Raw genomic sequence first — 72089 nt, 5'->3', positions numbered from 1 at the left:
CCTCTGTAAGTGCCAGCCAAACTCCCTGGAGTAGGAGTGCATAACAGAAGGACTCACAATGTCTTGAAGCACCTGTATTGGGACTCCCAGCACCCAGATGCAGCTGTAATCCTGTTTTGTTGCCTAAAGACTGCTTCATGTTGGATCAACCAACCTTGATACACTTTGAGTCACCACAGGACTCAAATATTTTGTCATCCTTCACAAACTTTTAGTGTCTTACTGCATCTTGAGCCGTCCAGATGCTGGTTTTACCAATTGAAGCAGTCTTACTCATCCTCACCCAACTGAGGGATCAACATTGTTTGAGTAACTAACTCGAGCATGCATTGGACTCCTCTAAAACACCATCTCAAACACTGATATGAACCAGTAGAGCCACCATTTTACCACCGACTCAACTGAAGCCCCAAACCATTGGAAGCCATGTCTTCGCATATCAAACACTGAGATATCCCATTGGGAGCCTGCACCTTTGAACCGACTCAACGCAACTGCCAGTGGGATGACCACAAATCGAATGTCTTGCCAAGGGTTCGACCACAGCTAAAGGACCTTAAAGCCCTGCTCTACATTGTCGAGCACAAAAGACAAGAGTAAGGGTAGTTCAATTAATGGGATCATAGTGACTTTTAACCTCCCTTTTCTATCTTGTTCTTCAAAGACATATTCTTCAAGAGTGGCTTTGTTTTCAATCCATTCCCAAACACCCCTGCTCATCTACTCAGAGTGCGCTTTCACAGAAGTCTGCATTCTCTGTGTCTTATTCACAAGTGTAGGTTCTTGCAGTGTTTTCTAGTTTGTTTGCATTTCATTATTTGATTAAAGCCTATATTTGTATGATCACCCCATTGGGCATTCTTTTACTTTGAAACCATTGTACTTAAGTTGTTTGGGTAGCTACTGTTAATAGCCCACAGTTCTCCTGAAGATATAGCCTGCTCGTAGCCTGTTCTACCAAAGAGAAAAATGAGGTTTACCTTTTAGACTGTGCCTGTTTCGAGTGCATGATTGGGATCACTGATAGTTTAGTAGGAGTGTTGAGCTGAGTAGGCAATTTAACCACTACTCATCCCTGCACTTGTGCAGAGTGACATTCATGTTGTTATGGTGACTACCTAATTCTTCATCTACAAACACACCTCCAGCCTACAAAATTCACTTGTGCCTAAGACTGATTTGACATACTCTCCCTCCTACAAAATTCATATATGCCTAAGACTTCTTTGACATCCTACCTAGCCCTACAAAATGTAGATGTGCCTATGAATGTTTATTGCACATACTTCACCACCTCCAACATTAACTTGCACCTAAGACTGTATTGGTGTGCTGACTTGTCTACAAAATGCACATGCCTTAGACTACTTTGTCATACCCTCTGCCTATAAAGCTCTCCTGCATGCACGAGACATCCTTGGCATACTCACCCACCTACAAAAATTCATGTTTGTTTGTTTGTTTATTTATTTATATGGCAGACCGGACCAGAAGGTATGAGGGCGCAAACGTTACACGTATATTCTCAGCTTAGTTACAGTGCTGTACATTAGTTTACATTGTGAACATGGGTAATGCAGTTGCAAAGGGCACAGTGAGGTAATGCAGTTGCAAAAGAGACAGTGAGGTACAATTACTAGCAACAGTGAGGTAAAGTTACAAGTTGAGCATATTTACAATATTTACAACAAAGATGTCAGTTATTGGTCTTTGTTCTTTAGCCACTGGATGTAGTTACGTCTAAATTGGTGATAGGTTTGCGGTGCTCTAACGGAGGGTGGTAAGGTGTTCCAATGTTGGGCTGCTTTCACCTGGAAGCTACTGCCGCCCATTTTTATTTGCTTGAATCTAGAAACAGAGAGCAGGTTTGCATTGCTATTTCTAGTGTGTCTATTGGCCGTGTATCTAGTTATTCTGTCGGCTAAGTAACGGGGAGCTGCATTGTTAAGGCATTTGTGAGTAAGGGAGGCTACCTTAAGCAGGATTTTGTCAGAGATGGTGAGTCAGTTGTGGGTTCCCCTAATATTCGAGATGTGTTCTCTTTTAGGGAAGCTAAGCGCTGCTCTAAGAGCATTGTTTTGTAGGATCTGGATTTTGTTGATAACCTGTTTATTAGCACCTACATAGAGGGAGTTACAATAGTCCAGTTTAGATAATATGAGGACTCTGGCTAGAGTAATGCGGCTTTGGGTAGAAAGGAAGGGTTTGGCCGATCGTAAAAGCTTGCATGTGTAAGCTGTGGTGGAGGCCATAGAACTGACCTGTTTATGGAATGAGAGGCTAGAATCGAGGTAAATACTGAGGGTTTTCACTGCCTTGGCTACCTTTATAGAGTTGCCGTCTATGGTGAAACTGGAGTAGTTGTGGTCCAATTTGTTTAGGTTTGTTGCGGATTCCAGAATGATCAGTTCGGTCTTGTCATCATTCAGGCATAGACTATGGGAGGCCATCCATGCCTGGATGATGAGGTACACCTTGTTCATCAAGGCCAAATCCGTGTTGTAATCTCCCGTCAGCGGGATGAGGATCTGAGTATCATCGGCATAGTTAGTGTAGGTGATACCCAGACCGTCGAGATCATCAAACAGGGGCTTAGTGAACACATTGTACAGTGTAGGGGAGACACATGACCCCTGAGGGAACCCACATCTGATGGGGATGGAGTCAGCGGAAGCCCAGGTGCAAAAAAAACACACATTGCTGTTGCTCAGAAATGACTTAATCCAGCCAATGGCTTCTTGGGAGAAGTGGGCAGCCGAGTCTAAGTGGCTACATAAGATTTTGTGATCAACAAGATCAAATGCTACCGAAAGGTCTAGGAGAAGCAGTAAGGCAGTTTTCCCATTATCTCTCAGAGTGTCAATTTGGGCCTTGAGGTCAATGAGAGCAGTTTCTGTGCCGTGTTGGGGTCTAAAGCCTGATTGCTGGACGCCTAGGAGATGGTTTTGTTTAAGAAATGTTTGTATTTGTTGATAGGCTGTCTTGTCTAGGATTTTAAGCAAGAAGGGGACGGTGGTGATGGGTCTGTAATTAGTGGGTACGGCTGGACGTAGGGAGGGTTTTTTTAGTAGGGGGAGGACCTAGGATTCTTTAAGGTTGTTGGGGATAGTACCTGATGAAAAAGAGGTGTTGATGAGTTTGGTAATGAATGGTGAGAGGTGTCTTGCTGCGTCTTTGATGATTTGTGGTGGGCAGAGGTCACCTTGGCAGTTAGATGGTTTGAGGCTAAGTATGATTTTTTCCACTTCTAGCGTGGAAACTTTGGAGAAACTGAAGCGGGTGAGGTGGTTGGGGGGAGGGTACTGAGGAAAGGTGCGCAGGGTGGGTGTTGTTAGATTTGGAAGAGTTGGTTAATGCCTCTTTCTTATTATTAATTTTGATTTGAAGGCCTGCAACTTTATTGGAGAGGGCATTTTGGATGCTGGTGCACCATTGTTTATCTTTCATGCAGGTGTCTGGGGCTGGCATAGGTGTTTCTAGCTCTTAAGATGGTAAACAGTTCTTTAGTACTGGATTTGGCATGAAGTATTCTCAGGTTGTACGATTCTTGTTTGGCAAGGAAGATTTCTTTTTTGTAAGTGGAAACTATTTTGTTAAGGATTGGCTTATTGCTGTCTGTGGGAGATTGTCTCCAAATGTGTTCCTTTTTACGTTTCTCTAATCTAAGGGCTTTTAGGTGGGCCGTGAACCAGTAGTTCAGGTGTTTTATCGGCTTGCATTTTCTCAGCTTTAGTGGTGCGATAGCGTCTAAGGCTGAGCGCATGCTATTGTTGTAGCTTTCAACAAGGTGGTGGGGGTTGGAGTTGGCTGAGAGTTGGTTCAAGGTTGGCAGAATGAGAGGGATACGTTTTTCCACGGTTATGTTTTTCTTACTTCTAGTGGGGATAGCTATGGCTAGTGAGTTATTAGTGATGGGGCTTGAAGCTTCAAGTGTAAAGGAGAGGAGGTGGTGGTCAGACCATGGTTGCGGGATGATGGCAGTGATGGAAATCACGCAGTTATGGTCTGCTATCCAATCAAGGGTTCTCCCTTTGTTATGAGTGGGGGTAGACACTCTTTGGGTGTAGCCTAATTCTGACAATGTGTTGTTAATGGCGGTTGCTTGGGGGTCTTTAGAGTCATTGTAGCCAAGGTTAAAGTCTCCTAGGAGAAGGCTTTGGGATGCATTTTTTAGGTTGTTGGAGAGGAAGGAGTTGAGGTCTTTTCCTCGAAGGAGCCTAGGGGTCCCAGGGGTCTGTATAGTAAGTGGATGGTGATGGTTTGGGAGTTAGCGGTGGGGAGATTAACTGTAAGAAATTCACATGATGGGTAGTGGTTGGTGGTGTCAGGTTTAAGGTTGAGGTGGGTTTTGGCGATTATAGCGAGGCCTCCACCTCTGGATTCTATTCTGTCTGCTCGGAGGATGGAAAAATTCTCAGGGATGGCTATCGCAAGAGCTGGGCCAGCAGCTGCATGAAGCCAGGTCTCAGTGATGGCTATAAAGTCTAGTTCTTCAGTCAGGATGAGGTCTGCTATGTCTGTAGCATGAGCTACTACAGATCTCTCATTGATTAGAGCACCTCTTATGGAAATAGTGGTAGTTTTACTAACAGTAGGTGTAGAGGTTAATAATCGAGTCTTGTGCTTGGTTGTAGTATTATTTCGGCTAGGCCACGACTGATGGCTGGGACCAGTTGGTCAATTTGGTCTGGGTAGTATCCCTTGCTCATATATTTTGGGTATTCTGGCGCGTAGTTTGGAGTTTCTAGAGAAACTGCATGGTGTAGAAAGGTACATGGTGAGTGGAGAGGTGGTACCCATGTGCGTTGGGCCCGGGGGTGGGCTGAGATGACTAGACACGTGGATAAGGTAGAGAATGACTCTCAGCAATACTGAGTAAATACCTGGTAGGTACATTTTGGTGTGTGGAGGTGAGAACAATGGACATGTGTCTACTATCTGCTGGTTCCTAGGAGGGCCTAGAGGTTTGGGCAGCAGGCTTCAAAATTGCAGAAGCATCAAAAATCACATTAGATTGTATAGACTAAGGTGGAGCAGGGCGTCTTCTAAATTCGAAAATCACATAAGTAGCAAAAATCACACTAGATTGCATTGATTAAACATTTCACCTAGGTTTGAGGGTCACATAAGCAGCTAAAATCAGATTGCATTGACTAGAGTGGGGCAGAGTTTCACCTAAATTCGAGAATCACATAAACAGCTAAAATCACACTAGATTGCATTGACTAGGTGGGTTAGAGTTTCACCTAAATTTGAAAATCACATTAACAGCTAAAATCACACTGGATTGCATTGACTAGGTGGGGCAGAGTTTCACCTAGATTCGAACTTCACATGTACAGCTAAAATCACATGGGTTTACATAACACGGTATTAGGGTCGAGCATGTCTTGCGTATAGAGCCTATCTCAGAGTCTGTTATGGTTGAAGGTTGGACTACAGTGTTTGCTAAGGGTTTAACTAGGTACCATTCTGCTAAGAAACCTTAAGATATACAGGCCCTCATTACGACCCTGGCGGAAATCGAAAAACGATGGCGGAAATGCAATACCGCCATCGAATAGCGCTCGGTGCGATTATGACCTGTCACCGTAAAGTACGATGCCATTAGCGACACCGTAGTGAACGCCAACGCTAACTGCACCAAGTACGCGCACGCGCGCCATGCAAAACCGTAATTACCACCATGGCGCAACGGTACGCGAATTCTGACCCTAGCGGACATTTACCTAACGCCATCAAGCATGGCGGAAAGTACCATTCCGCCATGGTGAGAAGTACGGCATCGCGAACCAACCGTAAATGGCCCTACTGATTGCCTGTACACCACTCCCTGGCCACATTGCACAACTCCTTGTAGGTGCAATGAAGTCACACAATGCAACCAGTGAAATGTACAAGTCACCCATGCATGCCAACGAACAAATGAATGTAGGGGCTCCAAGTGCCTTGTGAGTGGCCATCCATATTTGCCATGTCACCATTGCCGTACTGATGCAGCACAGGCATGTGAAGGTTCAAGTACAGCAATATGAACTGAAATATGAGACAAAACAACAACAGGCCCCCATCGCTTGACACCAGTGTAAGGCAACATTCAAAGCAGTATCCTGAGGGAGACTGCACCAGCCCTGTACTCTTGCCAGTAAACAAACCAACCATCAGCATAAGCATGTACCACACAAGTTGGCAGAGTGACTGAGCAGCCAGGCTCATCTCAAGAGGGGCCAATGGGAGCTGCAGGGCACAGATGGCACGAATACAGAAGCTATTCCAATGGACATGACCTCAGTCTCCCTCCAAGAAACGCACGCAAACACAGGCACCTGTGACCAGCCATATTCTGATAATCACATCATTCCACCAATCCACCTGGCTGACCGGCATCTGTTACACAAAAGCTAATCCCCCGCCCCTGAGCATGACATCATTAAAACAGTCATAATGGCAGCCCCTATCCCTGACCTCACTGGGCTTCGTAGGCAAACGCGCCCAGTACAGTACCACGCAACTATACTCAGAAGCCGGAACCCAATGCAGATCTTCTCACAATACATCGCTCCACAAATAGGAATATGCTACATTACTTGCAAAGAATAACGCTACACGGTTAATATCATAATAAAAATTTAATGCACAACAAAATCACCAAGCCCATACAGCTATTAGGTCATGAACTCCAAAATATATTTCATTATTGTGGGCTGCATCCGCAATAAATGACCAGCTTCTTCTTGTGTGACGCCCTGTTCCTTCATGGTACACAGGGGCTACATTCACGTTCAAAAAGGCAACATGGAAGCGCCTAGAACCGCGGGGCCGTCCCATTAGGTAGGCACTAGTCCAGCTGAAAGGTCGATATGTTGCTCCTAGCCACTAGTACTGCGTAAGGGCATGTGGCCCATTGGCGATCGTCCCATAAGATCGTAATGGTGCTCCACTGATTAACACGAAGCAGCAGGTGTCGGGAGTAAAAGCCATCTGCAGGAGTGGCATACAGATGGCAGCGGCAAAAGGGGAGGAGATACCTGTCACCCAAATGAAATGAAAAAGAATAGTATGGGCATCAGAACTTCATTTGAATTACTCACTTCAATGATCACACTAAATCTACAGCCATATGCATGCTAGCCCACTCAAAAGGATTATTCCCACCCAAAAATCACTTGCGAATCATAACTATATAAATCGAGGTGAAAACACTATTACAAACGAGTCTTTGTGTGCATGCGTCTGTTAAAACAGAATCCATTAGATGGGATTAGTAACGTGCATAGACACAAGTGTTTGAAGGCGCGTCGAGACAGGGAGGGTTCAACAAGGGCAGATAGACGATGGTCCCACTATGGCAGCTCTGCATCACATAGCGCAGGGGAGGTGGATAGATTCCAAAAAGCCATGTACATGGCAATCTCTCAATTAAATCATCTGTCCATGCATCCATACATCATTCCCTCATCCCGGTATGAAAACGCCTGATTATTTACTCACATAACATGTGAAATTTCCATTGAGTCTGTGCGTAATGCAGTCTGCAAAATCCACTGTGCTCCAGCCCGGAATTCCAGTGTTGTGAAGTAACATGTATTTGGGAAGGTCCGGCCTTATCGTCCACTACGCTATTGCGCATCCCATACTATTCATATCAATCATTGCATTCTCGCCATGGCCCCTGTCCGAAGGACATTAAACAATAGAATGTTATATTTGCAGTCAGACCTGTGGGCGTCTCCTCGCCGCTAGCTGAAAACCGAAAGCGCTGTCCTTCGAATTCCTCATTTGCAACATCACGTCGAAAAGGCATCTGTGACCGCTTGAAATCACAAATTCATCCATGTAGTGCGGCAGTGTGTGAAAATGGCAACTGGCTTCACTCACAAATGGGACGCCCCGCCCGTCGGTGAACCTCGGTACAGTGCTGCATGAGGGTCCACCGTTAATCGAGTACTACATTCCACTGACCCTTCACAATTTTGTTCGCGACTGCAAAGATAGTATGTGAAACAATGGGACCATAGCAGAATGAACATATGAAGCAATATTTCACTGCCATCGGGATTAAATACATGATTGTAATAGCAAGATGCCATGCGTCAAATTGCAGCGTTGTGTGTGGGACGTGCTCGCCAAAAGGGGATTGCAGCTTGCACAGGTGGAATGAATCACCACAGGTGGAGGCTATACAGCCTGAAAACACATAAATTGCACACCCAACCCCCTCCCACAACCACACCCACTCCAAAATGCTACTGGCAGGACTAGCGATGTTGGCCCTGGGGGACCTGATAGCACTGCAAGTACTCCAACTTCAAAAAGAAGACGAACACCAACTACTACAACAACCGGCCGCACAGAGGAGGGCAAGGCAGGGCCAGCAAGGCCCACCAGCACAGCCACTACCACCACGCAGGCAGCCCGCAATCCCACGCCTCCGAGCTCATCCGTTCAACCTCACTGATGAGCAGATCAACACCCTCTACCGTTTGGACCGGGACACCATAACCGCCATTGTGGACATGACACACGCTGACCTTGTCAGCATGATAGATAGCCCAACCACCATCCCACCCCTACTGAAGGTGGTGTCTGTACTCCACTTCCTGGCCACAGGCACCTACCAGCACACAGTCGGACAGTTGCATGGCATTTCACAGCCACTGTTGTCACGGACACTATTGCAAGTGCTCGATGCCCTCCTGAAGCACGCAGACGACTACATCTCTTTACCACGCTCGGAGCAGGAGATTACTAACACAAAAGTGGGATTCCATGCACTTGCCGGCATACCGGGTTGCATTGGTGCCATCGACTGCACCCATGTGGAATTGGTTGTCCCACATGCCATGGAGGTCCAGTACCGCAACCGAAAACAATATCATTCTCTTAATGTACAAATGGTGTGTGACTCCAACAGGATCATTACACATTGTTGTGCCCGATTTCCTGGATCAACCCATGATTCTATGGTCTTGAGGAACTCTACAATACCACGCTACATGGAGCGACACGCAGGGAACAGATCCTGGCTACTCGGTGAGTCTCATTTCATGCATGATAATGTGGGGTATGTGATGCGGCAATGACCTGGCAGGAAGGGGGGGGGATGCGTACGTAGCAATGTCATTCCACAAAAATCCTTTATTGTCCACATACAGGTGATGCCGGGTATCCACTGAAGAGATGGCTCCTTACACCACTCCGGAACCCACAGAACCAGCATGAGGAGGACTACAACCATGCCCACTCACGTACCCGTGTAGTCATAGAACAGGCATTCGGCCTACTGAAGGCTCGTTTCCGCTGCCTCAGCAGGTCTGGCGGGGCACTCCTGTACCGCCATGAGAAGGTTGCAAAGATGGTCATGGCATGTGTCATGCTACACAACATGTGCGTACGTAGAAATGTGCCCATGCCCCCTGACGCAGAACTGCAAGCACCTGAAGATGGTCATGATGAGGGTGGGGATGTGGCAGCACCTCAAGGAGTCCGCGAGGCACAGGATGGCCGTGAAATTCGTCAGATTATCATAGATTCATGCTTCTAGCACTCACGCCTGGTGGCTGATACATGGACACGGGACTTGTGGCACTGTGTGTGTGTCTGGAACATGCACAATATGGACTGTACGCCTATAAAGGCCTCGTACACAAAGATCAATGTCCACACATCTCATTGGATGATTGTGAAATGTTTATAGCATATGTGAAATTATGTTACACACCCCATCGACCCGCCACCCAAGAAAGCCCAACACACCCCCTCCACCCTCCTACCTCCCCCCCGAACACCAGTGTCCAAAGATGCTCATTGTCAGTGGGCAGACGCTATTGCAAGCCCCCTCTCCGGGTATCAGGGGCACCCCTGCCTGTGGAGCGCAGGTTCCTCCCAGATCTACGTTGGGGGCTGCCCTGGACGGAACTTGCAATGGATGATGTCTCTGCCTGCTCACTTCCATGCATGTCCCTAAGGGTTTGTGAGAGCTCAGTGAGCACACGGCGCACAGCGGCAAGTTCAGCACATACGTCTTTGGACGTCGCATGCAGTTCCCCCCTCAGGCTCTCGGTGCTTCTCTCCATTTGTACCCTCAGGCTCTTGGTGCTTCTCTCCATTTGTGCCCTCAGGCTCTCGGTGCTTCTCTCCATTTGTGCCCTTAGTGTCTCTGTACTTCTCTCCATTTGTGCCCTAAGTGTCTCAGTAGATGTTTCTATGGCTGCCTTAGTACCCCCACATTCATCAGCATGCTCCTTGAGGAGCGTGGCCAGTTGCTGCTGTTGCACGATCACCTGGTCGAGGGACTGTTGCCTCTGCTGGGCCATGCCCATTTGCGGTGGTGTCACAGAGGGGCTGATCACCTCATGTTGCCTTGCCACAGGGCTTGTGGGGGATGGCCAGTCGTCGTCTTGTGGGTGCCCCTGCGTGGTATCCTCATGGTGTACGGGATGAAACAAACAGGGGGATTGAGACAGGTCATGGATGGATCCTACATCGACAGCACCGTTTTCTGTGTCGGAGCATGCTGCCATTAATGCAGTGTCACCTATGGTGCTGCTGCCACCAGAAGCAGTGCCTTCTGTGGCATCCATTGGGGGGACCTGTGGTGCTGCTGTTGCGGGCATGCTGGCTGCTGGGGTGCCTGTTGAAGTCCCCTCCTGTGTGCTGCCACTTGATTTGTGCTGCTGCCGTGTCTTGATCCGTGCAGCTGAGGTGGAGGGTCTTTGGCCGTTGGTCTTGGCCCTCTTTGCAGGTGTGCTGGTAGGGGTGTCCTGAAGCTCGTCGTTTGAATCGGACCCTGTGTTGGAGTAAAGGAGGGCGAGCGTTATTTATGGGTCTGTGGAAATTGGAATGGCAATGTATCACATGCATTGGGGTGGTACCTGAGGGTGATTTGGGTCAGGGCCTTGGAGGTGGTTTCATTTTTGTGTGGATTGAGGATGCAGTTGTTTTGCAGCCTGCAGTTAGGGTGTGCATGCTGCACGTGTAGAGGGTGTTTTTAGGATTTTTGATTATTTATGTATTTAATGTGACTTTTAAAGTGCGCTATCAGGCCAATGTATGTGGACGTTCTCCTGGACATGTGTTTCTGTTGCACTATGGGGACACATGGTACTTCACATGATTGGACATTGTGGATTTAGCATTGTTTTATTTGGCCCACCTACCTGATTCTTCGGATGTCTGCACTCCTTTCTCCATCCCTCCGACTCCCTCTATACTCTCCATTCCAATGGTGGAGGCACAGATTTCTTCCCAGGGGGTCAACTTGATGGGTGATTCCGATCCTCCCCCGGTAGCTGTGGCAATGTTACGGTTGGCTGATAGTATGCTCCGTACGCGTATCCGCAAGTCGTCCCATCGCTTTCTGCATTGCTGTGGGTTGCGGGGTGCGGTCCCCACCGCACTTACCCGCTGTGCCACCAGGGCCCATATGGCCTTCTTGTTCGCAAGTGCCGTCCTGGTCATTTGCGTCGAGAAGACGACGGCAGCATTCTCCTGGAGGGTCTCTGTGAGCACGGTGAGTTCCTCATGGGAGAAGTGGACCTGCCGCTTGCGGTCGCACGCTTTATTCGCAACTTTTCCCATTTTGATTGTTTTCACTAGGGTGGCTAACGGGTTGGGATGTGTCTCAGGGTAGGATTTTTAATGGTTGTGTTGGGATTCTGATTTTATAGGTGTACGGCGTGCTGTTTCCCGTTCCGGGCCCATGTTTTTACTTCCGTTTCCGTATATTTACGGTCACCGTATTTTGCGATTACCGCTCATTACGGTGACCGCTATGATGGGTGGCGGAATTGCACCTAGGGCGCCGTACGACGGCGGTGAGGGGCGTTTTGGGGACATTTCCGCCATCGCGGACTTTGCACTTCCGCCATGGCATAGTGCTCGTGCCCGATGGGTCAGAATTAGCCGCACTTTACTCCGTCGTGCAATGGCGGAAACGCTATTCACGCTATGGCGGTCAGGTCAGTTACTTTCCGCCAGGGTCGTAATGAGGGCCACAGTGTTTTGTTAAAGAGGCCATGAGATCCTTAAAGGAATGAGATACAAACCATGGTGTTTCATAGGCAGCACATTGCTGGCTTCACAGATAACTATGTTTGCAATCATGCAATACGGTAGGGCGAAGCAGGTGATGGCGGAATGTCAGAGCAGTAGTTTGTTACGTATGGCAACTCATGGAGAGCCAAATTGTAGGAGTACACTTAGGAGTTCACTTACAGTATGCAGCAGATTATACACATGGGCAGGTGCGGCGGTAGCAGGCGGATATGGTTTCTTCTGTCGTACCGCTAGTAAGATTGTTTCACGTTGATAGTTCACGTTGATGGCAAGACGCGGTGTGGAGCATGCGTAATCTAGTGCTTGATGAAGGTTACCTTGTCTTAGTCAGTAGTGTGGTACCTGTTGTGGGAACTGCGAAGGCTTCAGGCTGCAGAGTTTCTGGCCGACGGCCGGAAAGGCAAGGACAGGCTGGGACAGGGGAGAGTGCCTTCGTGCAGTGCGACTACGCCTCCCGGCTTGATGACTGGCTCATTTTGGGGGCAAGAGAGCCAATCAGGCGCGGCAGCGGAGTGGGGTACTCCTGTTAAGGATAGGTGAGCAAGTGATGGTGGCGAGCGGCCATCTTGGAATGGCAGCGGCGATGAGATGAGATATGGGGCTCGGTTAAAAATCACGAAGCATCACTTGATGGCGAGCGTTGTGGAAAGAAAGGTGACACGCTTGTTGAATGTAGCACCTAACACAATAAAGTGGCGTTTTCAGGCAGCGATGTAGCAGTGTCACTAAATATTTATGGTGAGCCCACAGGTTTACCTCCTCGGGTGGGAGAAGCTCCTGCTTTGCATCGTGTAGTGGCATTGCACTGCTCCGGCAGTGTTGGGGGCTCCTGCTCCCTAGAGGTATGTGTGCAAAATACCACTTTGGTGTACTCCCCACCTACAAAATGTGTGTGTGCTTAGGACTGCTTTGGCATAATCCCTAGACTAAAAATGTAATATGTGCATATGTGCCTGAGACTACTTTGGCTTACACTCTCATCTACAAAATTCAAGTGTGCCTTAGACTACTTTGGTACATTGGCCCTCACACAAAATTCATGTTCGCCTACGATGCTTTGGCATTCCCTCCCACTTCAAAATTCATGTGTGCCTAAGACTGCTTTAAGGTACTTTTCTACCTACAAAATTATATGTACCTGAGATGATATTGACATACTCCCAACTGACAAAATTCAACTGTTCAAAGACCTTTTTTGACATATTCTCTCACAAATTTCACACGTGCCTGAGAATCCTTTGGCATAATCTCCCGCCTACAATATTCACTTATCCTTAAGGCTGATTCTGAGCAGTCTTCTGCCTACACAAATCACGTGTGCCTAAGGCTGCTTTGGTGTACTGCCCCACCTACAAAATTAACATGTGGTTAAGGCTGTTTTTGCATTGTTCCCTGCTTAAAGAATTGTGTGTGCCTAAGACAGCTTGCATGCAACGTCCCGCCTGCAAAATTCACATGCAACAAAGACTGCTTTGGCATACTCCACCACCTACAAAACGTACATATGCCTAACAGTGTTTTATGCATACTTCCCTGCCTGCAAAATTCAGATGTGCCTAAGATTGTTTTTTGGGTTCTCCTCCAACTGCACAGTTATGGTGTGCCTACTACTGCATTGGCATACCACCCACCTACAAAATATGCAAGTTCCTAAAACTGACTTGGGATACTTCTCCACCTATGAACTCAAGTGTATCTAAAACTGCTGTAGCAAACTCCCTGTGAACAAAATGCTTGTGTCCTAAGACATCTTTGGCATAGTAAGACGTATGGACAATTAATGATGTGTGTCTATGGCTGCTGTGGTGTACCCCATACCTACAAAACGTGCATGTGCCTAAAAACGACTTTGTTGTCCACCTCCCGCCACAAATTTAATGTGTTCCTATCACTGCTTTGGCGTATGCCTCTGACTGCAAAATGTAAGTGCCCAAGCACCTCTTACATGTATTCACCCACCTATGAAACGCCTATGTGCCAAAGAATGTCTTGGCATACTACTCTATCTACAAAATTCATGTGTGCCAAAGACTGCTTTAACATACGCCCCTGTCTACACATTTCACATTTGCAGAAGACTGCTTTAGCATACGCCCCTGTCTACACATTTCATATTTGCAGAAATAATGCTTTAGCTTATTCCTCCAGCTACAAAATTTATGTATGACTAATGTTGGGATGCACACCCAGCTCCCAGGCCCACCCAAATGATTTAGGTTGTGGAAAATATGTTAGTGCACGAGAAAATGAATGTACGCAACTGGAGGGGCGGGGTGAAACAGGCAAAGTAGGTATAATATGAGTAGCGTTCTGTAACAGTTGTGATGGGCCCTGGTATAAAGCATGGGTGATATCAGAGTATAATAGTTGAAATGTAATGAACAATCATGGAAACGTCAGCCCTGGTCCCAGCCGTGAGAATACATTGTTGCATAACCCATGACAATTACAATTACACCGCCATATTTAGAGTGAGGCTTAGTCTGCTGCAGGCCATGGTGAAAGTAGCCGTACAGCATGGCAATAAGTTCTGAATCAAATTTTCATCCCAAACACCAGCGGGGAAACCAAACATAGAGGCCTTCAAGCCTGATGGATAAAAAATACAATTGTGTTGTGTTGCAGGCCTGCGCAACCAAAAAGGAATGTGAATGGCCAAGCACTGGTAGGGAATGCGCCCGTTCCGAAGGACAAACCCATGGGAGCCAGGGCAGAGATCTTGAGCTGCCAAAGGCTGAGTCTAGATTTAGGGCACTAGCACCCCCCGGGACGATGGCCAACCCATTTGAACTGCCAGAAACCAACAACCAGAACACCTTAATCCATCAGAATTTGGCTGATTAGAGTGGTCCACAAGAGGTCCAAAAGAAGCTCCAGGGAGGGGCAGCTGATAAGTGGGGATCAAGGAGTGAAACAACCCATGATTTCTACTAGGAGGAGGAAGAGGTGATGTCAACAAATGGGTTTGCCCATATATCTGGGATGAAGAGAAGCACTCCTTTATTCTGAAGGACCAATTTGACCTCGAAAGTATCTTCTGAGCTCATGTTAACAAACAGGTGCACACAATGTGATTAGGCCAATGGAAGGGGAACATATTTTGCAATCTGCCAATTAGGTTGCTGGGAACCAAGGTGACGGAGTAGAACATCATGTAGAAGGCAGGGGTAGATTAGAGTATGGCCAATCGACCCAGGGTCTAAAGGGGACTTTTAGTATGTATATAGCTGGTAGTAGCCAATGAGGGTGGGGGATGATCAGTGTATACTGTGTGCATCACGAGTGACGATGATTTGCTTCATAATGACCTGCATCCTTTGAACCACCCCAGTGAGTTCTATGGCACCCTCTGTCTCCTTTTCCTTTCTGTACACAACATAAACGTGTTGTCCTTGCAAAGAGGTGCACCAAGACCTTTTCCTTAGAGTATTGTTTTTCCTGTGTCTGGTTGTCTGGAGGTCTGCCTTACACTAACGCTGCTTTGGTGTACTCCCCTGAAAACAAAATGTATGTCTGCCTTAGACTGCTGTGTCATACTCCCCCATCTACAAAGTACACATGTGTACAAGACTGTTTTCATTTTCTCCTCCACTTACACAGTTCAAGTGTGCCTAAGACTATTTGGGCAATCCACCCAACTTCAAAAGGCCCTGCTTGTAAAATTCACATGTGCATTTATCTGCTTTGACTCATTCCCCCACCTACAACATTCAAATGCATTGCAAATTCCTTTGACATACTCTCCTACCTAAAAATTCCACAAGAGCCATTTGTCATTCTTCTCAGCATACAAAATTAATGTGTCCTAAAAGCTGTTTTGGCGAACTTGTTTTGCTTCAAAAGTGCACAGATATATTTCACAACCCCAGCACACTGAATGAAGAAGACCTGGACGCTGAAAGGAAATTATTCACAGACACTCAGCTAAACTTTGAAATGGCTCTTTACTTCCCTTTATTCACAAAAAGCATGCATAAATGAATAAATGAAATATAATATAATAATGTTTTAAACAAAATACATCACTATTGAAGCAGCTGCAGGACACATACTCATCTCGCCAGTGTCACTGAAAACCTCCTAAACAGCCAGGCAGAGAGATCTTGGCATCAACGGCATGGAAGCAGTGAACCCACTCTTCCAAAAAAGGTTTCTGTCTGACTGCTCTGGTGCCCCTCATTTAAAACCATCTTCAAATGTGTTGAGCTTAGGGCCCTTTTGGAATGTGGATGCAATGGATGGGTTTACACAGAATAACTCAGAGTCCAAATAACTGAACCAACTCAGGAAGATGGCAAAGTACTGTTTTATTAACAATTATCTAAAACAGAGAGCTACAACGAACATCAATGGACTTACGCTCGATTTCTCTGAGCGCTCTTTTTAAAAAACTAAGATTATATGTCAAAAATACTTAAGAGGATATGTCATACTATGTGGCAAATAATGAAAAACCTACTAGAGATAAGGATTGGATTAAGGGGAAAGTCTAAGCATATTATCTATAGGAATTAGGATTGTAATTGGCCGCCCACTGTCAGGAGGACAACATATGTCTACCTCTAAAACATGTAATCTTCAGAAACATTAGATATACACAGTTTCACATTGGTTTTCAAACTATAAGGTCCTTCATTATGTGGACTACTATAATTTGTTGCCATTCTTGTGCCATGTCTGGAACATTTGCTTCACTTACTAGAACGTAAGCCAAGTCCCAGCTGCAAGGATATAGGGCATGCCACTACCTCCCCATCCAATTAGCCCAGCATCTCTCATCACCCAAGCCTTCTGCCATGAAGATTGTATTTCAACTTGGCCTTGCAAAAGTATCCTTGTCTTCAGAATACATGGGAGTGCAAGCTATCACTATCGTGTTCTAGGACTACAAGTAAGAACAATGGGGTAATTCATAGAATTCAGTGCACAAGTGGCGCACGCGGCTGGCGCACAGTGTGTGTGTGCAAATCTCTGCACCAGCCGCGTGTGCTAAAATCCATTTCCGCGCACAGTGTATTCATGGATTTTGGCTACCAAAACCAGCCGTGGCGCACAGTGGCGCAGCGACCCTGAAGCAGCGCCAGTTACGCCCCCAAGAACGCCCCTCGCACAAGGAAAAGCCATCAAAATCCCCAATCCAGCGCAAAGGGCTGTGCTAACCTTGTACCGGTATACAGGGCCGCCACACAGCACACAGCAAGCGGGAAATGTGTATTACTGGGGTTCGCGGGAAGTCTCACATGCGATAGGCCCTGTGAGAGTGGGGTACGTGTATTCCTGGGGTGTGCGGGAGGTTTCACACGCGATCGGAGCGGGGTATGTGTAAATCAGGGGGTGCGCGGGAAGTTCCACACGCGATTGGCCCTGTGCGAGTGAGGTACGTGTATTCCTGGGGTGCGCGGGAGGTTTCACACGCGATAGGCCCTGTGCGAGTGGGGTGCGTGTATTCCTGGGGTGTGCGGGAAGTTTCACACGCGATCAGAGCGGGGTACGTGTAATTCAGGGGTGCACGGGAAGTTTCACATGCGATAGGCCCTGTGCGAGTGGGGTGCGTGTATTCCTGGGGTGTGCGGGAAGTTTCACACGCGATCGGAGTGGGATACGTGTAATTCGGGGGTGCGTGGGAAGTTTCACACGCGATTGGCCCTGTGCGAGTGGGGTACGTGTATTCCTGGGGTGCGTGGGAGGTTTCACACGCGATTGGCCCTGTGCGAGTGGGGTATGTGTAATTCGGGGGTGTGCAGGAAGTTTCACACGCGATTGGCCCTGTTCAAGTGGGGTACGTGTAATTTGGGGTGTGCGGGAAGTTTCACACGCGATTTTGCTGTCAGAGCGGGGTACGTGAATTTCGGGGGTGCGTGGGGAGTCCTTACCGTGAATTGGCAGTGCGGGTCCTCCCAGGTGTTCCCTCTATACCCTCCACAGCCCCTGCAGGCAGCCCACACCACAGGGGACTACCCTGCACCCCTGGTCATGTCCCGCAGCAAGCCCATCCACCATGGGCATGCCCCCCAGCCAAGCCACATGTCACCTTGCACTACTGATCACCAACTCATGTCCCCCAGCATCCCCACCCCCCAGCAGTCAGGGTCACCTGCCAGCAGGCCCCCACTCATGTCCCACAAATGTCCCCCAGCACCCCCACCCCTCCAGCTGTCAGGATCACCTGCCAGCAGGCCGCCACTCATGTCCCACTCATGTCCCCAGCACCCCCACCCCCAGCAGTCAGGGTCACCTGCCAGCAGGCCCCCACTCATGCCCCCAGCACCCACACCCCCCAGCAGTCAGAGGCACCTGCCAGCAGGCCCCCACTCATGTCCCCCAGCACCCCCACCCCCGAGCAGTCAGGGTCACCTGCCAGCAGGCCCCCACTCATGTCCCCCAGCACCCCCACCCCCCAGCAGTAAGGGGCACCTGCCAGCAGGCCCCCACTCATGTCGCACACATGTCCCCCAGCACCCCCACCCCCCAGCCATCAGGGTCACCTGCCAGCAGGCCCCCACTCATGTCCCTCAGCACCCCCACCCCCCAGCAGTCAGGGGCACCTGCCAGCAGGCCCCCACTCATGTCCCCAAGCACCCCGCCCCCCAGCAGTCAGGGGCACCTGCCAGCAGGCCCCCACTCATGTCTCATACATGTCCCCCAGCACCCCCACCCCCAGCAGTCAGGGGCACCTTCCAGCAGGCCCCCACTCATGTCCCACGCATGTCCCCCAGCACCCCCACCCCCCAGCAGTCAGGGGCACCTGCCAGCAGGCTCCCACACATGTCCCCCAGCACACCCATCCCCCAGCAGTCAGGGGCATCTGCCAGCAGGCCCCCACTTATGTCCCACACATGTCCCCCAGCACCCCCACACCCCAGCAGTCAGCGTCACCTGCCAGCAGGCCCCCACTCATGTCCCACTCATGTCCCCCAGCACCCCCACCCCCCAGCAGTCAGGGTCACCTGCCAGCAGGCCCCCACTCATGTCCCACTCATGTCCCCCAGCACCCTCACCCCCCAGCAGTCAGGGTCACCTGCCAGCAGGCCCCCACTCATGTCCCACTCATGTCCCCCAGCACCCCCACACCCCAGCAGTCAGGGTCACCTGCCAGCAGGCCCCCACTCATGTCCCACTCATGTCCCCCAGCACCCCACCCCCCAGCAGTCAGGGGCACCTGCAAGCAGGCCCCACTCATGTCCCACTCATGTGCCCCTACCCCCATGTCATGACAATCCTCAATCATGGGCCTAATGGCCAGCCACATCACACCCCATGCCACCCCAGCCCAAAGACCCAACCAAGTATTGCATCCACTCACATAGAAATGCCCATTACATGATACAACCCGAATGGCAAGTATGTAAATGAACACATGTCCGTCACCCACACACAATGGGTGCAAGTGAATGTGAAAACCCACATCATGACATGTATGAAATCAATGAGAGAATACCACACACCAAAGTATGAAACAAAAATGTATTGAATCCAAAATGAATGTAATGAAAAGAAAACACACAATAATGTGAAGAAGAAATAAAGTGCAGCATGTCCAGAACATAATCAAAAATATGAAATCAGAATCCAAAGAAATCCAAATGAAAATGTGTCCAAAATCTCAGTCCAACAAAGCAAATCCAGGGGGGAAAAAATAAGTGAAATCCATTGCTCCATGGTGAAATGAAAAGAAAAAAAAAGAAAATCCACTGTTCAACTATATACAAATCACCAATCCAGGGTCCATGAGCCCAACAAATGAAATGATACCTACAAAAAAGACTACCTAATAAAGAACTATATACAAAAATGTGGTGCATTGTCCAATCGCCCCAAAATAAACAAAAACAGAAAGGAAACCTAACACTATCTAACTATTTACAATGGCAGCGGGCTAGTCCGACGGCTCACTTATTGATGTCCCCGGCCAGGGCATCATCGAACTCCCGCTCAATGTCCTGGAGGCGGTCCTCTTCCATGGCCCTGAGGGTTCGCAGGGACGATGACATGTTCATCTCCAACTCCCTGTGAATTGCCTCGAGGCACTCGGCCCGCCTCAGGGCCCTCCGCGTGGAGTTCTCCGCCCTGGCCATTGTGAGCTGTGCCTCTTCCGCCCGCTGCCACTCCGCATCTATGGCGTGGCCCAACCGCTGCCACACGGAAGACACTTGAAATCCGGGGTCCTCCTGCCCTATGGCCGATGCCTGCCCCTCCGATGTTGAAGGCCCCGAGCCATCATTGCTCCCACCATGTTGTTACTGCTGCGCCTGTGCCTGTGCCCTGGCTCTTGCTGCCTGCACATCCTCCTCCGGCTGGGGTGCAGTTGTCGTGGTGGCCACCCCTGCTGGACGTCCGACTCCCGACTGTGGCAGGGATGTGTCCTCCACCAGCCTGGCCACTGGGTCAGGGGCAGCTCCACAGGGTACCCAGGTGACACATGGGTGGGAAGATGGCGTGGAGGACGACTGGCGCGTAGGGGGTTCAGGTGAGGAGGGGGTCGCAAGAAGGTCCAGCACACGGAGGAATCCAGCACTGGTGACCCGTCCCAGTAGGTCAACGTGGTCAAAGAGGCATGGGAGACGACGTGCAGTCTCTCCACGAAAAGACTGCAGGTCACCTCGCATGCCCCGTTGACGCAACGCTATCCCAGCCAGGATAGGCTCAAGACGGTCCCAGATAGCCACGTCTACAGGGAGAGGAAGGCCAGTTGTTGTGCGTTCATCCCCTCCCTGAAAACAGGTCTGGACGTAGGCATCCCTGCTGGTGCCAGATGATGCAGTGACAGTATCAGGGACAGGATTACACACAGACACCTCCGCGGCAGCCTGTGCTTCCTCCTGTCCCTGCACTGCACCACTAGCACCAGTGGAATCCCCACCTCCAGACCCCATGTGTGTCCCTTCCGCGGCCTCCTCTTCCACCAAACCCCCCACCAACCTGGATGACTCCGTGCCATCTTCCTCCGTTGGACCCTGTGGGGTCTCAGCTGCCCCTTCTGCTGCCGAGGCGTCCACCTCCAACCTCTGCCTCTTGGACCTACCCTCGGCAGCTGCGACCTGAGACGCGGCACCAGACTCCTCACTCCCCGACGAGATGACAATCTGGGAGGGGAGCTGGGCCTTGCGTCTCCGGCTGATGGTGCGATCCCTGCCGCTGTACTCGACAGCAACCTCTCCGCCCTCTTCATCAGTTGACGCTGCAGACAGGGAGAGATAAAACACAGACATCAGGGCACTGTACAATGGACTGATACACACATGACAGTTGCACATGAGTGGCAGTGTCAGACTTCAGACATGGCATCACACTCCACGACACACATGTCATTTCAACTCACACACATGAGCATTTCCACAGCAATATTGCACCAGGAAGCAACATCCATACACATACAACAGCATGAACAGCCGAAGGTGAGCCTGACATCACATGAAACACAGGGAGTGCACTAGACACGCACACACGCCACCACACTTACATGCATGTCTACATCTCCTCCAACTGTCGCAGTGATGCGATCACCATACATGTCACATCTGGCATTCAGCCTTCTACATATCAGTGTCATGTGCATCCATGTTGCATCATAGTTGCACACTTGTCAAATACACACACATGCACATGTACACAGTGCCAATACATGCAGCAGGAGCCACCATCCATGTGTGACACCACAACCATGCCAACGTACATACACAGAAATTCAAACATGTGTGCTACCACACCTGCATTTGCACAGCATGCTTAACAACACATACACCATCGATGTGTCTCACACCTAAGAGTACTCACATGTGGCAGCCTCACGCCCCTGTTCATACACATCCCTACATGGCCCTACGAAAACACATGTGCAACCTGCACACTACTGGCACACCACAACACGCACAGGATCCAATCAGGTTGCATGTACACTTACCGCTCAATTCCAGATGGCTCTGCCTCTCAAGGACCTGGATGTGGAGCGCTGGGCATATGTGTTCCAGGACCCTCATCTGGTGGTCAGACAGGTGGCCCCGGCGCCCCTTGGCATCCGCTGCCTTCAAGAGGCGCCGGGCCTTGTTGAGGGTCCTGGACCTGAAGTCCTCCCAGCGCTTCTTGACATGGTGTAAGTCGCGAACTGCCACCCCCTCCGCGTTGATGGCAGTCACAATGTCCATCCAGATCCTGGTCCGTCCTTCACTGTCGGCGCGCAAACTTCCAAAGAGGGCATCCAGGACTTGCTCCACCAGGACACCAACTTCCCTGGCACTGAAGCTGGTGGCCCTCTGCCTCTCTGGCTGGGGGTTGCCAGTGGTGCCAGATGGTGTTGTGCCTGACATGGCAACCCCAGAGGCAGGAGTGGGTGGGCAACTGGGTCCTGGGGCTGGGCTTTGGAGCGAAGGTATCCCAGTCAGGAGTCTTCGGTTCCAGCAGGGGTGGTCACAGCAACTGCACCCTGGCTGACGTGCAGGCAGCAAATAGCAGGGCACGTGGGCAGCAGGCAGTCAGGCAGCAGCAGATGGCAGGTAGGAGCGTGCTCGGGGCTTTGGGGGGCAGTAATTCGGCCTTCTGGGCAGGAGCGTGGTCTTCCGTGTGTTGTTGCGTGGCCAGCTTGATACGGAGTGATTTAGCACGTGAAAATCTTGCACGTCAGCGTGTAATTCAAGGAAAGGCCCTTCGCGCGTTAGCGCGTCAGCACACATACACGGTTTCATTGGACCAAAGGCCCTTAGCGCGTAAGCACTTCTGTGACGTGACTCGCACGGGCGTTTCCCTCGTGACGTGGCAGCGCGTGTGGAAAAACTGCACGTCCGCGTGTGGATGCGTGTAATCCGAGGAAAGTAAGTGACGTGACGCGTGCGGGCATTTCCATCAACACGGGAGCATGTTCATCGTACACGTCCAAAAACTGCACGTCCGAGTGTCAGCTCGTGTAATTGGAGGGAAGGGCCTTAGCGGGAACACGCGTAAGTGACGCTGTACGTGTGGGCCACTTTAAAAGGTACGTGTAGGACGCCATTCCCTTGTACGTGCTTTTCATGGAGAGCGAGTGGGTGAATTCTGTACTTCTTGTCGGTTCACATGCAATTACTTCACAGCGTTTCAAGTTCGTACTCCCTGTTACCTCTGACAGCGTTCTTTATTCTTTTTGGGCCTGTTTCCTCAAACAGCGTTCACTTCTTCTTTTGTCCTGTCTCCTCAGACAGCGTGCAATTCTTCTTTTGGCGGGGGTGTTGCCAATGCGCACACGCACGTCTTTTTCACGTTCTTTTGCCAGGCAGACGGTGAGTCACGCACGTATTTACCAACTGTGCTTGCCCCGTGTGTCGCTTACCGCTTCAGAGGTCATTGTAGGCTGCGTGTATTACGTGTACGCTTATTTCAGTGTTTCTGGGTGCCACAGCGTAGTGCGGGTTCTTTTTTTCACGCACGTGATCTACGAGGGGTTGCGTGCATGTTATTTTTTGATTTTGGGCTGCCTGTGCATTGCGTGACCCGTCATCTTCCCCCAGGGGTCACAGACAGCCTTGTTAGAGCACTAGGGTACGAATTCCATCTAGTACCCTACCCCTTTGACCCCCAATTGCCCACGACAATAGTTTACTGCTACTCCCATAGGCACAACAACATCAGTGCCATGGTTGGGAGGCGACCAAGTGGTAAGGGAGGCAAAGGTGGCCGACCTTCAAAAGGTGGGCGTGGTGGGCGCGGTAGGGGACGTGGCCAGGATTTGCAGGGTGCCTCTAGACCCCCATGTGTGGAGGACCAATCAGGGACACCCATGCCCCCCCCATGGTTGAGGGAAACGTGGCTGACACCATCCCAGCTCAGCCCTTGTTGGACCAGCCCATTGTGGCACCTGATCTGGCACAGGATGACTCCCAGTCTGACTTCCAGGTCAGCAAGTCTAGGCCACGTGTGGCGGTGCAAGTTGGTGTCACCAAGCCACGTGGATCTGGGGCAGCTATGTCATCTACTGCCCAAAGTAGGCAGGGTGGAGAGGCTGCAGGGGTAGCTGCAGCTCCATCCACCCCAGCTCTGAGTTTCCCAGCCAGGACAGTGTCGGTCCAGGTCCATCAAACTGACGTTCCCCCTGCCAACATCACACTTCTGCCAATGCCTTTACCAAGGCCTAAGGTCATTGTGCTTTCGCACACTACTACTACCCAGTCCACCGGTGCTTCTGCCCCTACTGACCAGAGCGGCGTAAGCCACTCAGGGTCCGCTCCACCTTTGAAAAAGAGGAAGAAGGGTGCTCTGGCACAACAGGCTGAGACCCCAGACATGGCTACACACTCCGGCACGTCAAGGAAGCCTAGCTTTAATGACCCAGAACTTGATGCACTTGTGACCTATGTGTCGGCACATAGCCACGAAATGTTGGTGACTGCAGTGTGCAAGACCACACCTGGTCAATGTAGGGCACACTGGCAGACCATCGCGGACCACATAAGTGCCCTTAGATTTGTGAGGCGCACAGCTGATGATTGCTACAAGCGGTGGAATGACCTGAAACGCAGAGCAAAGAACAAGCTGTCCTCAAATCATGCCGCTACTCTGGTGACTGGCGGTGGGTCTCCACAAGAGGACAACAAACTCATTGAACATGAGTCTGTTGCTGTGACCTTCATCACAGAGGAATAGATCCAAGGTGTGGGAGAACTACCTGATTACGAGGCATTGTCCGGTGAGTGCCCATGCGTGTGTGTGTAACCCAAGTGTATGTTGTTTGGGTGACGGGTTCTGATTGAGAGCCAGGTGAGGGTGTGTACTCCTGAGTGTTATGGGTCACCCATTTGCTTCCTCCTATACATTCACGGTGCCTTGGATTTGGGTATGACTGTATCCCTTCTGCCCACAGTTGCCAATTACGCCCAGATTAGTGCACTTTACCTTGAACTGTCATCTTGCAACTACATTGGTCAGATTTTGTAAGTGTTCATTCAGGCTGATTGTTTCCACTCTCACATTTTCAGTACACATTATTCTGCCCTATTGCAACATATGTGATATGCTTCGGTCATTGTTTACAGCCCACACTGGGCCACTACTTTTACCTGGTTGTGTTAATGATTACACCATTCAGGCCGATGGAGTATTGGGCTGCAGAAATCTTTGCATGTGGAAGATGACAGGTGTTTCCTGTAATGTTAACGTGACCAACCATTGATCAGCCCACAATGCCTGTGTTATTGGACACTGGATGTGTTTCAGTGTGTGGCACATGCATATTTTACAACACTATTCAGAATCAATCTTTGCATCATGTCGATGTGACATGGATGTGTGACAGTACTCATTCACTGACATATTGCTGTAGTTTTGTAATTTATCGTGGCAATGCTACATGACATCTGTGTGGTGGCATGTGTCATGTATGTGTATTGAACATGCCACTCACAGCCTGATGTGTGATGCCAGTGCTACCCAACATGCTGCAAATGTGTTGCATATCCATCTTGCTCTCCCCAGTGTCTGCCGTTTTGACTCCATTTCCAACTCTTTGACAGTGCATGCATGGCAGGGTTATAGTCATGTGGTACATGTGTAGTTCATGTACTGGATCTCTGGCGTGTCACGGCCTATGTGTGTGCTATGGTGCTCATGCCTGTTTCCATTTGTTGTCTTTCATGTTTTTGCAGGTGATGACACACTTGGTGCTGTTGAGGTTGAGGAGATGGTGCAGACCCAGGAGGAATCTCAGGCACGACCGGGCACCAGTGGGGGACGTGGTGTGGTGGTGGGTGAAAACCCAATGTTACTGCAGACCATACTGTCCAGGGGTGCCTCTGGGTGCACCTCCCCAGATCTCTATTCAGCTGCTGAGTCGGATGATGAGACTTATGTGCAGTCGCAGGTAAGTGTTTCTGGCAGGGATTCTGTTCTGTCCAACCCACCTGAACCAGGGGTAGAACCCTCTATGTAGATGTCAATGTTGGTAGGTCCGCCTTTGGCGGTTACGGATGCAGGGTCACACTCCACAGCATCTGATCCTGTTCCTGGGCCAGCAGATCAGAGGGGGAATGCAGTCCTGCAGCCTCAGGCAGTGCCAGCACAGCAAGTTGCAGATCGCCTTGCCCCAAACAGGTGTGGTGCCCGTCGATGCGGTGGCCGTGCCCCACCAGGCAATACTGTATGGGAAAACTCCATGTACAGTAGGGCAACCCAACAGGCAGCATGAGTAGAAATGATGGCTCAGGCAATGGACAGGGTGGCCACTTCCATTATCCCCCCTGAAAGGCAGATGGAGCAGCAACAGCAGGCAACAGACTCCATTTGCCAATCACACAGGGAAGACATGTTGGCGTTAAACAGGGACCGACGGGTGGCACTGGAGACTCTGCGCAAATCCATATCAATTGAGTCCCAGGGCCACAGGGAAGCCCTGAGGGTAGAACTCCATAACCTCAGGCAGAGTCTGCTTGAACTTGAGGCTTCCCGAAATGTTAGAGCAGAACAGCAGCTGTAGCAGCTCACATGTTCGCTCTCAGCTGAGCTGCATACAACACGTGAGGAGATCAGGGCATCACGCAAGGCCATGCGTGCAGAAATGCAGGCAACCCGTGATGTGCTGCATGGGGATCTCTGCACTTTAAACCTCCAGAATCAGACCTTCCAGACCCGCATGCTTGCTGCCATGGAGGACCATACCAGGGCTTTGCGTGGGCTGCCTCCCATAGTGCCACCGCCTCCTGATGCAGCAGCAGAGCATAAGCAGAGCGACAGCAGTTCTCCCACAATGGCATAGCCGTGCAGGCCATGAGCCCAAGGAGGTATTTTTTTTCCGCAACATCCACGCAGGTGGGTGTTGGTGTGCACCCTGTCCTCGAACCTCCTGGGTGGCCTCACCCACCCCCCCTGGCCCGAGATGGCCATTTTAGATTTTTGATTTTTTTTTACAGTGTGTTGCCTTGTGTGGCTCCCATGGGCATCCACTGTATTCCGGCTGGGCACATGCAGGCTTGTCCTGAGTTTGGGTTAGATGCTTGGGTTCGTGAGACACACACCCCTCCTGCTTCCGGTTTCCATTGGCTTGCAAAGGGTGTGACCAAGTGACAGTGAATTACACAGTGACTTTGAGCTCCCATGAGGTGTGTGGGCAGTCTGTAGTAAATACTGTGTAGACATCCCTAGTGGATATTGTTGTTGTATTGTTCACTGCATGGTGTATTGATATGTGCTTGTGCATCCATGTCTTCCTCCTAATCTGCAGGTTCCTTCCTCATGTCTTCACAAGGCCGTCTACTTTGCAGATGCAGTTCATGTTGTATGCAGTACAATGAGACATTTGCGTGGCAGCAACACTCTACAGTTGTAAGGGGTCGATGTGCTCGCGTATTCAGATTTCAAGACTACCACTACTTGAACTTAGTACTGTCATGTTTTTGCATTTTTCCATGGTGTGTTGCAGCATTGTGTTGGTGGTAAGTATTTGGTAATGTGTGCTGTTAGTTATACATTACTGGGAGAATATTGTGTGTGGGCAATTTCCATTAGGGACAGTGTACTTTGTGAGACTTGTGTCAGGTCTTGTGCATTGCTCTGTTTGCTTTCATATTGCATGACATGCCATGGTGTATTTGGTGGTGGAGCTGGGGAGGGGTTGGGTGACATGGCGCTGTTCTCATGTTGTATTTAGCAAGGGGGTAATGAATTTCGCAGCATAGATGTATGTCTTTTGATGACACCGCATTGGTGGTGTTTGGGTAGGTAGGGATGCACACAATGTAACACTTCCAGGTGACCAATCTCAGGATGGTATGGTTGTGACAGTTGAGTGTCCCTTATGTCATCATCATTGATTGTATGCTGGTACATGCCAGGGCTGTGTGCACTCCACAGGGGTGTGATTTTAGGTGAAGTAATTAGCTACCAGCTGCGTACGGGCTGCCTCACCACGTGCCCTTTCCCCTCCCATGCGCAGCAGGCGTACATGTGGTTGGGGATGTGGGGGCACCACCATGTCCACGGGCAGGCCCCGGCGTTTTGCAACGTTGTGCAGGACACATGCTGCCACTATGATCCTGCATACTACTGGGGGAGCGTATAACAGCTTCCCACCAGAGCGGTCAAGGGAGCGAAAGCGTGACTTGAGCACTCCGAATGTGCGCTCCACTATGCCCCGGGTTGCAATATGGGCTGTGTTGTATCTTACCTCAGGTGGCGTGGTGGGGTTACGAATTGGCGTCATCATGTGGGTGCTCAGAGGTTAGGCACTGTCCCCTGGGGAGGTGGTGATGGGTATCATTAGTGGTGTTGTGACATTACTCAGTATCTGACATGCAGGCATGTGCAGTGGCATTTATACTCACCAAGCAGCCATGTATCGCCATGCTGCCCAGCTTCTAGGTCCCGGTTTAGGGTTGACATTCTGTAAATGAAACTGTCGTGGGTGGAGCCTGGATAGTTGGCATATACTGAGGTGATGATTCCCTTGGCATCACATACTACCTGCACGTTGATGGAACTCCAGTGCTTGCGGTTTTTATAGCTGTGCTCAGATGCCATGGGGGGACGTAGAGCCACATGGGTGCAGTCAATGGCACCTATCACTTTGGGGAATTGTGCCACCCCATAGAAATCCTGGACGGCAGCCTGCCTTTCTGCAGGTGTTCTGGGCAGTTACATGTGCCTGTGGACTGATGGACATGCAGTCATGACGGCCAACACCTGGTGTAGGCAGTGTGACTGCTTGGCCTGTGACACCCCCCCCACTATAGCACTTGTCCGCTGAAATGATCCAGTGGCCAAGAAGTGCAGTACATTGAGGACCTTCTCCAGGGGGCTGAGTGCTTGGGAGCACAGGGTGGGTGATGTGAGTTCATCCTCCCACTCACTCACCAGGTCGAGTATTATTTGAGGTGGAAACCTGTACCTCCCATACACCTGGTCATCAGGCATCCCAAAAAGGCTGGTTCTGGGTGTAAAAATTCTGGGTCTGACTATCCTCCTCCTCCTCCTGAGGTATCCCACGACCACTGCTGCTAGGAATGGTATATTCATCTTGGCGTCTGAGCTTGTTTGTTGTTTGCGTGCACTTTTATGCTGCAAGGGTCCACGTACGCCTGCTCCCTGCTGGCGTATGTGTTTCTGGATTAGCGCGTCTTTTTTGGCGCACGCATTAGCCCTGTTCGATTCCATGAATACGTGTTGCAGACGCGCGTGTGGGCGTTCCGCCCATTTGCCTCCTGTACTTACCCCGTGACGCCCACATTTTCACGCGTTGTTCCCCATTCCGCATGTTACGCCCCCTGTTCCGCCCACTTTTGTTGTGTGCGCTGCGCTATGTGCGCTTTCGCTGTGCGCTTAGCGCATGCTGTTTGGAGACGTGTGCGCCACACAGAATTCTAGCACACATCCAGGGATTTACACGCACACGGACTTCCATGAATCGCTGTGCGTGGGTTTCACTGCGATTTTCGCACTTGCACTGCGATTGGCACGCTTTCACACGCTTGCGCCGAAAATTTCAGTGCACATTAATTCCATGAATCGGCCTGAATATTTTCATCCTTGGCTCACATGACAGGAGACCATGATTTGTTCCATTTTGCAGGCGGTTTTAAATGCTTTAAATTAATAAACTTGGCAGTCTTGGTGTTCTTTCTTTGCACCTTAACAAAGGATTATTCATCCCTCGCAGGTTCTCTCCTTTCCAGAATAGATAGCTGACCTGGGCCGCTTCAGTCTTGACTCCAGGCCAGACAACCTCATCATGCAGCTCCACAATTCAGCTTATTCTTACTGCGACATAGTTTTCTCTTCCTTCTTCATGGGTCTTGGCTTACTAAATTTATGATACCGATGTCCAGCTTCTATACAATGGCGGCTTCACCTGCATTCTATTCACTACGTATAGCCAGCTTCTATGATGACTTAGTCTACTTGCCTTTCAGCATCTGTACCGTTATTGAACGGCTGATTCTCAACAGCACTTTGTGCACGCGTAATCTTCTTTTTCGCATTTAAAAGGTTATTTTTATATTCTCTTCAGCTAGTATGTCGGGACGTCATATATGTCTCTTGTGATGTTGCTAGCTTCTTTCTTTTCTCTTTTTCATATTCCTTCAGGGAGTTCCTCCCGTAGGTTGTCATCACTTCGGGGATACATCCGGTAGGGTTGTCTCAATGGGTATCTTCTTTGAAACACATGTTGCGGTATTGGCACAACTGCTGATGTCAAACACGACACAATCTCAGGTGTCCAACATATGGGAGGTGGGGGGGTAGGGTTCCCTGCAGGGACTTGCAGCTGGTCATCTACATTCCCCCCTTTGTTCGAGTCCTCAACCACCTCCTTAATTGTTTCCACATCCTGGTATTTTCTCTTGAAGAAATGTTTCTTTGGTGCCCATATGCCTGCTGATTTCACATGTTCATCTACACTCAAGGTCATGTAGTTGCATTGTCGATTTGGGGTACAATAGATCCATCGTCCCACGTTCTTCTTATGATTCTTTGGATACAGGAAATTCAATCCTTCAGGTGCTACGATGCTGGCCTCTATGTATTTCCTGACAGCATCATCAGTCAGCTCCTTGGCGTTTGGTTCAGGTTTGAGATAGATCATAATATTCATCCCTACCACCTTCTTTGCTGTTTTCTTGCATTGGGAAATCACCATCCTGACTACACAGAATCCAAACAATACTGACACCAGTATTATTCCAAGAACCTTAAATATATTCGTCAATAACTGTGGAATCCATAAAAACAAAGAGGCAAACCAGTTGTCGTCTTCAATGTCATCTGTCTCATCTACCATCTTGGCATGCAGGTCTCTCAACAACGTTATGGACTCTGTCAAGGTTCCATTCTGGTCCTCGCGAGAAGGTATGAATGTGCAACATGATGGCCTGATCTTGGCGCAATCTACTCCTTCCATCACTGTGATCATATCAAGGACATATAAATTTTGGATCGTATGGCCCTCAACTCTTCTTTAATGCCGTTAAATCCTTTTATTGTAGCATTGACTGTCTGCAAAATCTCCCAACTGGTCATTTGTAACCATTTGGCATTTGTTACTGTCTAAATTCCAGGCATGAATATAGTTGTCATTATCACAGCAGTCTTGCTGAACAACCTGTGTCCTCAGGAATGGTATCATACACTGTTATTGATTTGGCTGAGAAATAATGTTCTCTTTTTGTCAGTCAGTCGGAGAAGTTCAAGGGATCTTCTTTTTCTCAAATGGCCATCCACCTTTTGAAATTCACCAATGTTCAGGTTGCTCTAAGGAATTGCTAATGCTGGAACATGAATGAGCACCAAGGAACACACTCAACCCCAATCCTTGGGCAACTTCATATAGGCTCTAGATCCGCACACCCAATATCGATCCATAAGGACGGCTGTCCCTTCTCCCATCCTGGGGACATCAATTGTGGTCTTGCATTCTTTGTTATATTCCACGTGGTTCTTTCCATTTCTTCGGAAGCATGGACTTGCATTTACCAATGGGATTACAAGTACTGAGCCTGATTCATCTTCTACCCATGTCAATAGTTTGGCATGCTTGGCCCATGACTTTAAGCATCCATCATTCAGTTTCTGCACTTCTTTCAAGTAATCTGTCTTCAGAGGATGAGCTGCACATGATAGCATTACTTCTTCCCATCCCTTCTTGGTATGCACTCATCCATAGGTCAACATTTGAGTTTGTTGCCAACATCCAGGTGATACTGCTATTTCTAGCACATCAGGGTAATTCATTCTCTAGGTTTCTTCAATAATCACATCATCCTGTCCTGCAACCGGATATACTAGCATCTTGCGCTCCATCCAGGCTCCCTTTCCATTTGTCTGGTATTGATATAGTCATCCTGATATGGAAACTACCATTTTGATCTCCATCGCAATGTTGCCCAACTTCCTTGAAACTGCCCTCAAGTGGTACATGCTGCAAGATAGCTGAGGGACTTTGTCTCGTTTTCTGAAACCTCCTTCGAAATGAAAGTCCTTACTGTATTCATGGCATAGGGGATGAGAGAGCAGACATAGCAAATCTCATCAGATGTTATTTCCCCTACCTTTTTCATGTGTTGGTATCACATGTTATTCCCCAGGTGAGCTGCATTATTTAGATATATATTTATCCCTTCATTATCTTCCTCTGCATCTCTTTTATGTCTCCCAATATACTTATAGAGATCAAAGAGTTTGTCATTATTTGTTTTCAAAGCAGGGAGAACCATGAGAGCTCTTTCTTCGGTAGAAACATTAAGATGATAGAGACTGTGAAAGATGAGGAACAGAAAGACAACGATAACAATCATGCAAATACTTATCATGCATAAGAATCTGGGCAACCATTTCTCGCGCCATCCTACTGCTTCATGAACCTGTTCACCCTCTATGATCATAACATCTTCTTCATTAATCATTTTTAAAACAATCATCAAATTTCTTTTATGTCTGCAACTGTATAATTTGTTCAATAATAGCAATAAAGAGTCTTCGTACCACTGAACCATTTTTAGAATCCTGTAAAAAAGTGTGAATATTAACATCTCTTCTAACAAGAGAAGAGTAAGACTGAAGTATGAACACAAAGACAGCAACCACAAGCCGATGAACATCACTGCCGGAAGGTGCCATGTGTTTTTATCACTTAAAACAAATATTCTCCGCAAATGAATCTGAGTACTGATCCCTTTTTCAGTTTCTAATCAAGAACTGACATTTAGGCATAACTCTGATGCATAATTCTCTGCTTCAATATATTTCTAAAAGTTAATTTCAAAGTTCCTGGAATTCTCTGCAAGTCCTTGCACTCTCTGCTAATATATATATATATATATATATATATATATATATATATATATATATATATATATATATATATATATATATATATATATGGTGTGTCTATTGAATTTCAGTCCAAATAAAGTATGTACCAATTACTTGTTGCTTTATCGTCCTTCTTCTTAGTCATTGATCGGATCTGCACACGGAGAATTTCTTCTTCTTGTCTTGCTTCTGCACCAGCAACAGAGGGAGGAAAGGTCTCACCTTTATAAATGTTCACTTCGCTTAGGTGCAACCAAGTTATTCTTCCTTGTACCTTAAGTGCAGAAGGGGACACTTCTTCAACACAGAATGGGCCATGGAAACGTGGCTCATGCCACTTCTTGATAAAATTCTTAATCAGGACTAGGTCCCCATAATATAACTTAGGTCGTGGTAATAGTTCACTTGGATTGGTTGTCAAATTATCTTCATCTGTGTTCTTAGAACGAACCTGTGACGCTTGACTTGATCTTAAATGAAAGAAATATTGGTAGTCGTACATGTCAAATAATCATGCATCTCATCACCTAAAGTTTTAGCTACACTCTGGGCCTCACTCCTAATCCTAGACGGAGGTGTAAAGGGGGTTCTCATTCTGCACCTTGTCACTAGTTCATGAGGTTTGAGGTGGTCGTCTGATCCTGGCTGATTCAGGAGGGCATATAAAATCAGGGGTAGGAAATACAGCCATCCCTATTTCAAATTCAATTTAATGTTGGCAAAACTTTCTTTCATGAGGCCGTTGAGTCTCTCACATAATCCATTCGCTTGCAGGTGATACACAGAGGAAAACTTGTGTTTATACTTAATATAAGCCCTATTTGTTCAAATAGTGCATTGACAAAATGTGTTCCATTATCGGACCTTAGTACTTCGCACATACCGCACCTCGGGAATACTTCGCACACTAAAAACTTTGCTGTGAAAGTTGCATCAGAGTGTGTACACGGACCTGCCTTGATCCTCCTAGAGAAGGGACACACCACCACTAATAGATACCTATATCCATTACACATCTGCAGCATATTGACATAGACGATATGTAAATGCTGAAATTGACCATTCAGTTGAGGTATTACTCCTCTGATTGCTCTCATTGTATGCCCGGCAGTACATTTTTGACACACAATGCAATTCACCATAAATACTGCAACGTGTTCCAATAAATTAGGAATTAATCAGTCTTCTGCAATACCAGCAGCAAGACTTTCTCTAGTTACATGCGCTGGGTAATCCAGCTGTTCAAGCATGACTTTCAATAAATGTACTGGCATCACTGGCTTTCCATTGCTGTCCTGTCACCATAATGTTTCCGTGGGGGATAAAGAACATCCACTTCACTTCCATAATGCTTGCACTTCCTGTGGTGCGCTTCCCTGAAACTCTATTAATTGGGTTATTGACAATTTATTAAACCCCTCTTGTACTAACATAGTTTTAAGTGAATTTTCTTTAATACTCTCAGTATCAAAACTCGAAATTTCTGGAGAATATGCAACCCTTTTGGCTTCTACCTCTGTGGCTTCGTTCCTGCAAGAGATCAAATCTGTTTGCTTAGCATGCACTGCACATTTAATGACTGCTATGGCTACTGGGAGTTGAAGTGCCTTGATGAGTCTTTCTAATAAGGATGCATGCTGCACTGCAGAGCCGTCTGAACAGAGTTAGCCCTTCCTCTTCCAACCTGCTAACGCTGCGTGTACGGTTGACATCACGCAGATGGAGTCACTGTACACGTCACTTCTTGCCCTTAATGTTTCTCAAGTGAGACAATGAGCGCTACTAATTCTGCTGCTTGTGCTGAAAAATGGGACAGTAGCCTTGCACTTGCCACTACTTCAAATTCTCCACTTAATCTGCGTCTTACTACTGCAGCACCTGAATGCCTTTCCCCACTAGTCTGATCAATTTTCAAAGAACCATCAATAAAAAAAATCTCCCCTCCTGCTAAAGCATTCTTCTTCACACGGTGTACATCATCATAAAATTCAGCTATGAACGTGGCTATGTTAACTATTTTACATATTACAATTTAATCCTTGGGTTGAAAATCATTACCTCATACGCTGAAGCTCTTTGGGATGTCAATGTGCCCTTGGGTTTCTCTAGATTGATAGAGCATGCTCCACAAATAGACTCATATAGCATCCCATGACAATACTTGTGGACTTCTCAATTTCAAATGCGGCAGCTGCCAAAAATTGTTCACAAGGGAAGTGTCCTCTCATTACCGGCTCTAAAATCCCACTGTAATATGTCAAAGGTTTGTACCCCAATGTGGTTCTTTGTGTAAACACTGCTTTCATTACTGACCCATTTGATTGTGAAACAGGTAAAATTCCTCGCCATAATTGGAAATCCTAAAACTGGGGCCGTACAAATTGCTTTTTTTATTCTTCAAATTCTTCCTCCATTTCTTCAGTCCATTCTAGTTTTGGTTTAACATCTTGTGCTTTCTTTAATACTTGCAGAAGTGGCCTTGTGTACGTACTATAATCAAATACGCAGGCTCTAACGTAATTGCACAAACCCAAAAACTGTTGCATCTTTCTACTGTGTTTGGTTTTGATGTTTTCATGATTGCTTCAGCTCTTTCAGGTGTCACTTTCTTTCCTTCATGTTAAATCAACTGACCTATTTATAACACCTCTTCTTGACAGCACTGAAACTTATCTTTGTCCACCTTATATATCTTATCTGCTAGGACAGTTGTTTATCGGATATAGTTCTGTCTGCACTCATCCTCTGTTTTGCTGCAAATTAATAGGTCATCTAAGTATTGTATCACCAAACTTTTAGGATCGATATTGCCTAGATCCATCTGTAGAAATCTGTTAAAAATGGATGGAGACTCGCAGTACCTTTAAGGCAAACATGTGTGTTTTAGGTTTTTTTGGCAAAATGTAAATGAAGTCAAGTCCTTATGCATCTGGATCGAGAAGAAGACATTTTTCAAATCGATCACCGTGAAGTATCGAGCTTCTACTGGGATGCTACACAATATTGTCACTGGATTAGGAACTAAAGGAAACTCAGCATCTACAATCTGTTTAAGAGGTCTCAAATTCTGGATACATCTCCACGATCCTCCTTTATATTTTTTAATCAGATACACAGCTGTATTACATGATGACTCTGATGGCACCAGAATCCCCTGATTCATCAGTACTGAGATAGTCTGAAGTATACCTTCATCAGCTTCTCGAGACATGGGGTACTGTTTTGCTCTGGATAGAATTTCTCCTGGTTTAAGCTTTATTTTAACCTCCCCTACCCCGTTCAATAAACCTATGTCATAAGGACCTGTGGTCCAAAGGACACTCAGCACTTTTTCAAGATCCTCCTGAAAGAATGCTGGTCGCTGCCGCATTATCGCCATTCTTTCTGGAACTTCACTTTTCTCTATCTTTATCCAGTATGTAATGCTCATGAAGAACACTACTTCGTCATCACTTTGGTCTGCTCCGAACATATCATCATCAGTTATGTCAGTTAATCTGTACCCTTCCTTAAGAGCTATTACTGTTCTCCATGGTCTACCCTCCTCATCTAATCCTTCGAGCATTTCAATTTCTTTTCATTCTATAGCTGCTTGCAACTCGATAGGAATACTCTGTCCACCTTCCTCATCCATAGGTATTTGTAGTCTAAACGAAAACTCATTAGGTATCCTCACAATCTTTCCTACCAGGCCAGGTTGCCATGTTAGTAAAATGCTTACCCCATATATAAAAATCTCTGGATCTACTGGAACGCCTCGCAGAGCCACATGCCCTGTGAACGCCAGTATGAACTCTCTCACGTTTAAATAGTGTATTCCTGGAGTGGAGCACACTATTCCTTGATCTGTAAATGAAATTGTCATGTTAAGTTTAATCATTAAGTCTCTTCCTAAAGTGTTAACCGGCGTCTGTCGTGAATATAACATAGGAACGGACATGTCACGTGCTCCTATGGAGATTGGTAATGTATCAGTAATGCTTTTTCTTTTGTGGAGTGCTGGATGTTACCCAGCAGCTGATTCTGAGGGCTTGTCTGATTTGTGGATGGGTCTAGGTGGATGTTTGAACTCATGTTGATGTCACCCTGAGTGTTTGATTGTGGGCTGTCCTACAAACAATCAAGGACCAGTAGCAGTAATTAAGGTGCGCCTGGCCGGCAAGTGGGATCAAGGTTGTCTACTGTTCATGAAAAAAATTGTTCCTTGAAGAGGAAGAATGTGATCTCATTTCTGAATTACATGAGGGTGGGTGTAAATCGACAGGTATTCGGATCCTGTGGCCTGAGGGTATAGACAGAGTGCACGTGCCTACTCACAACAGGAACTTGTCTGGAAAGAAACCTGAAGGCACTGACTCAGTGTTTCATCCTTCTAAGGGTTTTCAAATGTATACCATTGTCAAGCAGCTTTTAATTACAGAAGGCACCAAGAGAAAATGTACATATGGCGTCTGTTGTCCAGAAATTCAATCTGTCCATGATATCATTTGTAACATAGACAGTTGTGTAAAATGAAAAACTACAACTGCATACTTCTATAGGACGCAGTGATAAAAGAACTATGTGAAACCCCATTTTTTGTTATTAAGCACTTAATTACCTGTCCGTCGTGATGTATTACTTTAATGCACACATAAAAGAAAAGTCAATTTCCTAAAAGCAGCACGTGCTCCATCTAACGCTATTACATATAATTATCGTTCCCAGGTGGTTGAAGGATTCAGACTGAAACCAGAGGCATGAAAGCAGTCAAAACACATTCGTCCGTGGCCCACCCAGGAAGCACTGCACTGTCATCAGTGGGAACAAAGCAAAGACCGACTGTAAATCACTTGTTTATATAATTCTGCCTTCACGGAATGGCAAAAGCAAAGGGCATAGCTGCACACCAAAATATGCAACTTTAAAAATATCATGTTTAACGCTGTCTAGGGCGATTTTTTTAACCACTGATCTCCCAGGAAGAGTGTATTAAAAAAAAAGACAACTGAAAGGCAAGGTTCACTGTGTAGAAGGGTGGGATTATAAACACGCATTAGCAAAGTAAACAATTTCGGATTTTCTTTCAGAAAGCTTTTTTTTTGTGGCCACACACACTCACGCACCTAGCAGATTCGTGGAGGATGTGAGTAAATGAAAGGGAGTGCGGGGAGAGAGGGGTAAAGGATGGAGTAGAACAAATCAAGTTGGCTTAGCAGGCATTTGCATCAAATCCCAGGTATTGCCACCATGCAGCACGATATTCCCTATAAGTGCATGCTATTACCACAATATGCTGAGACACTCACACCACAAACCAGGGAATGAGTTTATCTGTCTCAGCAAGCACACCATGTGTGAGGGTTTTTTGTGAAATGCCCAGGTACTACAATTATTTGTCAGGGAACGTCTCCATAGGCCAGGTACTCTTGGTATGCATCTAATGTGGTGTGTGTGTGGGTGTGCGTGTGTGTTTGTTGTGCATGACATGGGAGCTCATGTTGCTCCATTTTGTAATTTGGGAGCAGGCGGCCCTTACGGGTAGACATACAAGTAGGCATCTCCCAGCCACCAAATTCTGTTCATTTGCACCGCGAAGTACAAATGTGCAGGGCAAAAGGTGACGTACGTGCGTCTAGCCCGCCTTTTGCCCTGCACATTTGCACACCACCATGCAAATGAGTAAACGCTGCCTATCATGCATACATGGTAGGCTGTGTTCCGAATTACAATTACATTCTGCCTACCATCCTTGCATGGCAGGGAGCATTTAATTGTTATTATAACGCTCTCTATCATGTGAGCATTGTCAGAAGCCTTTCATTGTAAACGCTGCCTGATGCGAGAATGGTAGGAAATGTTAACAATGGATCCCCATGGGGTCTGCCTGTTTTATGCTGGCGCATGAAGCCAGTGGGCTTCATAGGGATCCCCAGCATTTGTGACGCATGGAAATGCACGCCGGCTCAAATGCTGCGTCCATTGTATGGTGGAGAGAAAGGGAGGAGGCCGAAACGCAAGGTGCGTTCCAACCCTCCTCTCCACCATATAAATTAATGAAAATGTGGTGCGGCATGAATGAAAGGCATGAAATGGGGGATGCAGGATGAGAACCAGTGTATACGTGATGTGCATGATGTTTTGATGCTGCGTGATGTCCTTGTGTTCAAATTAATGAAGTGCATGTTGCCCACAGTGTTAGTGTTCTGTGATTTTTTTTAATAATGTGTGGGGTGTTGTGTGTGTGTGTGTGTGTGTGTGTGATTTTTGTTGTGTCTGTGCCATCACCAACATATGCTGGCAAATTAAAGTAAGATGTGTTTTTCCATACAAGCAGCCAGCTTGTAAAGCTCCCTCTCTTTGAACATCCAGTAAACAACTAGGATTTATTTCAAGCATAAGGTGAAGACATTGCTGGTCTAGCTGGCTTACTTTTACCCAGTCATCTATCTCATCTCGATATAGGGAACTATACAAATGTAGTAAGTCAGTCGGGTCAAACTTGCTTTGCAGGTAGAGTTTCATGGCGTTCATTTAGGAGTTCCCTGTAATTTGCTGGCGGGGACCGGCTACGTTTACACTATAGCGTAGACAAGTCCCTGCCACCAAAATGCCCTCATTTACACGGCAGAGTTCACAAGTGTAGGGCAAAAAGGTGGCATACACACTTGTATGCCTCCCTTTTCCACCCCATTGTGCACATTGAGTAAATGCTGCCTGCCTTGTACACATGGCAGGTGGCCTTTACAGCAGATTCCTATGAAGACCCCCTTCTCGAGCGGACTGCATAGGAATCGCCAGTATTTGCACGAGCAAGAAAATGCATGCCGATCAAAGGCCTTTTCTGCATCAAGTGCTATAACAGCCGAGCCTTGTTTATCTTTTCGATTTTTGTTTGATATATGGATAGCATTTAAAAGTAGTCTAGCGTTGGAAGAAATGTTACGACCTTTAACATAGCCAACCTGATACGATTTTACAAGTGAAGGAAGAGAAGATCGATCCTATTGGCTAATATTTTAGCAAAGATTTTGCTTTCTACATTGATAAGTGAGATAGGGCGATAATTTCCGTGTAAGGAGGGGTCTTTATCGGGTTTGGGGAATAGTACGAGTAAGGCTTCTGAAAAGGAACCTGAGGAGGCTTTCTGGGAATAAAAGTAAGAGAATAGTTTCAGGAGCTTAGGAGTTAGAACATGTGATAGGCTATTGAAGAATTCAGTTGAGAGGCCATCAGGGCCCGGGGCCTTACCTTGACCTAAGCCTTTTATTGCTCTGGAAATCTCTAACATAGTAATTTAGTTATCAAGATGGGATAAATCTAATTGAGGATATGAGGATCTGATTATGTTATCGAAAAAGGATGAGATGGTGTTATGGGGAATAGAATTTTCAGGGGTATATAGGTTAGTATAGAAATCTTTAAAACAGTTCATTGTGCATCAAAAGCTGGTGGAATAACATTTGTCTCACACAACGGATGGAACTGTGCATGGCTCACAATCTCAATGCTATACCAAAACACAATGCTAAATCATATTTCATTTGCTATCTTGATCACTTTAATGCTACCACACATGGAAGGTGATTTTGCCTAATGTATAACACTCCTCGGATGCTCCAAAGGTCTGTTAATATATGAATATTACACCTGATACGTTATTGAATATTTATATTAATTGCAAAAATGCCTCACGTCCTTATTTAGCCCTCTTTCCCCAATCTCTCCCATCTTCTCGTGTTTGTCATGTGTTTGTCATGCGTTTGTACTCCCCCATTTCAACATATAAGGATGCAGAATTGTTTCCACACTAAGTTGTGCATAAAATATGGCTATACTTCATTTTGGTTTAAGCAAGCCTTATTACAATCTTTCTATAGCCAATCAGTACTCTAGTTGAATCTTCTTAATTATTATATATAGCAACATTTGTTTAACGGTTGATCATTAAGTGGTTTTGTAGTCAATGGATTACTGCATTATGCCTTAGATATAATGAATTTATATTTGTACATGATATACTTCAATAAAAACTATAAAACAAAAAAAAAGAAAATGCATGCCGGCACAAATACGGGAGTATTAGTATGGTGGAGAGGAAGGGAGCGGCAGAAACTTTCTGTACCTCCCCTCCACCATACAAATGAATGAAAATGTTGTCTAACATAAATGAAATGCATAATACACATTGGGCCTCATTCCGAGTAGGGCGGTAAGGTAAGCAGGCGTTAAGGACGGGACCCGCAAAGGGACTCCGGGGTCAATAACGGTACTGTAAATTACGGTACCGTTATTGCCGCCATCCCCCTTCCCCTTGAGCCCCCATTGAGCCCTATATGGGAATGACCCTGGTGAATTGGGAATTACCGGTCCCTCCGACCTCGGTAATTAATCCATTCACCAGGTCAGAGTTTGGATGAGTTCGGAGGCAGCCATGCCGCAAATAGCAGCGTGGTTACCTCTGAACTCGGAATGAGGCCCATTGTGGCTCATGTTTGTTTGGGGGATAGGCTTTAATACATGTTTCTTATGTCACGCCACATTTTCATTCATTTGTAAGGCAGAGAGGAGAGGTGAAACACAACTTGCATTTTCGTCGCCTCCCTTCTTCTCTGTCATACAAGTTCTTGAGATCCCTATGGGGTCTGCCAGCTTCATGCGGCAGCATAAAGCCGGTACATGGGCGTAATTTTAGGGGGGGACGGGGGTGTTTGTCCCCTCCAACTTTCATGGCACACTATTTTGTCCCCATTCATTTGAATGGGGCACCTTTTCTTCAGAGGTCATGTCCCCCCCAACATTTTCAGCAAAGTTTATCCACTGAGCCGATGGGCCCTGTAGGGATCTATTGTACATGCTGCCTGCCATGCTCGTATGGCAGGCAGTGTGTACAATCTCATCCAGGCGTAAAATCAAACTCACTTCCGAGAAGGATGAGGAAAGCAAAGCAGAGATGACATCTCCGCTTTGCTGTCCTCCTACGTCTCAGAACAACAACAAAAAGGGGCTCATTTTCGAATCCCCTGGGCATAAATGGAAGCGCTAAAGACAGGCGGAATAGTGTTACACCTGTCTTAACGCCTCCATTTACATTCCAGAAGATGTTCATTGTTTTTAAATGCAGAGGGGACGTGCAGAACAGGAGTTATGTTTCTGCCTCCCAATTGCTCTCTGCCTTAAAAAACGTGGTTTTATGCCACCAGGAGAATTTTCGTGCTGGTGTAAAACCAATGATTTCCTATGGAATACGCAGCCTGGCATGTTTACATGCCAGGCGTCATTTACTTTAGTTGCACTGTGGAGTGAAAAGGAGAGGTGTAAAGTGACTTCCACGACCTCTTTACACTTCTCATTTGTACTTGGCAGTGCCAGAGATGAGAATTGCCCAGAGGGGACCTGTTTGTACGTAAGTGCAAATGTAAGTGGGGCCCTCTGGGCAATTTACATTGCGGAGCACCATTTTTCCAATGTGCTGAAGCTTCACTTCTATGCTCTGGCACATTCTACAATGGCCCACCGTGAATACTGAAGACCAAACGGGCTAGCTGTATCGATTTCCAGTTTAACAGAAGGCAACATTGACCTGGATGGATGGGCAATGTAGGGTGCTCGTTCTGAGAAGAGAAGGAAGCCTACACTACTTCAAGGCCATACCAATGGCAGAAATATGCAGTTCACATACCGGTGGCAAATATAATAGCACAACCAGAGATGAGCTGGTAACCAAGGCAGAGTCACTATAACACTGTTACTCAAGTACACGGTGGTAACAGGAATGCATGAATAACCACACTTTTGGTTGGGGAAGAGTTGAACATGATTGTATCCTGCCCCACGTTGTGTGAGCTGCTTATCAACGATCTTAGTGTGAATTTATTCTCAGTACATGCCAATGTCCATCAGATGGACACATGGGCAGTGCCAGACCTTCTGTTCACGGATTGTGCTACATTATGACTGCATCAGAGAATGCCATGCTGGGTGTGATCAGAACAAGCCCGGCTTTTCACCATCTCAGTAACCCAGCGATTATGCGAGGGAGACCAAACCTATGGTATTTGGCTATTAAGAGTGTAATTCTGTCTGCCTACCTCTGGAAATACTCTACCTCAAATTATGCCTGAGGATCCCAGTTAGAAAAGGTGTATTGGCCTGGCTCCTGACACATTCACATGCATCAACATAACTCACAAAACACATGATACGTCCTAGTAAGATTACAGAAGAAAGTCATGATGCTATGAATGGCACGAAAGCTCGTATTATGCACTTACACTGTTCTTTAATGTGTACAGCAGCAGGAAAAACCATAGAAAACTAATTCTCCCACAACCCAGGTGATCATGCGGCTCCCCTCTCTGTGTCCACCAATGAACATCCACAATATCTGATAACGGCCCTCTCTAGTCCTTCTTCCTCCTCTTTTCTTGCTGTTCTGGCGATCCCAGATAAATACATGTTCTTCCCGATTTAAAGTGTGCTTGGTACACATGTCTAATTTAGAATGCCACGGTAGTAGTGGTGTTAGTGGCAGCCGGCTGTTTTTACCTTGAGGCGCCAGGCTGTGGTGTGAGTTCAGAGCCCACATTGGGCCATATCGAAGTTGTACACTGTGCGCCAAGGTTCAGGCCCCGGCGCCTGTGACATTGGCAGCTCCTGTCCGGCCCATTTAGGGTCAGCAGACAGGGACGTTCCAGATTGGAGCATGGCAAGAAAGGATAGCACAGCACGTGGTGTTATTGAGCAAATTGTTCTGCTGAGTGTTTTTTTGTTTAACCATGCATGGTGTACATTCGAATAAAGGATACTCTGAAGGTGGGAGTATAGTGTAGACATAAATTAAGGGCTGGTGGTTGGGTTCACAAAGTTGTCTTCGGGTGAGAGTATGCCCGCAAAAGGAAGAAACAGGGTCTGTCTAAAACCCTGAGTGCCTTAACTATGAGAACAATGTTGCCTGGTGCAGTAATTTGACTGTGTTTATCCAGGGCACTGTGGCTCATTCTTGTGATGGCATTGTGAGCAAAAAGGTGGAGGAGGCAATCAAATATACAATGGCCTCCCAGAGCAATGATACCCAGAACAAAATTGGTAAGACCCTCCAAGGTCTCTAATGGGCTCATGGCCAGTGGCCTCCATGAATCTAAAACCAGCAGTAACCCCCCCAATAGGCTGGCTACACCTAACTACGGGCCTGACCAAACACAGAAGGGGGTTGCGCCTTCCAGTGCGTCCACTCCTGAGCCCCTACTACTAAGGGCGAGGCAACAGGAAATCACACACCCTTGATTAGTGACCTTAAGGGCAACCCGATTGCTCCGAATTCCAACCTTAGCCTCTTACTCAGCCAGGGGTATGCTCAACTAGACGTCCAGAGAAGGCAATGGAGCCCAGTATGGTATGGGATCCTGTGGGCATTTCTCTTACAGCTGACAGCTCCATACCAGGAAGGACTGCTAATTTCAGCTGTGGCCCGCATAAACCCAACGTTTTAAATTATCCAGATGACTACTTAATGGGCTCCATCGATCTTATCAAGGATCTACTAATGACAATTGTTACTGAATTGGAGAGTAAGAGGTGGGGGAGCGTGGTTTTGTGGAACTCTCAAAGTCCTAGCAGCAACCACTCCGGCAGCTCCCTTAATATACATGTGGATTTTGAACACTGGAGCATCTGGCCCCAGCCTACCATTAATCCCAATGTGATCATCTAGTTACACGCCTGCAGTGGCACCTGCAATCCGTGGAGCTTTTGATTCAAGACTTATGACTTCCTATTCCTCTCTGTATCAAGGCTTCTTTATCGATCGCTTGGGCGCTATGATCGATGAACTTCTGAATTTATATAAGGGCTGGCCGCTCAATAATGGGAAGTAGTGATACAGCTACCAGCTTACACAAAGATCTTCTGCCACCCCAAACTGTTCATGGCTCTTCTTGTGAAAGCAGCAGAGATGGGCTGCACCTGCTGACTGTTCGGCTGTGAATAAAGAGAATATAGAACACATAGAATGCAGTAAAGAGAAAGAAGGTGGATGCAAACAAATTGATCCCTCGGATGGCTCCAATAGACTAAGTATAAAACGACTCTGTAGATATATAGCCTGCCAGCATGGGCCTGCAGTCACACAAGATCCAGCAATGAATCCCACAAAGCTGGCACAACTAGAGTAGCCAAACTGCCATGCTCCTGTGCAGAAGGAAGGAGTCCCGGTAAATGATTGTAGCCTGGGCGCGCACAAGTCTCTATCCCAATATGACTGTTCCCTCACCCAGACACCTGGCTGTGCATTTGCGCAAGCTCCAGAGATGGAAGTAAATATGGCAGTTTTGAATGGTTCCCTTGACTTACAACATTTATGACTGGTGGTCTCTGTGAAAGAGTTCACCCGCTCAGTCATTTACCTGCGTGAGGAGGGGCTTCGGAATCAAATCCTTCTGGAAAAAAGCCTTGATCATTTAAAAGGCTTGTGCAATTAGAAGGGGCCTGGGCTACCTCCTCTTGACCTAGCAAGTGTGATTCAGGATCAAGCACGGGCTCTGGACAGTGGATTAGACAGTTGCTCCAGGTGTGCACCTGAAGTGGTTTGAACCATTTGTGTCAAGTATTAAGTTGCCCTAAGCACCCTACCAAGCACGTCTGTGTGAAAACCTTTAAATACCTTCCTTTTGCTACTGATATTCCAAAAAACAATCCTCTAAACTTAACAGTACCTTTCGCCAGCATGCACACATTACCAGAATGTTCCTTTATGATCCATCAGGACGCGAGGTTGCCCTCTTAAAACTCAATGTACCTACTCTTCATCCAGCACTTTGTCAACAAGAGAAGAATCTGGCGCAACTTGCTAAAATAGACCCTCTGGCTGGAGATTGAACAACTTAAATTGTACCTTTAAGGGCTGTTTCCATGGTAATAAGAACATTTATTTATTATTTATTTATTACATTTGTTACTCGCCCAGACACTGGGGTATCACGGCGAAAGATACAGAAGGTAGTCAATTATTAAACAATGTTACAGTTACAAAGCAATAATACATTTTTTATACAAACGTTACAAGAGAATATTTGGTCATATGTCAGATTCCAAATGGTTAGATAGTCCTTACCCTTATGTTCCAGACCTGGGGCAAAGACTGATATGTTTGGGATATTTCTTCTCTGTGAAAGATAGTGAGCTAAAGACTCTGGGTAAGTCTCTCGTAACCAGGACTAATGTCTGGCAGAGGGACTCCCAGGACCCCCCTTGTTAATCTGCATATTTAAGTAACTTTGGGTCTTACCCTAAGTTACTAGGGGAATCCAGACGTGGACCCCTTGCTCACTATTCTTAGAGAGGCACAGATCCACCCTACTGATGAGGTCCAACCAGACCGAAACACGTGTCTGGGGTTTCTGTTGGTACTCTTGTTCAGAGGAGAATTGCCTAGCATTTCGGTGCTGGACTGCCCCAGGGCAGGACAAAGACTGATATGTTTGGGATATTTCTTCTCTGTGAAAGATAGTGAGCTAAAGACTCTGGGTAAGTCTCTCGTAACCAGGACTAATGTCTGGCAGAGGGACTCCCAGGACCCCCCTTGTTAATCTGCAAATCCAGACCTGTTTGCAGCACTGCGGTTGTCCTGAGCAGTGTAGTTGGTCATGGGAGGGTAGGGCTTGGGCGGTTAATATTTATTAAATAACCAGGTTTTCAGAGCTTTTTTGAATTGTCGTAATGATTCCTCATTTTTAATGCTCAGAGGTAGGGCGTTCCAGTGCGAAGGGGCTAGAACTTTGAAACTACTTCCTCCTGCTCTGCTATATTTGTATGAAGAAACTTCTAAGAGGGCCAGATTATTAGATCTCAGCAACCTGCATGCCATTTTTTTTTTGATGGAGTTGTAGAGATAGCTGGGCGCTTTGTTGGTGGTATATTTGTAGTCGATGCTAAGGGTTTTGAATATGATCCTTGCTTCAATAGGCAGCCAGTGATTTTCTCTTCTAGTGTTGGATATATGTTCTGATTTCTTTATCCCTAAAGCCGCTCTAAGGGCTTTATTCTGCAGTAGTTGGATTTTGTTTATGTTGGTTTTGGAAGTTCCTAGGAAGAGGATGTTACAGTAATCTAGTTTTGTTAGGATCAAGGCTCTAGCCAGGGTGATGCAATTTACAGGGGTGAGAAATTGGCGACTGAGAGCAATAGGTTTTGCTGTATAAGCTGTGCACGAAGAGAGGGCTGCTATTTGTTTATGCATGGAGAGGTTGGCATCGATGTAGACACCTAATGTTTTGACTTGTTTAAGTACTGGGATCCGGGTACCGTCGATGTTAATGTGAGAGTAGTCCGGATGGAGGGTGCTTATTCTTTTTTGGGAGCCCACAATGCGGACCTCCGTTTTCTCATAATTTAAGCAAAGACTGTTCAGGGCCATCCAGTTTTGGATTATGGAATAAACTTTATTAATGGTGAGAGTGTCTTGGGTGTAGTCGCCTGAGATAGGGATGAGGATCTGTGTGTCATCTGCGAAGTTGGTGTAAATGACACCCATATCGTCTAGGGCTGAGAATAAGAGTTTGGTGTATGCATTATAGAGGGTGGGGGATAGGCAGGATCCCTGGGGGACAGCTATGGGCACTAATATGGGGTCCGCTGCAAAATTCCCAATGGCAACTCTGGAAGTACGGTTGGTGAGAAAGGATTTGATCCAGTATGTGGCGTTGTTGGAAAGATTGAAATCTTTTTTTAGGGTGTTGCATAGTTTGTCATGATCTACCAGGTCGAATGCTGCTGATAGGTCCAGTAGCAGTAGTGTAGCTAGTTTGCCTGAATCTCTGATAGAGTCTAATTGGATTTTAAGATCCAAGAGGGCTGTCTCAGTGCTATGATTAGGCCTAAAGCCTGATTGTCTGGCTCCTAGCAGGTTATTTTGTTCTAGGTGGGTTTGTAATTGGTTATAAGCTATTTTATCAATGATTTTCCGTATTGTCATCAGTGATTTTAAGTAAAAATGGGACAGTTGTTATGGGCTGGTAGTTAGTAGGCACTAGTGGGTCTAGCGTGGGATTTTTTAGTAGGGGGGTGACCCAGGCCGCTTTAATGCTGTCTGGGACCTGGTTGGTGGCGAAGGGGGCATTTACAAAGTTGGTGATTATGGCGTGAGGGTGGGGGCGCAGAGTTAAATTAGGTGTGCTGGGAAGTTATCTCCTTTGCAGTTGGACGCTTTAAGTTTGGCTATAGTCTTGAGTACTGTATCATGAGAGACTGGTATGAAGTTGAAGAGAGGGGCGGTGTTTTCTAAGGTAGTGGAGATCTGGTTGGCCGTGGAGTGTTTGTCGGACAGGAGGTTTCTTTTAGAGATAACTTTGTTTTGTAATAGTTTAATCTTAGTGTCCAAGGCATCTTGGATAGTGGTGCACCATTCTTTACTTGGTTTGACTGGGTTAATTATGCGGATCGGATTCTCCAACTCCTTGAGTATGGTGAATACCTCTTTGCTATCGGAGGACGCATTACTAATTCTTGTGTTAAAGGCATCTGCTTTATGGGCGATGATGGCTGATTTATAGATTTTGTTTGCAGAGTTAAATTCTTCCAGATCTTCTGGGGTCTGGATAATTCTAATAAAATGTTTCGCCCATTGCGCATCCTTTCCGATTGGATGTGTTGTGGGGAGTGCATCACTGGAGCTCCCTTTGCCGATTCAACAACACATGGGGCCTCATTCCGAGTATGGAGGTAGTCATGGTGCTATTTGCGCCATGACAACCTCCCATACCGGTACCGTGTCCAGTTTGGTGAGATGGGGACTTACCAGTCCAGTCCGACCTTGGCGGTACCGGTAAGTCCCCATTCACCAAACCATTCCCCATTCCCATTTCAGCCCCCACAGGGCTCAATGGGAAGGGGGAAGTAGCTAATAATGGTACCGCAATTTGCGGTACCGTTATTGGCTCTGATTTCCCTTAGCGGGTCCCGTCCTTAACGCCTGGTAAAACCAGGCGTTAAGGACGGGACCCGCTAAGGGAACTCGTAGTAGGGCGCAAAGGGATTACCGGCACCGATGTCCTTAACGGTGCCCGGTATCTCTTGGCGCCATACTCGGAATTAGGCCCATAATCTTCGTAGATGTCGGAATTGGGATTTATTTGGACAGTGTGGCCTCACAGTGCCACTTGCATGACAGCTGAGCATCTGAAAAGTGGCTCCATTTCTGACAATGATGATAACCTAAGCGTGAATAATCTACCTGCTGCCCTCACCACTTCTAATATCATGGGTCTAAATTTGGGCATTCTGGAAAGACTCTTATTCAAGCCCACTAATTTGCAGCTAAATCCAGTCCAAAGATCCTGTGTATAGGTGTACTGGCCATCTTTAAAAGCCAATTTATGGAAGGGACTGCTTCTGGGTCTACTGTTTAAATTCTATCCTGGAACATCGCCTTACGTGATCCAGGCTTTTAGATGTTTCTGGAAAGTTTTGACAATATACTGCTACAAGAAACTTGGGCAACTGTTTCTTTGGCTGTAGATGGGTTTGCAAAGTTTTTTCTGCTGAAAAAACTGAAAGGAAAAATAGTGGAGGATTGGTGACTCTGGTTTCAAATCGTCTTTCACCTTTTTTTTCTCTGATATTCTCAAGTATTGCTATTTTGGCTGTCTCTTCAGAATTTCCCAATGGATATGCTTTTCATATGTACAAATTGCATAACTCATTCAAGTTCACGGTCTAGGGGGGGATGTTCAATATTCTCAGGAGCACAGTCCACGAGTCTGGATAATTACACCAGCTGTTTGTCTAACCCACATAAGAGGGGAATTTTATTTGATCTCAGAGCCAACCATCCACTACTAGCTTCTGTAGTGGGTAATGTGTCTATTAGTAAGATACAGACCCTAGCCCCTTTTTGCTGATGTGATGGCACTACATTGGAAGATTTAATTCATTTTTTAGTTTTTGTCCTATTTTGAACAAGCCTAGAGAAAGTTCCTTCTTCCTATTTAGAAGCTATATAATGTTCATACATTAATTTGTCGTTGTTGCTTTCCCTTCCCTGCAAGAATGTGGGCTTTTCTATTCATGGTTAAATTCAAAATGCTTTATCTTTGAGAAAATCAAATCTTTTTATTTCACATTTTAGTAGATGTTTTGTATGTTGTGCTTGCTTATGTTATTCTGTACTTTTGTGAAATCATAATTTCGAAATAAAGTGTGACGGACTGAAGAGGCTTCATCTTCACTACAGGCCGAATTTAATAGCATTAGTTCAGTCTCTAAACTGGTGGATGGAGGATGATTTCACAACAGCTTTCCACCTCTGAGACAGTGATCATGCTGGCATCTCCCACAGGCACACCACAGCATGAAGAGTTGAACTGCACAATCTAGGAACCATTAGGTAGTAGAAAGGCTCTGCTGCTGAAGGTTTCCATTTGCAAAGCACTTAATGTACACACTGTAGAGTTTGAATTCTGCTCACTTGGGTTGACCTTTGAAATATCTTGGCATATTAGGTGGACTCTAAAATAACTTATCGCTCAGCCTGTTTGGATACATTAATTCCTATCAGTTGTACTAGCCATGTTATGGTAGTGCAATCTGGAACTCCGGTAAACAGTCTGTCTAGAAAGTAATTGATCTTCAGAATGTTGACAACAGCTTGTTGTTCATATTATTTCCATGTCTTCTTGGATTATATGCGCCATATCAACTACCACATGTCGTAGGTTGTAGATTCATTACTTCGAATCAATGAAGATGTCATAGGCACTATTACATGTTCTGCCAGGTGCTGGTTGTCCAATACTGCTTCCTTCCAGGTGGAGGAGGCATGTGCACTTCTCATTTCTCTTTTGGTCCTAACCTTTCCCTAGGTAAGCTATCCTATCTAGGATTGCTAACCAATTACCTGATCTATCTTACTTTCCCCATGTGTCTATTTCCCTAATAACCACCTTTACAGGTGCTTGCTTCACCATTACTTGGCATTCTTTGCCTATGGAAATGGCTTAGGTTTGTGAAGTGTTTTGTGTAGCCCTAGCTTTATGAGTACCTTGTGTCTCTTATAACACTCATTGGCATGGAGATTCCAGTCCACTGGAATGCACAGGGCATTTGTAATATGTTCGATTTTTTCTTCCTACATCACTTTGTGAAGCTGAACAGATATCAACCAAACTGTACCCTCTTTGGCATTCCAATCTGAAAAAAAGGTAAATGGTGTAAACTACAGGTCACTTCAAAAAGAGTGTAATTTAGGAAGTACATGAAATGGGGATATTTACATGCAAAATCTAGAGTGTCAGTTCCATGTACATGCCTAATTTATACAATCGGTGTAGTTCTCCCACCAGGCCAAACCAACTGCTACTAAAAAATCACCTGAGGTACTCCCTCCATGGTGACAAAGCCTTACCACAGCACTAATCTATAGACAAGTCACACAGCACCTTGAAGTTTGGAGACTATCTGCTGGAGATCTGTCCCATCTGCGGTGTCAAATGACATGGTTCTTATCACCTCTACCTCACAGTGCATTTCCTCCACTGCAAGGTGTGTGTTCTAGACCCCCTAGTAGGGGATGTGGTAGGAAAAGAGATAGAGAAAAGCATTTACTTGTTACTATGCATCAAAAGGGAGAGTAGGCAATAGACCCCTGCAGTGGGTAGCCACCCTCACTCATCCACACAGGACTCATTTACAAACGTAATGTAATTTATGGAGGGTCCACTGTTCAAACCCCTTCCAACCCCTTCCTTATAAAAACATGCACTATATACAGTAAGGCAAGAAAATATACAGAATTTGATATAGAAACCCCAAGCTTACTGCACCTGCACAAATGAACACTCAATGAATGCTATCACACAGTCTCCTGCAAAGTACATTTACTTAATTAATAGAAATAAGTAATACAAAACATTGCCACTATTATTGGAACTAGACATAACACACTCAATATGAAAAAGGTTATAATGAAAAGACTTCTATAATTTTCTAGTCTATTTCTAACTCAAGATGAGTCAGCCAACTCTAAAACATAATAATTCCTTAAAAGCAATTGAATACACATCAATTCTCAATGAACAGCCTAGTGAAATGAACAGCCTTCACAATATCCTCATCAATTCTCACTAAACCGCCTAATTAAATGAATTGCCTTCTCAATACCTCTCCTCTTTCCCAATGTGATATTGAAAATGAGTAAAACGAACTCTCATACTCACCACAGTGCTCTGATAGTAGGGTTAGGGGAGCTATAGGGTGAATTGCTAGAGCCTGGGTCTGGAAGAAGGCTTGTTGTTTGTAAAAAACGGAAAAATCCCAAAATATAAAATCAAATGGGAAAAAACACCTATCAGAACCGTCATGGTCTCTTATCAAACAGCAGTAAAAAGGTTTTTAAAAAGCCTGAAATGATGTCGGGCCTGATTCACAGATCCAATGGGATAGTGCCATCAAAAAACGTTTCTGTGAATCAAGTCCTTAGTATCAATTGGAATTGATCATGATTCAAACATGAGCTAAAACTCCCAAACAAACATGGTTGCTATTTAAGGGAAGGTTTAGTGCAATGAATTGCAACTTTCACCTTCAGTATAGGAATAGTAAAAGTCAATTAAAAAAAGTAAAGGATCACTGCTCCCAGCCACTTCTGCCCACTTCGATCATTGGTTCCATGAGTATTAAGATAATTGCCATAGGTAGGAGTTCTTCACTATGCAGCTCAAAAGAGTAGTTCTCCCAAAAAGCAAAAAAGAAGGCATTCTGATCACCTATAGCCCAAAAATGCACTCTAAATGATTCAAAATCCAAGCAGAAAAAAGGATCAGGAATCAGCCCCTCCTTCCCCCATAGGCCATAATGGTCAGCCTGCTTCTGGTCCTCCAGCTCTTCTTTCCACTCCAGGATCGCTTGAACAGCACTGACTTCCACTCACAGAAATTGGCTTTTTGTAGCCTCTAGCACATTTGTTTACCAGAATCCTTGGGATTATGGTAAGGGATTCTGGAAAACCACGATCTTTTCTACATTCGCCGGAGGACTCTGACCTCACAGGCTCCAAAGGTTTATTGATCTCGAAAGTGCAGCCTGTATATTTCTTCATCAGGCTTTTCAGTCAACACTCTTCCATGCATTCGGCCTAGCCCAGAAGCCATGTCAAACTTCCGTCTGTAGGCTTTTAGGGCTTTGTTATTGTTTACTAGAATATTGGTTACTATTTGCGTAAACATAAACAGCTCTTGGAATGCATACCCAACTATTGGAATATAGCCTAGGAAGCTGTGCGACTCGCAATGTCCATCAGTGTTACAAAACAACTGATTAGCTTGGCCAAAGCTCGAACAGTAGATGGAAAATAGTTTTCATAAATGTTCATATGTGCTCAATGCATGAGTACAGCAATGCAGTTTACTACTTACATGCTATCATGCAAAAGTGACTACATGGCTTGAGATAATGCTCAATGTCCTGTTTGACTAGAATGCACATTAATTTAACTTTTCATCACTGCGTTTTGGCATCTCATCTGCTCTGTGGTGTTTTTCCAAATTACTAAGGCCAGTTGTGGGATTTTCCTGCACAAACGGTATCAGATTTCAGATATCTGCACAATGTCCTTATTATGGCACGTTCCCCAGTGTTGGTTTTGTATCACATGCGATGAACCTCTTGATGAGTCTAGGTTTCATTATCAACTGGGATAAGTCAGAGAGATGTTCTTCCCAAAAAGTGGAATTTGTGGGATTTTTGATTAGTTGTGCTGTAGCCACTCCTCAGATACCCGACTCCCAGGTTTACTCCAGTTGGGCCCAGTTTCCCTCTGAAGCACCAGAATAATTAAAATGGTGGCTAAGGCACGAAGAGGCCTTGAATGAAACAGTGATTTTAGGTTCTGTCCCAAGTCAAGTCTTAGAAACTAATACCTGTCTCAGCAGGTGGAGTACTCTGTGTAGTGGGTATTTGCACTGGAGGAAGGCAGTCACAGCAGGGGTCAAACTGCACTTTCCGAAGTGCAACAATTTTCTAATGCGTCCCATTGTTTTTTAAAAATAGGGCAGACTTTGCCCTAGTGCTAATACCATGCTAATACTTTGCACTTGCACCCGTGCAAGGTTTCTGTAATCTGGCCCCTGATGTGAATCAATGCACCCTGACAAGACCGCCTGAGACCCCCCACAACCAAGCCCACACCTCGGCGGGTGTGTATGGGGTCCCCCGGAACAGCGCGCAGTGCCCCATCAACATGCAGAGCACACAACGTAAAAGATGATATTTGCTGGAAAATGTGAGTGTGAACCCTCGCACACTGCTCCTTTCTTCCCGGTACAATGCTTACACGCAACCCTAAGTCTGATCGGAACCCTGAATGCGTGCACGCACCCTAAAATCTGACTTGCGATCTCATTTTCGCACGACGAATCCCATGAACAGTGCCTGTACGCCTGCCTTCAGGTGGTGGGTAGTATGAAAGCTTTGCGCTGCCTTTTCCCTGCCAAGAGGTTGCGTGGTTGAGTCCATGCATTTGCATTGTTCTGTGCAAATGAGGGCGTGCGATGGACTGCCTGTGGGCCGTCCCTCGTAACGCCCACATTTTCACAAGTTCATCCCCATTTTCTGTGTTCCTCCCCCTTCCCCGCCTCTTTGCAAGACAGGCCACGCTCTGCGTGGAGTCTCACGCAAGGCACTCGGCCGCTCGCAGAGATGTGCCGGTCCTGCGTGAACTCCACGCAGGTCCTGGAGAAGTCCCACTCAGTCGGTTCCATGAACGGGATTACGCACACAGTTTGGCGTGCACGTTACCTAATGTCTGCCCAAATTATTCCATGAATCAGTCCCAAATTGTTTAGGATTCCGTATAGCTTAACGGCTTAAACAAACATCAAAACTATGAAGTCAGGTGTAGAAGGCCTGTTTGATGATAACATAGTGGGATGTTTACCATATTACTTTAAGGGTATGTAAAATCTGTGTGTGCAAATATGCTTTTGTGGAGAAATTGTCTACTTTGGACGCCAGAGACTTGGGGAAAACAGACACTCTAAAGCTAAAGTGTAAATATGTGAAATGAAAATATGCAAAACAATTGTACAATAGTTAGTTTAATACCGGCACAAGCAGGTTTCCAACCCCATAGCGTCTATTTTATAATCCAATTTCAACAAGACCCCACGCAAACCAACTGGTTCCATAAACACCATCTCATGGTAGAGATTGTCTGTCTACACTAAGGTTTTCTCTGTAGTGCTGTGCAGCTCCTTGTATCAAATTCCTACAATATGGAATGGTTTTAAAGTTAGACTCTAGAATGATTTCCTTTTCTTGTTGATTGTTTTAATTATTTGTCTGTCTGTGGTGTATATCTCATCCATCCATCAATGAATAAGCTTAGCATTGAAATTTTGTGGAGTTCGGCAATATGTGGTTCTCCAGATGTGTTTGACTTCTACATCCGTGACCACCACAATTGGCACTTGCTGGCATGGGCTGATGGGAATGGTAGCCCAAAACATCTGAATAGCCAAAGGTTTCAGACATCTGAAATAATGTGTGATATTAACAGCTTCCATGTCTTTTGCTGTCAATAATACTGAAGGATCAAGCTAAATTGTTTCCTGGAACACACTCAGGGGAAGTGGATGGCTTCCTATGGACATAAAACAATCCCCTGCATGGTCGGGGGCATCTGTGAGTTTCAGGAGAAAGAAGGCATGCTTGGTTTCACACTCAAGGCTTCCTAACGATACATTTTGATCTTACAGGCTCTTACAGTGACAGGAGTGTGTTTTATTCTCAAGTATCTCTAAAGGAGTAATGTGCAATGTGGGAGTGGGCCAATTGCTCTGAATAACAGCACATGGAAAGAACAAGGAAGCAAGCTGTCTTGATCAGCAGCTGAGACTGCAACCTGATCAATATCAATCTCAGAGTTCGTGTAATCAAGAACAGAAGCAAGGAGCTCCTCTTCCAGGGGCGCCATCTTCACGCTCTATAAGATTCATACTGCCCGATCCCACACAGCCCAGTGTCCTGCCTGACAACCACTCTCGAGTGCCCACCTCCCTTCTCCATCCACAGCCCATATGTCAGCACCAATACCTTGGTCCACTCGAAGAGTAAATGCTGACTATGAAGCACTGCCAAAATGGAGTGTCATTAATACGTAGTTAGGGACTATGATAGTACCGGAACAACTTTACCAAGCCTCCTCTGTAATTCTCTGGCCCATTTCTGTTCCAACCCGGCACGAAAACGCCGGCGCAAACGCAACCAGCCGGTCTGTGCAGGCTATAAAACAGGTGTTATTCTCCCGCAGAGCATTGATTCACCTTTCTACCACGATCCATACATGTCCTGTTTTTATAGCGTTTTGATCTTATTTGGGTGTCTTCACCTTCTTTATCTCTCTAATATTAGCTTTTCTCATATTATTCATGTTTTGAAAATGCTTTTATGATTATTTAAATCTATCTTGCATTGTGTGTCACAAGTGTGATTTAAAACAGAAGCTTTTGTCTTCTGCACGCACTCGCGGTCTACAGGAACTACATTAGCCAGCCTCCTCTGTAGTTCTTGGGCCCATTTCTGTTCCAACCCGGCGCAAATGCACCGGCACGAAAGCAACCGGCCGGTCTGTGCCGGTCCATGTAAGGGCCATGTGGACGCGTCTCCTAGTCCCCTCCCTTCCTCATAATGGGATTTCAAGAAGCATTAGCTGCCATATCCGCAGCAAGACACGCTTCTCTACGCAGAACACAGATGGCAGAAGCTGATAGACTGATCCTTACTTTGCCTTATGTTAATCCGCAGGGTACGAACCATCTACCACCTAATATGCAACCTACGTATCTGCTTAAGGATACCTCTGCTAACATGGCACTGTTAGGCACACCTCCTCCATGCTCATTACACAAAGCAAAGCTCCCAGTCTGTGAATCGACAAACATTCACAACCTTATAGAGGAAAATCAACATATAAATACTAAACTTGCAGCTGTGCAATGTATTTCTCCTATTCATCATATCAAATGTCTTCTACTCAATACACGCTCACTCATTAAACAAGCACACAAAGTTCATTCTTACATTACAGAAAACAACATAGATATTTGCGTGTTAACTAAAGCATGGCCATCTACAGCAGCAGGACCCTCATTGGATTTAGCCATTCCCATGGGATATGCTATACTACGTCACGACAGAGCAGAGGAAAGGGGAGGTGGAGTAGCACTTATTTCTAAGGATGATCTTCATATGGGAAATACACAATTTTACTTTTGAAGGTATAGAATCACTTAACGTCAAATTAGGAATTAATGCAGAAACTGCCCTTAACTTGGTTCTTATCTATCGAGCTCCATCGCACAAGGAGAATTTTACATCAGCACTTCCTAATTCCCTATTGTCCTTCCTTAAACCCAATTTCAGATGTCTTCTGATGGGTGACTTCAACCTGTGGTTGGACCACCCAGAACACTCTCTGGCTATCGATATGGAGAAGGCATTATTAGAATTGGGATTCGAACAAAAGGTATGAGTCCCAACACATCTTATGGGACATACCCTCGATTGGATCTCTACGACTATTATCCAGAGTAGTGACTATGAGATACTTTGTTGCCCATGGTCTGACCACTCGTTTATTCATTTTACTATCATAGCGGACTTCCAATCAAAGATTAAACACAAATGTTTGATGGGTCCTTTGGTCAGAAACACCAAACTTATCATTAGGGAAAAGATTATACCCCTGTTAAGCCCTGGACTCGAAATTACCAAGGTGGACTCACCAGCATCCATGTCACAGTCTATTATTGCTAATTTGAGTCACATTACTGATACCTTGGCACCTCTGAAACAGTGGAAAATGATCACTGATAGAACTAGTAAAGCCTGGTTTACACCAGAACTACAAAAGAGTAAGTCTATAATGACAAAGTCCTACTTTATCTGGAAAAAAATCCCCTAGCTGAACATGTGGCTACATATAAGGCAATCGCAAAAGCCTATAAACTAGCGATCGCGTTGGCAAAAAAATCCTTTCACAACATGCGAATAACAAACGCTAATTCCAATGTCAAAGAATTATTTAAAATTCTTAAAGAGAATGAAACCGTCATAATGCCCAGAGCTCACACAATAAAAACAGTTGCGTCCTGGTGCCAAGACATACAGGATGCTATGCAGAATAAACTTTCCGCCATCAGAGATAACACAGCCCAAAAAAAGACTACATGTCAGAAAAAATACATGTAAGGGTTCTTTTGTGAGATGCCCTTCCATTCCTCAATTTCACTTCAACTGTATATCAGTGCAGGATTTGACTCTTGTTATAGAACAACTCAAAGCTACTTGTTCTAAAGAAGACCCATGCTCTGCCTTAATCATAAAAACCTGTACAACTCCTCTCCTGGAGGCTATTTGCAATTTTGTTAATGCTTCCTTCTTACAAGGCCAAGTACCTTCTAACATTAAACAAGCATGGGTATGACCAATCTTGAAAAAAACAGGCCTTGCTATTGACAATCCCTTAAACTATAGACCAATAAGCAATATACCATTCCTACTTAAAATATTAGATTGTGTGGCCTACAATCAAATTTCCCAACATCTTGATCTATATCCTATCCTCAATGCCCATCAATCCGGATTCCGAAAGGGCTTCAGCACTGAGACTGCCCTATTAGAGCCTAAATCAAGACTCTTGGAACGAATGGATAAGGGTGCAGCTTTCATGCTCATGCTCCTAGACCTGTCAGCCTCATGCGATCTTGTCTGACAGGCTATGATATGATATGATAGGTTATTTATTGTAAGAGGATTCAATTCAACACTACAGCTAAGTCAATGCCTAGTCTGGGATACTGAATGGAAACCCTTATTGATATATCTTTATGTCCAGTTCATGCGTTCTGGATGACTACCCCTATATAACACCCCTCTCTTGGAATCCTCCTGACCCCACTGAGCCAAGAAGTAGTTCTGTTTTGCAAGCTTAAAAGGTTTATTTGATAACTTAAACAATATATATATATATCACGCTTTATAATAAATTAATAATTGAATATCACACTGAATCTGATTAGTAATCAATAATGGATAGTCTGTCACTAGCACACTTGTGAATAGGAAGAGAAGAAGAAGGTGGTAGAGAATGCTTTATATAAGTTCAGATGGATGTAATGTTGAATGAAAATGCAATACAGAAAATACTCAATATGATTTCAACAAAACAATGTAATCACTTTTCTCTGGCAATCCCCTCCCCCTTTATGCAATGCAAGGAAATGGAAGGAAAGCACACAGTTCTCAGAAATGCAATCAAATGTAATTTAGTTCACCCCAGCAAGCTTAGACTACAGAAGATGGAAACACAGGCCCAAAATGCTTTTCTATGTGCTGGCAATGAAGTGAAAAATACGCTAAAATGCTTTTAATTCCTTCTAGAGGTTCAGGGTGAGGATTAGTTGGTTTAAATTAGTTGCAGGCTTACTTTAGCAATGTCCTAGGAATGATTAGCAGGTTAAACGAATTTCTGCAACGGAAGCAAAAACAAACTGCTGTTTTCACACGTGGAGAAATTTGCAAATCGCGGTAAAATTCGCGGGTGCATCTTTCCCGATTACGGCAGAACTATAGGGGGTAGGAATGCGGTTTTAGGTTCGTAGGAAGGCCACGATTCTAAGCTTTCTGAGGAAAGTTACTGCAAGTCTCTAGCACAAACGGTCACAGAGATATGAGCGATTAAATAAAGGTCGTTTTTCAGATTTGAAATTTTAAAGTTCAAAAAGACAAGTGCAGCTTGCAACTAGAAAATGACAAGTGACAGCTTTACAAATGACAGGTGACAGTTAGGAGACAGTTCTACTTAGATTAAAATAGGATTGAATTATATTATTTTAACTAAGAGATTGGTTCTGCACAGTTCTACTATGTACTCACACTATATTTAGAAATATGCCTCGCCACGGATCTGGTCAGGTTTTGGACTGGACTCTGGTCTGATCTCGGCACTTCACAGTGATCTGGGTCAGCTCTCTCTGGTTCTGCCAACAGTGGTCTGGATCAGCTCTGCTCTGCTCTGCTGGTCTGGTCTGGGTCTCTAGTTCTGGATAGATTGAAGTCTCTATGTTAGCTCTCTGAAGGTTGATGGAGGTAAAGTATGGAATTTTGGCAGAGCTTCCAGCTGCAAGTGGAAAATGAATCCCTATTTGGCTTGCACTATCTGCTTTTATCTGTTTAGAATGTGGGTGTGTGTGCAGCATCACTAGACCCTACCCCTCTCCACTTGCCATTGGTCCAACTTCCATTTCTCACTTGATTGGGGAAGGAACTGTGAGTCAGAGCGATGTCATTTTATGGCTTGCAGAGAGGACACTCCCCTGTCAAATTGCACACAATCTATATTTGATATAAAAAGACATATTTGCACAGGTAAACATTTGTTTAAAATTACATGCACCCCTCACATATCACAGGAGGTATCCCCTGTTCAAACTTTGCTCTTCCTGGGGGCTTGCATTCAGAAATGGCAATATTTGCACTTTTTTTAGTGGTTTTGCAACATCAGATTTTTCTCCAGATTTGTACACATGTACACGGCCTGTCCATACATACTCCTGTAAATTTTCATTTGTCTAACTTAAACACAGTGTCTGTAATATTAACAATTAGCGGGGTTTTGCCCCAGAACATCACACAAATTGGAGTTTGGGCTTGAATTGAAGGTACATTTTCTAAATTAAGGCTCTCAATGTTATACATTTCTGTCATTTGATTACAAAGAGTTATCAGTGTTTTTGTAAAATATATATTTTGCTTTCAAGTCAGTTCTCAGAGTGTTGGAGTCCGCCTCCAAGACTTGGGTGGGTCAGTCACATGTGTCCTCTGGGCAGGCAGGCCTTTGTTGACAGGAAACAGTAAAAATCAACATATTCCTTTCAGAGGAGAGGGGCCATTGTGTGGTCTCTAGGAAGCTGAGATCAGGAGGCCAGGGAGCCACTTTGCATTTAATTAACAGAACCCTGTGATTTCCTGGCTTCTTGTGTTGAGTTCTGAAGTGTCAAGAGTTCTCAGGACAGGCAACCCCTTTGAACTTTTAATGAAATAAGACCCCTTTCTTTGCACTAGACAGTTTTGCAAGACAGCTCTCCTGTCAGAGTTTAGACCGCTAGCGCCACCCTCAGGATTTTGTGGTTACTGCATCCATCCTTGGGATTTTTTTTAGATTGATTCATTTCAGCAAGTGATATTACATGGAGTATATTGTCCATGTTCAGGACATGGCATTGGTGTGTTTCTGCAGTAAAGTAATTCTGTGCCCATGATTTTGCCATATTTGACATTCAAGAAAAATGAATTCCCAACAGTTATGGGTTTGCTTTTGGCAATCAGCATTGCCTCTCTGAGCTCACAATATAGGCGAAATGGGATTTTCCTGTGCATTTTCTGGGGAGCTCTGGCCATTATGATGTTTTCAATGCCAGTAATGCACAGCTTTGGTGGTAGGGCTTGGATGCATGGATAAAAACATCCCACATTATAACGCGCTTAATACCCAGAGGTTTCTAAGTGCTGACCCTGGGTTTGAACCTGTGTTGCTCCGTGTCACCTTGCTTCCAAGGTGAGCACGTTGCCTCTGAGCTATCCTCCCAAGACTAGGGGAAGTAGCTAATTTTTCTATGGAAGCGGTTCAGTGGACCATTTTATTCCTAAGTAATCAAGTCAGTCGTGTCTTCTTAGATGATACAGCAGCTGGCCCGGTGTTGGTCTTGTTTTGAGTTCCTCACGGGGCCTGTCTGTCCCCTTGTATCTACAACATCTTCACCACCCCATTCTTTGACACTCTAGAGAAGGAGGGAGTGCTGTTCACCAACTATGCCGACTACACCCAGTGTGTCGTCCCTTTGGCAGGCTCCCATTGTACTGATGAAGAGGAACTCAATAGAGTCTATTCGTTAGTTGAGGAGTGGATGATTGAAAATAATCTTGCCCTTAATAGGGAAAAAACAAATTAATGTTGGTTGGCACGCAACCCATGATTAAGAAACTGGGACCACTCTATTCGGAATTTCACTTAGCGGATGTGATTATCAAACCAAAGAAAAAAGTGAAAATATTAGATGTAGTGTTCGATCAGCACCTGGATATGAGAGCTTGTGTAAAAAGTCTGGTCACTTCAGCGATATACTTCACAAAATTGTTTGCCCACCTCCATCCCTTTATCTCGCAAATAAATGCTGAGACTCTGGCGAGAGCTATTATGGGATCGAAGCTGGACTACTGTAGTAGCCTTCTCATTGGGTCCAGCAAGAACATCATTAACAGACTCCAGGTTGTGCAGAATGGAGCCGTCAGAATAGTGGTCGGGCTCACTCGTCGCGATAATGTATCACAAGCGAGGCGGTCCTTGCATTGGCTTCCTGTAGCCTCTTGAATTTGCTTCCAGTTGTTAACAATAACCCTGAAATGTAGACTAGGCCTAATGCCCAAGTATCTTCAGGATCTGATCTCTAATAAATCTAACAACCGCCCCCTTAGGTCTAGCCTTCAGAACCTAATGACGCTCTCTCCCCAGACCTTTAGGAGCAAGTACTGCTTACTAGTTTTTAAAAAAACTAAAAACATTGCTATTCTCATAGAGCCCTTACTGATTCAGGTTACCACATTGTTCATCTCCAGACTGCTTCTCTGTTTTATGTTTGTCCATGTCACATGGCATCCTAACGCCTAAATCCAAAGCTGCGTGGTATAAATGTTTGTAATGTAATGTAAAAGGGACATCACGCTCCCCTGTAACCACTAATGTATGCCTGTAACCCCAACAATGTATAACAATGTACACCACTCGGATGTTTCCTGAACTTAGGCTTGAGCTCAATAAATACTCAAAATAAAATAAATGCATGTATTCACAGCAAGTAATAATACTGTTGGGTACTGCACACCAAAAATGTCAGTTTCTGAGTGCTGTGTAAGAGGATTTTCTAATTTCGATCATGAGTACCCACATTAGCAGTACTCAGAAGGATGAAAGCATCAGTTAACAGTTGACAATGAGGAGTATCGAACCCTTGTCCAAAGGCAGCAGCTGTATGTGTACAGCTATCCGCTTATTCCATAGCCCTACAGCATTATCAATAACACATGCTTCGATTTGCCCCCCTCAGCCCACCTCAGTGGCATGTTGTGTTAGTGTGCGCCCTGATGCCTGCGGGCTTCGGCGCTAGATAAATAAATAAAAGAAAGAGTGAAAAAGCCCAGTTGATCGGCTGAGATTGTAACCTGTCACTTACAAACAGACTGTAGATGGTATCATTTGCCTAACTCAATAGGAGTTCATCGCACTGTGTCTGGTCTTTTTTTTTCTTCCAAAAACTGGTTTGCCGCCTCTTATCATACAGTAATGTGTTTCACGCTGAAGACATATCTTTCTTTGAAATGTCTGCTTAGTTCAACTGGAAACAAGAATGGAGGGGGCGATGGTGATGTTGTTTAAATGCTGCAACCCCGTGGCTTTTCGTTGTGCCTTTCATTTCTGCGAGGCTCGCTACTGGGGCATGACTAATTATAATTGCTGGGTAATCTGGCAAGAATGAGTATATTTACTTTGTATTTTTAGCATGCTGGCCCTGTAATTACAGTGCAGCTGTACGCCAGTCAAGACCTCGCTGCAATGGCAATGAGCAGAGAGCCTGCGTGGAGAGGGACTTTAGGAAAACCATCCTATTAGTTTACTTAAGTTGCCAGAACAGTTTAGTACTATATTCCTTTAATAGCCCGGTTCCTTACATGCTGCTTCAATTATTATAATAAACAACAAATCATTATGGATATTAATGTGCCAGCTGACCCACAGCACCGAGGAGCAGCACACGTAGCACCACCACATTACGCGTTAGTTGTACTTCTCACTGCAGGTACTGCATATGTTAATGAATGTTACCGGAAGTGGTATTTCTGGAAACGTGTCTGCCTATGAGAAATCAGTCAGGCAAAAGGTTCGCGTAACTAATGCGGATTTCCTGACATACGCAGGCAGTATTTATATAAATCCTTATACAGTATTGCTGTACGAGCTGTCCCCGCCATACCAACGCGTATCTATCTCTGTCTCTCTTTCGATCTAGCACGTCTACGCTCACAGACACACGCGCTCTGTGCTCTCTGTCTGCCCCTCTTCCTCTCTGTTTCACTCAGTGTCTCTGTATCTTTCTATGTCGGTGAGAACCGTGTTGTCAAGGGCACATTTTTCAATCACAGCTGTTGCCGACAGGTGTATGAGCAGGGGTCCAAATTATTTCTTCGGGGAGAAGGCTGTGTTATTGTGCAAAAGTAACCATTAGGAAAAAGGAAATTAGAACATGTTAACGCGTTGCAGACAATGCACTGGCAGGAAGTTATATTGGGTTTAAGTCCTTTGTCTCATCATTCTAAGTTTCTCCTTTGTCTCTTGTTTTAAACAAAGTATTTTTCCCTCATTGGGTGACTTGGAGAAACCAAGCTCCCAAAATCATTCTCGCATAGCAGCAGAGTCAGGGTCAGCTTCATAGTCTTGAAAAACAATTAACAGAGCACCATGTTGACTCAACCAGAGCAAATTATTATCATTATAATAGGTTATTTATAAGGCGCTTAATACCCAGAGGTTTCTAAGCTCAGACCAGGGGATCAAACCTGTTTTGCTCCACGTCATCTTGGTTTCAAGGCGAGCACGTTGCCCCTGAGCTATTCTCCCAAGACCAAACCTCCAACCACTTGACCCACCCACCAAACCACCTACTTTCAGCCTCATTACGAGTTTGGCAGTGTGGTAAAAAACGGTCATAATGCAAGGATAACGGAATTACCACTGCATTACCACACCACCGAACTACAGGTCTGGAGCTAATGCAGTGGAAACTACCGGGTCTGCCAAACACGGCATGACCCGGTAATTGCCCATTCGTGGTTGCCGGAAAAAAATTGATACCGGCAGCAGCCGTGCCTGTCTACCGCCAGCCTCGTAATGAGGGCCAAGGTATCCATTGAGAAAACCATTCTTCATGTATCCATGAAGAGCTGACAGTCTCTTGAGAGAGATCCCTGAAGAGAATGTAAAGACGGATGGAAGAGGGGACTGGTGATGTCACATAAAGCAAGGTGACACTCCAAGAAGAGATGCCAAGAGAGGAGGTGAATAGACCATATAGAATCTGATAACGAAGTAGAGGATTGAGTGACCCTTTACGTACAAAATGAAGATTGCACATGCAAAGAGCACCGAAGAAAATGCAAGCCATTTTATAATTGTACAGATGCATTAACGCAAGTAGACTAAGGATTCATGTAGGCTGGCTATACGTAGTGAATAGATTGCAGTCAATGCCGTCATAATATAGAATCTGGATATTCCACATCAAATTTTAGAAAACTAGGACCCCATGAGCAGAAGGGCTGAAAGTGTGATCCAGTAGAATAAGAATGGCTGACGATGGAGGAAGAATCGAGAAGGCTTGTCTGGCCCAGTGGCAAGGGTTGATGTAGCCAAGAATCTGATTATCTATCATGGAAAGATACACTGAATGTGAGAGCCGAGACAAGCTCCTGTTAAGGTGTGACGGAAAGACAATAAGTGCAAAGTTGTATTCACTTTAATAGTATTAAACATGAAGAAGGAGCTCAAAACACGGTCTCCGGTCACATGGTCTAGATGGAAACAGACTTTCGCAAACCCCTACGAGACTGAATTCCCAGGAGCAGTGATACTTGCAAGGCCAAGTTCAAAGACCATTCGGATGGCAGACAGCTTAAGTGATGATGGAGGATGGGCTTATTGGGTGGGGAGGCATGGTCAAGTCCAACTCACCAGCACCTGGGGTACAAGCTTGCATGCTGCTAGCAGGTGGAATGTTCGAGATGGGTACAAGCATTCCAACCAATTGTAGAGGGCCACATATTAAAGAGATCTATAGTTTGAGACCCAATGAAACATTGTGTATTTTGTGACACTGACAATGACTTGCACTAGGGGAGGGCTTAGTTGTCCACCTGACTGTAGAGACCCAATCACAATTCCATCCCTCATAGACAGTATACCTAGATGTTTCCCATAGACCAACCCCAATCACACCTAGGTTTTCTTATTTTGCCACATAGTATGACGTCAGTGATGATGAGTTTGTACTATATAACTGTATTTTTTATGTAACTCACCGAGAGATATGCTCTGAGACGTCCATTGATGTCCGTTGCACTCCCTGTTTTAGATAATTGTTAATAAAACAGCTAACTGCCAACTTCTTGAGCTGGTTTTATCATTGATGTTTGAGTAACTTCTGCATCCCCCTCCATCCCATAGAGCACTGTTAGGCCAAATCACTTGCCGTAACTTTGGGGAACACTACCTGCAATTAAGACTACATGTGTCAGTACAGTTTCACCTTTGGTACGATCCTGTACTACACAGTTATGTGGGAGCAGTGGATGAGCAGCCAGACTTATCTTAAGAGTTGAGTGAGCAGTAGAACAAGTTATACAAAGGACCATCAATTATCGTGATTCAAATATACACTTACTCAAGGATTCTTGGTAAAAGAATATACATTTATTTACTCAGTCAGTTAGAAAACATTACACTAGCATAAGCAGCTCAGTATCACACACTAATAAACCACAAAAATCCAACCGGTAATTAAATGAATATGTTTTGCTCCAAATGAAGTGGGAGCAAAATGGCACTTCAGATACGTAATAAAAGGGAAAAAAGACAAGGTTATGAGAATAGACAGCCCAAATACATTCATAGGCAGGGCAAAGGGTTTCAGTTAAATACAACCAGCAATTCTTCTCAACAGGCCTGGGCCAAAGTCAATGGTTCAGTCTTTTGTATAGGATAGCACAGTTCTGGTATATAACGGTTAAGTCTTTGCCACAGAGATTAGAAGATTTTGGCTAGGCGAAAAAAAAGTTTGACAAATGTTTAGGGAAGGATAAGCCTTCGTAGTTGAGGAAAGTTTCACACACTTTCTCGATGGCCAAAAATATTTCAGGACCGCGTTTGCACAGTACCTTGTTAATGAAGAAAGCTGTAGCTGAGGCAGTTGTTCCTGGAAGTTCAAGCAGATCTCACTGTTCCTGAGCTTCAGTCGTGGGGACAAGAAGGAGGACGTGGGGAGGTTCCTGCACTGCCCAGGGAAGAGGCCAAAAGCTGTAGCAAGACTTTGGTTTAAGGGTTGAGTGCCTTAAAGTCCACAAGCTGGTTTCCTTCCCTCTGGCTATCCGGTGTTCAACAGCACTCCAATGAAAATTCGACCAGATGGGGATGGTGTCCAGGTGGCTTGCAAGTTGGTTGTTCCCACCAAACTCAAGGGAAGAAGTTAACCTTGAAGAGCTTCTCTGTCATCGGAGTTTCAAGCAATTTGGACCTGCAGCAGGGCTTCACCAGTCGTCCAGGAGTTGCAGCAGTCCTCTTCCTTCCTCTCCTCTTCGGTTCTTTCGTTCCAGTGGTCAACTCTGCTTTCCAAGTCCCAGAGACCTGCTTTTAAACAGTTTTCCCCCATTCATTCCAGCCTGGCTGTCACTCACACAGCAGGGTGGCAGTCCTTGTCAGACAGCCAGCCGGCCAATCACGCCAGAGTGCATTCAGGTCTCCTACGAGACTAAGCACAGGGAGTTTTGGGCATCTCCCTCACATCCTGTCCACCCCAGATACCCTGGGGCCAGAAGAGGGCTTCAGCAGTGAAGCCCTCCAAAGGCCAACGAACAAAGGGACCAAACCTGGTTTGGCGCGCAGAACAAACAGAAGAAGGACCTTTCCTAAAAGAAATGGCGAAACAAGATGACCGGAGTCTGTTTTTACAGATAGATCTTGGGCGCCATATTGAAAAATATGGCTGACCCGATTTTTAGCTACTGTTGTTAGCGGTCGGGAAAAATCATGGTAGTTTGATCTAAACCACTGCCACCAGCCATTTAAAGTAGCAAAGGGTAACATTTTACTGTTACATGAGTGTTTTGACTCAGGGGAAGCTAGGCAACCCCTCCAGTAGTCCATGGGAAGATAGTGTGAGCTGGGTCAGTACATTTAAAGAGACTAGTAAAGTCAATTTAATTTTACATGCTCTGGGAGACAGTAGTCAGTCCCAGAGAAGGTATTTAAACCTTGTGAAGTCTGAAAGACAAACCTGTGCCACTGCACTAAAGGTGCTGTGTGACACACAGAAAAAGATGATGCCACTGGAGTTGTTTAAAAACTCCATAACCAAAGAACACAAATGTAAAACTCACATCAAAATACATGACAGAGTGGGAAAAAAAGACTCATACTCTTTCCAGGTAAAAAAATCAAATCCTAGAAATCCTAGAAAGTTGCTGGGGGTCTCAAAAGGTAAGGGAAATTGGCAAATATTGAGAATTCTCCCTAACACTCGTCCCCCCTCAGACTAAGGGACAGAAGGATTTAATCCACTCCTGGATGAATCTCCTTACTCCAGTCGGTCAAATATCCTGGAGAGACCATCAGCATTTTGGTGGTGAAACTCTGACCTGTGTTCAATGGTAAAATAAAACCCTTGCAGGCTGATTGACCATCTCAGTAGTTTTGGGTTTTCCCCTTTCATTTGCATCAACCATCTCAAGGGTTGGTGGTCAGTCTGAATCCCAGAAATAGATCCATACAAGTATGGTCTAAACTTCTTCAGTGACCACACAATAGCAAAGCACTCACGCTCAATGGTTGCCCACCTTGTTTCTGGTTCCTTCAGCTTCCTGCTTATGAAGGAAATGGGGCTCTCCCTACCTTTCTCATCCAGTTGACTAAGGACTGCACCTACACCTGTATTTGAAGTATCTGTCTGCACAATGAAGGTGTTTGGTTGCAGTCAGGAGCTCTTAGGACTGGAGCTTGACAAAGGCTTTTCTTTAGGCCTTCAAATGCTTGAGTGCACTCCTCATTCCACCTGACCTTATTAGGGAATTTGGGAGAGGAGATCACATTCAAGGGATAAGCTATGTTCCCATAATTCTCAATGAAGGTCCTATAGTACCCAGTGAGGCCTAGGAAGGCTCTCCCTTGGGTTTGAGTAGTAGGGGTGGCCCAGTTTTGTACTACTTGTACTTTTCTAGGCAATGTCCTGATTTAACCTCCTCCTACCTCATGTGCAAGGTAGACCACTTTACTCTGACCAATGTGACATTTACTACCCTTTATGGTCAGATGGGCCTGCTCAAGAGCCTGTAAAACATATCCTAAGTGGTCAACATGTTCTTTCCAAGTAGGGCAGAACACTGCAATGTCATCCAAGTATGCCATGCAGAAGTCCTCCATCCCATTCAGGACTTGATTAACCATCCTTTGGAATGTAGCAGGTGCATTCTCTAGTCCAAAAGGTATTACCTTAAACTGGCAGAGGCCTGCTGGGGTGGAGAATGCAGTTTTTTCCTTGGCATGGTCTGTCAGTGCTATTTGCCAATAGCCTGAAGTGAGATCAAATGTTCTGAGGTACTTGGCTGATCCAAGTTTATCCACCCGTTCTTCTGTCCTTGGTGAAGGGTGGGCATCAGTCTTGGTGACTGCATTAAGAGCTCTATAGTCCACACAGAATCTCAACTCCTTCTTGGATCCTGCCTTTGATACTAGAACAAATGGACTAGACCATAGACTGGTAGAGGGCTCTATTACACCGAGATCAAGCATCTTGTTGACCTCCTCCTTTATGTGGGGTCATACATGATCTGACATCCTGTAACCTCTGTTTTTAACAGGTAAACAGTCACCAGTTTGAATATCATGCTGGCCCCAATGGGTCAAGCCTGGTGATAGTGAAAACAGGGAGGCAAACTGACTTAACAGAAACTTGCACTCCTGTAGTTCAGGTGTCAATTTAGGAGAGAGATTAACCCCTATTTTCTCATCTAAAAGCTGGCCTCGGGGTAGGTCAGATAGAGGTTCACTCTCCTCCTCCTCTTGAGCTGGAGCTAGAAGCAAAGCCCCCACTTCTTTTCTTGAGACATAAGCTTTTAGACAGTTGGTGTGAAAGACTCTGGGAGCCTCCTTAGGATGCCTACGTCCACCAGATAGTTGACCTCTCCATGTTTACCCACAACCTTGAAGGGTCCTATCCATTTGTCCTGTAAGGCCCTCTGCCTTGTAGGTACCATAACTAGTAGAAATAGCTGGCCTTGAGAAAACTCAACCATGTTGGCCTCCTGGTCATGCCAATGCTTCACCAGAGCCTGACCTGCTTTTAAGTTATCTGATGCGTCTGCCATCATGTGTGTCATTCTCCTCCAGAGACCTATCACATAGTAAGTGACTCTCACTGGCTTGGGGGAAGGAGCACTCTCCAATCCCTCCTTAATTAGGGCCAAGGGGCCTCTAACTGGATGGCCATAAAGAAGTTCAAAGGGACTAAATCCTACTCCCTCCTGAGGGACTTCTCTATATGGATAGAGAAGGCATGGCAGTAGAAGGTCCAACTTTCTTCTAAGGGGTTCCTCTAAAGCACCTATCATGCTCTTCATTGTACGGTTAAACCTCTCTACCAATCCATTGTCTGAGGATGGTAGGCTGTTGAGGACTTGTAAGTTACTCCACAGTTTTTCCACATGGCCTGCATGTAGTGGGACATAGAATTGGATCCCCCGTCAGAGATGACCTCCTTAGGAAACCTACTCTGGTAAAAATACCAAGTAGGGCCTTAGCCACAGCCTGAGCTGTGACAGTTCTCATAGGTATTTCTTCAGGATACCTACTAGCATGGTCTACTATAACCAGGATAAACCTGTCTCCTGAAGATGTGGGAGGGTCTAAGGGACCAACAATGTCAATTCCTACTCTCTCAAAAGGGACTCCCACCACTGGGAGAGACACCAAGGGTGCCACATTCTTGGCTCCACACTTGCCAGAGGTTTGGTAAATGTGACAGCTCCTACAGTACTTATCTACATCAGACCCCAACTTAGGCCAGTAGAAGTGCAAAGAGAGCGTTTCCTTGGTCTTCTTGAAACTCAAGTGACCAGCCAAAGGTATCTCATGGGTTAACTGTAGGAACTGGAGTCTGCTTTCAAGAGGCACTACAAGTCTTCTGTATTCCCCTGGGATAAACTCAGTCGGTTCACTGTAGAAGAGGCCATCTTCCCAGTACAAAATATGCTTCTCTGGCTCTTGCCCGTCAGGCTGGCAAGCTGCCTGTTGGTGAAGACCTTCAAGAGCAGGGCACTCTCTTTGACCTCTGCTGAAGTCTGCCCTACAGGGTCCACCTTCTGCCAGTAAAGACTGCAGCTTAGGATGTTCTGCAGGATCTAGATCTCCAACAGGAGCAAGGTCCTCTTCCAGCTCTGATTCCTCAGCAGCTGAATCAACAACACAAGGTTGTTCCACACACTCAGCCTCAGCTGGTGGAGTGATCACAGGTATGATCTTGGACAATCCCCTAGGTGATGTCCTTGCGGATAGCACAGGAGTGCTGGCTGTTTTCGTCCTGGAGGTTGTAGGTTTCCCCTTGTCCTCCTTCTTCTTTGAAATTGCAGCCAGTAAATCCTGTGGACTGGGAACTATAGTTTCCTCTATAATCTCATTTGGAGAGCCCCTTAAGGTACTCTCTCTGGCCTTCCTAGCCTGCTCCTGTTTCCTTTTGCTGGGAGGCCTGGGGGTGCTTGATTCAACTCCAAGAGTTTCTAAGTTATTCCCCAATAGGACCCTCCCAGGTACTTCACTCTGCAGACTTACAGGTATCTTGACAGTCATATCATTACACTGGATGAGAGCTGGTAACTGTGGAAGCATTTGGACAGGGCCTTCAGCAAGCTTAGTTAGGAATTTGGTTGCCTTAGCAACATCCTCTTCCTTGAAAAAGGTTTCATCAACTACAGTTATGCTGGCCCCAGTATCTCTGATGGCAGGGGTCTCCTGACCATTCACAAGAACACTGTCTGGAATAGAGTTATAGACATCTAATTTCTGTTGTTCCCACAGACCCAGGGATACTAAAGAAACACTGAGACTTTCATGGGTTCCTCAGGCAGTAGGTGAAAGTTTCCACTTGCCTTTGGTACTTCAAACACTGGGGAGAAGGCTCCGGAGACAGTGTGGACCCCTGAAGGTTTACCCTTACACCTGGGATACCCTTTCACATGGTCAGTTGACCCAAAAGCATAACATTTACCAAATGTTTTGATGAATGGGGGTTTGTTCTGACCTATCTCTGGTTTGTCCCCAGAAGGTACACTAGCCTGATTTGGTTTCCCTTGTGGCTTACCCTTGTTATGTTTGTGGCCCTTTTTTGGAGTGGAAGTATTAGAATTCTCTTTGGTATCTTTCTTGTGCTGCT

This window comes from Ambystoma mexicanum, chromosome 8 (genome assembly GCF_040938575.1).
Source record: "Ambystoma mexicanum isolate Mex_15411 chromosome 8, UKY_AmexF1_1, whole genome shotgun sequence".
In the NCBI taxonomy this organism is placed as follows: Eukaryota; Metazoa; Chordata; class Amphibia; order Caudata; family Ambystomatidae; genus Ambystoma; species Ambystoma mexicanum.
Note: the sequence above shows the minus strand (reverse complement) of the source record.